The 72089-nt window shown below is 44.5% G+C and overlaps 1 long non-coding RNA gene across 1 annotated transcript; it reads right to left on the reverse strand.

Moving 5' to 3' along the window:
* Positions 1-22095: 22095 nt before the first annotated feature.
* On the reverse strand, positions 22096-59729 carry LOC311248111. Its single transcript, XR_014620911.1, has 3 exons — positions 59494-59729; positions 54148-54218; positions 22096-22322 (listed from the first exon to the last, which is right to left on the reverse strand). It is a non-coding gene; the product is annotated as an uncharacterized lncRNA (long non-coding RNA).
* Positions 59730-72089: the final 12360 nt, after the last annotated feature.

Raw genomic sequence — 72089 nt, forward strand, 5'->3', positions numbered from 1 at the left:
AATCTGGTATATCATAAATGTATAGATGTAGCAGTACTGTCTATCTGTATATCGTGTGTCATATATGTTATGATGAATTGAAAATGGGGGACCCTGATGTAAACAAGACGAAAGTCTTTCTCTGGTCTGCATCCCCTTAACAATTGTATGTATTGAGCTGTACTGTACTGTACCCATTCTGCAATCTGTTAATACACTTTTAAATCAATCAATCAATCAATCAAGGTTAACAGGTTAATCGTTATTTCTTTTATTAGCGATATCCATTAATTTTCATCCATCCAACCTGATGTTATCGTTGGGAATGGGTCTGATCTCGCAAAAGGGCAAATACTGCCGCCTATCGTCTCCCGGATGGTATTGCACATCATTGGATTGTCCGGTCCAGGTTTTCCTTCTCGGGCATGCAGTATCGTTATACCACATTGACTGGGGACACTCAGAGCAGCGTGGATTATGTGTTTTGGATATATAATGTTGGATCAATAAACGCCATCAATATTTGGAATGGCGATCAGGAATTGGATTAATCTTTTTGCAGGACATCAGATGTGAGGTAACCCGCCCCACCGAACCTAGAGCTAGATAAGAACCCTATAGGCGAGCAAGCTTCATCTCTGCACACTGCCTGCACCTCCTGAGTGACTGACCAGTGGACAGTTTATATAGCTTCTCACCTGAAACATTCATGATGACCGTTTGTCATAATGAGGACTGACATGCAGAGTAGGGGGCCCTCGAGGGCGGGCAGACAGAATGTACTCAACAGCAGCGACATCAATGGATGATATGCAATGAAATTACAGTAGGAAACCCCCTTAGGGGCCCCAGGACCCCATCACTGAGCAAAAAGCTATGATGCGTCATGTATAATGAAATAGTCTTCATCCTAGATTAAAATTACATTAGATTAACATGTAGTCTAGGCATTCCATATTAAAAGTATAACCACACCTCTATGATAAAAACACACATGGAACAATACACCTTTAAAATGTTTATTTCACAAACACCTCTAAAGAAAATATGTTGGTTATTTTCATGCTATACGTTAACCCAGTGTTTCTCAAAGTGTGGGGCGTGCCGCCCAGGGGGGGCGCAGAGGCATGACAGGGGGGGCCTTGAGATATAAAAAAAATAAAAATAAAATAAAAATATTATTACAGAAAATTATCACTAACGTGCTATCTGTTGCAGCTGCACTGTTCTCCATGACAATACCATATTTGGATAAGTTTGACCATTTCTCAAAATCTGAAAATCATTATTTAATAAAACACAGAAAAGGATCACCAAGTTACTCTGGATAAAAAAAAATTACAGACAACATTGAGACAAAGCTTCCTGACACATCTCCATCCAAACTCTTGGAAGAACTCATTGAAATCTCATCTGATACCACCTGGAGAGCTAGTTTCAGAGTGTGGTGCTGAGTACCAAGTATCTCATGATGCAGCAGTTAAGGTGTTGATACCATTCAGCACCACATATCTGTGTGAAGCTGGCTTTTCATCCATGACAGCTCTGAAAAAAATATATAGGGCCAAGTTGAGCCTTGAGGATGACATGCGTGTTGCCTTGTCAAAGACTGACAGCAATAAAGACTGTTTGCTTATTTCCTATGTTCGCTTTGTAAATTCCCAGTCACTGAGTGAAGATCTGCTGTTTTGCAAATGTCAAAAACAGAGCGACAGCTCTTCAAAATTATTGACAGTTACCTGACAGAACATGGACTGAAATGGGAGAACTGTGTGGGCTTTTGCTCTGACGGTGCGCAGGCCATGGCAGCGAAAAAGGAGGGGGCTACAGGCGCTCATCAAGGGGGTCTCGCCAAACGCGCAATGGACGCACTGTAAATTCACAGAGAGGCGCCAGCGTCAAGACAGCTTAGCCCTGAGCTGAATGAGGTTTTGACAGAAGTTATAAACGTGGTAAATTTAATCAAAACCCGACCCCTGAAAGCACGCCTGTTCTCTGCACTGTGTGAGGAGATGGGAGCTGACCATTCTGCAGTGCTGTTTCACAGCGAGGCAAGGTGGCTCTCGCGAGGGAAGGTGTTGTCAATTTGAAAGGTCACGATATTGGTGTTATTTCAATAAATTTAAACATGGCCCATTTCATGACTATTTTGTTGGGGCGAAGGGGGGGGGGGGGGGGGGGGGCAAAATATGTTGGTCCGCCAAAGGGGGGCCTGACAGAAAAGGTTTGAGAAGCACTGCGTTAACCCATTCCCTGCCACCACTTTGATCATCTTATACCATTCTCTGCCAGTGCTATAAGTCTATGGAGATGTTCACCTTCTTTGCAGGGCTACAACTTTTTAAATGGCATTGCTAAATTGACATTACTATGGCCCATCGATTATCTATCGTTCAGGATGTAGGAACGTTTGACTTTTTCATTCACACATTCATACAAAAATACCGTCTAGAGTATAAATATGTTTTTATCGTTTTCTGCAGTATTTCCTAGAACGTGAGATATAGACATAAATGCATATATTAGATGATCAAATGCTGTTTGATACCGATGCACGCTATATTAAAAATTTCAACTGTACATGGTCCTAAACGGTATGACTGATCATCTGCGGGTGAACGGAGGGGGGGGGGGGGGGGGGGTGGGGGGGGAGGGTGGGGGGTCGTTTATATATCCGTGACCGACGTTAAATGATTTATGTAGTATGGGTGATATATTGATCAGAGCAGTTTGTATCGAAAATAATAAACGAAAATGCTGAAACTCACGTCAAGTCTCCTCGTAGCGTTGGGCGATGAGAGTGGGGCAAACAGATCCCAGTTATGTGGTGGGGATCGAGGCGATCTATTTCCGGTTTGTATATTACTAATACACGCCCAAATAATGTAGATTATTGAGTTATGGCAAAGATCCATATCCACGGTGTGTGTCTTGAGTCCCGGGACGATAAACGAGTGGCCGGACGGAATTAGGGGACGGACCGAGCTGCAACGGTAATTTCCTGTTTGGCTACTCGCCGATCAGCCACCAGGTGGCAGTATTGAAGCGTTGCAGAGTTGTGCTGAGTCCTACAGCATCAGCCAAGACTCCGTGAGTGAAATCTGAATACCATGGCGAAAATATGAAATATGAACTTGAAACACGCTGTACGACGTTATTGGCAGAATTCGCATGACCTTGAAACCCGTCGTATGATGTTATTGGCGGAGAAAGGGTTAAGCTATAAGCCAAAAAAATTCAAGAAAATGATATGAAAAAATATGATTGACCCAACATTAGATTACATGACTGTTACTGTAACTGAAAAGCGTAATTTGAAAATCAACTATGCATGTCCATTAAGGCACATTTTGGTTTAAGCCAGTGTGTTTAACTCAGTCTTGACAGTTACTATAACTACATTAATGAAATAACTAGCTAGTTACTTAGGGGAGCTAGTGTGTGAATTCAGTAGTGGTTAACATGCCATACAAAGTGAGTTTTAGCCAGCAGTTTGCTGTTTCTATTATAACCCAGTGGTAACTTTCTGTTGAGAATAATTGTCCAGGCGGTCTATAAAAAGAAGTCGAACTGCCTCATTCTTCACTGATCGCCACAGTATGTTTTCAGCAATGGGATTGGGAATGAGTATTTTAAACATTATGGTTTCATCATTGGCAACAATTTATTTTGTCTTTTACTTTAAAATACAGTTAAACTAACTTACTCTAACCTAAATGATACATTGAAAAATAGGGACAGTGCAGATCGAGAAACATCAACATGTTCACTAGATATTAGCCTATCGGTCCCTTGCAAAAGAAATTATTTGCTAATGGCCATATAATGTGTTTTGAATATAAGCAGGGTTTAACTATTTGGCAACACCCCTAGACTGTCGTCATCATGGCACCCACTTTGGGAAAGCCTGCCCTAGTAAGCTGCATCACATTTTATCCACTAACGGAGCACTCATTAAGACACGTTATTTTTTATTTTCTTGCTATGTTTTCCCATGTGAAGGGCAGCCGATAGGGCACGTCCTCTCATTTTCGCCACTCAATAGGGCACTTTAGCGTGACGTTTTTCAACTCTGGGGGCACATGGTCAAGTTTAGACCATTGGAAGGGCACCAATAGAGCACACCCTATCGCTTTTCAACCCGTGGGGGCACCAGTGTACCTTGGTGTTCCAGCCAGCAGACCCAGACAGTGCTACACTCACACAGAGGATATTTTTAAATCAGTGCCATCTAATTTATGGAGTAACCAGTAACCATGACACCCAGTAACCATGACAACCAGTAACCCTCACAACCAGTTAGGGTGACATTGCAGACGTAAGCTTATTTTCCAGACATATGCAGACTCCCTTGTACTACAAGATATGTGAAGGCCACCTGTAGCGGTGTCCACTTATAGGGCCTATAAAATGTTTCCCGTTGGGCGCCAGACATGGCCAAACCCTGCCAATGAAAATCAAATTACCTTTTTAATGTGATTAATTAGGCCTATAGCGCCGGCATAAGACTGTACCACATAATAGGCAAATAATATAATAATTAAATTAATAGTAGGCCTAGACTACTGGGCAAGCTAAATCCTAGGTTAGTTTGCTAAAGTATAACAATCAATTAGCTGTTCATAAATTCAAAGAAACACTCAAGAGTCATGCTCAATTCAGAGTAAAAATGTCCATGTATTGGATTCAAGTAAAAATCATAAGCAAACATTTCATAACACAAAACAATTCATTTTCAGACCAGCCTGTGATTAAACTCCCATAAACCAGTCCGGTCACTCAGTTCAGTTCAGTTAATTTCGTGAACATGTATATGCGTTTGCCAATAGTTCCGACTTTCAAGAGTTCGTGATGACCGCAACGCAACTGAGCGAATGAATAAAAAAATAGAAAGTCTCTAAAGAAAATATGTGTGTGTGTGTGTGTGTGTGTGTGGGATGCGAGCGCAGGGGGGAAGAGAGGGGCGTTTGGCTTGGGGCTGGAGAGTACAGGGAGAGAGAGAGGGGCGTTTGGCTTGGGGCTGGAGAGTACAGGGAGAGAGAGAGAGGCGTTTGGGCTTGGGCTATGTGTAGCCACCGGTAGGAAGCTTGGAGAGGGGAATGCTGGAGTCGGAGACGCTTGCGTCACAGCCTCGGAACAGGTGCAAACAAACACAGTGCAGCGTGTAGCCTACCGCACAGAAGTTCGCGTTGGGTGAAGAAGATGCTCAGGTAGACGTCCGGACTATCCACGTGGGTCATCCCGTGCCAGGTAAGGTTTACTTGCGCGTTTTCAACCTTATCTAAATACGGTTCACTTCTTACTGTTCTATATATCGGCTGCACGTCTTCCTTCAGTGGAACAACATCCAACTCGCCGCTCTCACTTCCGCCTCATGACTCCTCTCACGTCGCACGTCTCACCTCCGCTATCAGAGCCCATATGAGCGCATCCTTAATTGCCAGCCATAAAGGGACAGGCGCACTTTTACCAGGCAGGTTAAAGCCGGTCTGTTACACTCTCCCCCCATTGTGAAAAAACACCTTTGGTGGTGAACATCAGTTACTCAAAACATAGGAACTTTGAGCTATCTTCATTTAGTATCTCCAGGACTTCCTTCTTTTCCTGTTCGTCCAAATCCTCTGCTGTAGGGTAGAAAGGTTTGAGGTTACAGACATGTACTGTCCTCACATCTCCACCAGTGTCCTCTCGCACAACGTGGTAGTTGACGGGACCAGTTTGTGTTACTACGTGATAGGGTCCTTTCCACTTGCTGGCCAGCTTGGCAGTAAAGTTCTTGGCTGCACTGGACTGTGGAAAGTTCCTTACCCACACCCTTTCTTGGAACTTGAAACTGACATCCCTCCTGTTCTTGTTGCAATTCCGTAGCTGTCTCACACAAGCCTTCTTGCTACTTTCCTCGGCTTTGGCGTGGAGAGTCTTCAGCTGATGAACCACATCATATGCTTGAGCATCAGGAAGAAGAGTCTTGCCTCTTTTTGTGAAATAGTCCACTAGGACAGTGTTTCTCAACTGGTGGGTCGCGACCCAAAAGTGGGTCGCGGGGCCATTTTTAATGGGTCGCGGATGTGTGTAAATTTTTTTTTTAATTTTTTTTTGCACTAGCTATCTTTCTGAAAGTGGCTTCTCAGCTCTGGTCCAGCTGAAGACAAAGCAGAGGAACAGATTGGACATTCAGGAGCAAACAACATCCCCAGTTATCCCATTAGTTCCCTGGGATGTTTAAGCTAAGAAGTCTGCTAAGAAGGATATATTATTTATTATTATTATTATTATTATTATTATTATTATTATTATTATTATTATTATTATTATTATTATTATTATTATTATTATTATTATTATTATTATTATTATTATTATTATTATTATTATTATTATTATTATTATTATTATTATTATTATTATTATTATTATTATTATTATTATTATTATTATTATTATTATTATTATTATTTTATTTCATTGTGTTTTTAGCCCTAGTTGTACTTTTTGTTGCAACCCCAGTTATCCCATTAGTTCCCCCAAACTTACTGTAGGTCTGTTATGTTAAGCTAAGAAGTCTGCTAAGAAGCATAATTATTTATTATTATTATTATTATTATTATTATTATTATTATTATTATTATTATTATTATTATTATTATTATTATTATTATTATTATTATTATTATTATTATTATTATTATTATTATTATTATTATTATTATTATTATTATTATTATTATTATTATTATTATTATTATTTTATTTTATTTCATTGGGTTTTAGCCCTAGTTGCACTTTTGTTGCAACCCCAGTTATCCCATTAGTTCCCCCAAACTTAGGTCTGTTATGTTAAGCTAAGAAATCTGCTAAGAAGCATATATTATTTATTATAATTTTATTTCATTGGGTTTTTAGCCCTAGTTGCACTTTTGTTGCAACCCCAGTTATCCCATTAGTTCCCCCAAACTTACTGTAGGTCTGTTATGTTAAGCTAAGAAGGCTGCTAAGAAGCATAATTATTTATTATTATTTTATTGTATTGGGTTTTTAGCCCTAGTTGCACTTTTGTTGCACTTTTTGTGTTTATTTCATGTTTTTAACAGTGCATGAAAGATTGTGTATTACTGCAACAAAACAAATTTTTCTTAAAATAAATCATAGTCGTTCAAAAATGTGGGTCGCGACTTAATGACTAAGGAAAATGTTGGGTCCCGAGGCTAGACCAGTTGAGAACCACTGCACTAGGACAAGAAGATATTCATTCTGTTCTGGACTGCGTGGAAGGGGTCCCATTATATCCACTCCTAGCAACTCATTTGGTCCCCTTACGGAGTGTTGCTGAATCATTCCTGCAGGCTTCCTGTTGTCGGACTTCAGGCTCTGACACTTCACACAGCATTTAACATGTGCCTTGACATCGGTCCACATTCCTGGCCAGAATGCCACTTCCTGAAGCCTCTTGTAGGTTTTGAAAATACCCCCATGTCCACATAGTGGGTTCTCATGGTAAGCCTGGAGGACTTGCGGAATCAGGGTTGCTGGGACATAGACCCGATAATGAAACTGTCCATCTTGTCCTTGTGTTTTTCGGTACACCTTATCTTCCAGGATTGCATAGTCATTTTCCACAGAACTTCCTTCCTCTGCCAGAGCCTTAAAGATGGTCTCAATCTTGGCATCTTTGTGTTGTTCCTCCCATACCTGTGCAAGGGATATCGGAAGTGTTCCAGAATCCTTCTTGCTGGAATACAGGGTGCATCCAGCACCTGTTGCAAGGATGAGGAGCTGCCCCCCCGGCCTCCAGCGGCGGCGGCGCCTCCATCTTTGGCGCGGCCAAGCCGGTGGACACGGCCTCCAAGGAGCGAGAGGAGGAGGAAGAGCACTTATCAGGCCTAATTTCCTTGTGTAGTGTCGTTTCTCTTTCCCAGGGCCATTAGCACTACCTGGTTGAAATGGAAAGACTTCTGCAGGGTTAGACTTGAAACTATATTCTCCGTCAGCCACGTTGATTTGCAGCCCACTGAGAGAAATGAAGTTCAACCCCAGGACAACTCCAAAAGCCAGGCCTCTCTGATCCAGCACGACCACCGGTAAGGTCGATTTCCAGCTTCCCCCAACCAAGTGGAACTTGTGCCTGTCCATTAGCGAGATACAAAGGTCCATTTTCCCAGGGAGTAAGCTCTTCTTTGGTTCTGTTGAGCTCCGCCCATAGATACTCATGGAGAAGGGTGTAACTTGCACCTGTATCCAAGACAGCCTTTCCCCGCCATGCTCCCAGAGTGATGGGTACCACCAATAGGGTAGGGGGGCCACAAGGAGAACTTTGTTTTGAAGTACTCTGAACCGGAGAGAGGTTCTCCACGGAAGGTTGTGCCGACTTGTCACGTCGTTTTGAGGTGACAGCTGTGGACACCAAGCTGTTACTTGGGTGTTGACCTTTCGGAGCAGAATATGTTTTTTGTTGTCGATTGAAGGGTTTGGGGTGGTCAGGAGGTTTATATTGGGGACAAAAGCCAGGAGGATGTTGTCCTTTACATCTCCAACACATCACAGGCGGTTTGCTTGGTGCAGGTGCAGCATCAGCGCCTTTAGACATTGTGAAATCAGTGGGTGGAATGTGCTTTATGTAAGGTTAAAAACCTAAATCAATTATTTAGAGCAGCACACAGCACATTAATGAACCCACATAGCCGAGCAATGCTTCAAACCTTCACAATATCAATTTTTTTCACTTTTCAAAAAGTTGTCAACTGCACATTTAACCAAAGTAGCGTAATGCACCTTTAAACAAAATAGCATAATGCACCTTTAAAGAAAATAGTGCCATGCACCTTTAAACAAAATAGCGTAATGCACCTTTAAAGAAGATAGTGCCATGCACCTTTAAACAAAATAGCGTAATGCACCTTTAAAGAAAATAGTGCCATGCACCTTTAAACAAAATAGCATAATGCACCTTTAAAGAAGATAGTGCCATGCACCTTTAAACAAAATAGCATAATGCACCTTTAAAGAAAATAGTGCCATGCACCTTTAAACAAAATAGCATAATGCACCTTTAAAGAAGATAGTGCCATGCACCTTTAAACAAAATAACAAAGTAACATATATATATATATTTTTTTAACGTGATAGTACCTTTAAACCTTGGTTCAGCTAGGCCCCACGTTGGGCGCCATTTTATGTAGCGGTGTCCACTTATAGGGCCTATAACATTTTTCCCGTTGGGCGCCAGACAGGGCCAAACCCTGCCAATGAAAATCAAATTACCTTTTTAATGTGATTAATTAGGCCTATAGCTCCGGCATAAGACTGTACCACATAATAGGCAAATAATATAATAATTTAATTAATAGTAGGCCTAGACTACTGGGCAAGCTAAATCCTAGGTTCGTTTGCTAAAGTATAACAATCAATTAGCTGTTCATAAATTCAAAGAAACACTCAAGAGTCATGCTCAATTCAGAGTCAAAATGTCCATGTATTGGATTCAAGTCAAAATCATAAGCAAACATTTCATAACACAAAACGTTAGGTTATGACTATAACCAAGTTCTGTTAGTTAGGGGCGATGCTTGGCTTCGCCTTCTGCACTATCTCGCGTACGTGCACGCGTACTGAATAAACCACAAATGTACCTCTAATACCAGTATTAGTCTGACCACACCCCTCATCAGCTTACCTTCATAAGCAGGTGTGTGGTCACCTGCTCTCCTCCTTCCCAAGCTTTCACCACAAGGTGAGGTCAAGGGCTGCAGCGGCCGTCCGAAGCCAAGCATCGCCCCTAACTAACAGAACTTGGTTATAGTCATAACCTAACGTTCTGTATCGTTAGTGGCTTAGCTTGGCTTCGCCTTCTGCACAAGGGAGGCCAAGCGGAGCCACTTGGCTGACAAATACACCCCGCTGACAGCCCCCCAAAACCATCAGAACAGGGAGGGCCGAGCCCCCCCGACCCCCCCTAATGGAGGGTAGCCCCCCTATTAGGGACGTCACGGGAGGGCGACGGACCCGACCGTGCGAAGAGGCACTCAAGCAACTCAACGCACAGGGTGAGCAGACCGTGGCTTGACCCACGACTACACACACGCACAACCCGCATGCCACCCGGGAACGAACGGAGGAACAACCTCGTTACTGCCCCCAGAATCACGGGGTCAAGGGCAAACCCAACCCTGTGGCAAGGCCGTAGCAGCGGAGCACGAAGGAAGACCCAGACCCACCAAAAGGACTGGACTCCCTGGAATGGGGGCCCGGAGAAGTCCATGATGCCAGCATCAAGACCCCACCAGGTGGGCACGTAGTGCCCCGCCCCCCACATCGCCAGCGTATTCGGACAAAGGCCCCTCAGTTACTGCACCTGGTATTCCCAGGCGGAACCAACCAGGCCAGTAAGCCGAGCGGGCCCCGTCCCCCCAATAGTACACCGCCTGGCACACTGACCCTGCAGAATAGGCAGTCAGCATGGCCGTAAGCACACAAAAAAGGTTAACCAACGGAAGCAGGCAGCGCACCGGGGAAAAACCAGGCAACAGGCTGTTAACCCTAGCCTGGAGACTGCGGACGAGACAGGCGCCAGAGGGGACAGCTGAACACAGCCGCCCCGGCGGAAGGAGCGTAAGCTGGCGGTGTTGCATGACCAAGCCTCCATTTAACAACCCCCACCCAGAGGGGTCGAGGCAGAGAAGGCTGACACGATTGGCAGACGTCATGAACGTGCAGGGGCACCCTCAACCGGTGAACCCGGGAGTTGACACTGCTCCAACACACCAGGGAACCAACCACCTCGGTGTTACCCAATGCGGTGGTTGTTCCTATAACCCCTCAAGAAAAAACTCCAATACACACCTGCGGGTATACACCGGCTATACCGCAGTACAAGTGTTTCAGTTTCCAAAAAGGGTTAACCCAGGCCTACGGGTCGCAAACATCACTTCGGACCGGGCCTGGCGGTACGGGAAGCACAGGGTCACCAGAGGAGGTCAAAAAACCACCCCCACAGGCCCCTCTTCGCCATGCGTGAGAGAGGAGCGAAAAACAATGGAGAACCAGCCCCTAAGCACACCGTACCTGGTATTCCCCGGCGGTCTCCCAACCAAGTACTAACCAGGACCAACCTGTGTAGCGGCCGAGATCCGACGAGATCGAGCGCGTACAGAATGGCATGGCTGTAAGCCATGACGACAGTGCTGAGTAAAAACATACCCAACCAGGGTCTCCATAGCGCTTAACCCTGTGACACCCAGACCGACCTGGCATTTTTCCCCCTGAAAAAAGCCCAAGTCCCTCAGGGTACCAGAACAGCAGATCTGCATCCCCGGCGGACAACGGGTTCAACTGATCTGGACCAGCGTGACCAGAACCAGTCCCGTGCCCTAACCACGCCGACATGCCCCAGGAAAAGGGCAGATATGCGTGTTGATCTTAACATGAAAAGAAGGCGCCACCCAGACGTCGGGACGAACCGCGCCTGGTGGCCCACCCCAAGGGCGTGAGACCCCACTACATATGTTCAGATCCATCCCGTCATCATCCCCCAGACATGAACGAGGATCCGTCGACAACCCACCCAGGTCATGGGATGTGGTCGCCGGAAGAGGAAAAACCCCCATCTCAGTTGCTTTATAAAAACGCTGTTTCAACCACAAGCAACTAAGGCGTGCCAGTCAATCGCCTGTTTACAGCGAGCTAGCACTATACGTGCGTCGGGACACACCCCCATCAATGAACAGGCTATTTAGACCTGCCATTGAATCCCCAAGGCGCCCAGGGGAACGACAAGAGGGGTGTGACACTCCCTAACTCCAACACTTCTGGAATAGAAAGAAGGAAGCATCAACAGTATGTATCCCAGTCTACACAGCCGGGGTAAAAAATGTTCACATTTTTACATCCCACCACCCTCCCATAGGAAAGAGACGGGGATCCCCAGAGAGACTTCCCACGCGAGCTGTACAGATTGAAAAGAATATATTGCACCTTGAGCCATGTAAAAAACTGGTTTTAGGGCCTCCGGGGAAGAGGCACCGAACCCATACACACTCAATAAACGAATTGAATCGAATATACATACAATAGAAAAGGACCCTTCTAGAGGGTCCACTCACTTTGACAATCTGAGGAGGAAGGCTCTGTACTCTGATGGAGGCTTCCTCACATGGATCACATGGAAGAAGGAGTCCGAACTCACAGAAGGCCTGAGTAGGCGCTTGGTGAGGAGGAGCCCTGACCACCCCCCCTGAAAACAGATCCATCACATGGACCTGAACAGCACACGGAAGTCCTACCAACAGAGACGCGCACGGTGACGTACTCTATGGCGGGGGAATTCCTGCGGTGCACACGCCCAATATACCAGGCCGTGGGACCAGGAACTCCCCCCCCCCCCCCCCGTAACGTGCCGAACCGCCACGTGACGGGAACCTTGAAGGACAGGGGGTGTACCCCTGACCGACAGAACAACGGGGAGAGGAAAGGTTACCAGTTCACCCCTTTACGACCCCACACCCATGATACGACGTAACGACAAAAAGAGAATATGACACAGTCATAGTCAACCCTATGAAGCGTTTCACAGCTCCACACAGCGCACGAGCTAACCTGCTATCTGATTTTTACTAAGGAAAAACACAGAATAGAGAGGGCTCTAAGAACCCCGGTCCAACATACACATGTGCTTCTGTGGTCAGTACAACCCAGTTGCAGGTCACATGACACACACAACCCATCATCATCACAATGAGAGAATACATCATTCTTGATTAGTATCGACCACAGGCCTTGCTAAGCCCACATGACAGCAACCAAACCAATTTCCCTTTAGGAAATAAGTTTCTCCAGCAGATTTAGCACAACCTCAGCAATCAAGCTGAGAGTTACATCGTATCCCTACCACACAAAAGACACAATTAATGCACAACATGTCTGATAGGAGGTGATAAAGTCCCCAGGGAACCGGGGGGGGAAAAACACAATCCTCCTATTTTACCCTCAATACGGCCAGTTAAAACAGGAAAACCTGTTAATGTGTGAACTCACTGTCCATTGTCATTACAGTCTGAGAAAGAACATTCTTTTACTCACTCGTCACCAAGCATAGCTTCATAGGTTAGTTGCCTTAGTAGTGAGTACACGGTACACATAAACACCATGATGTTTCTCACACAACAACCAGATCAATACATCACGACCTGCACAGAGAAGCTACTGCCAGTGACAAAAAAAGGCTCACACACAACCCGCAACGTATCTCAAATGCATTGCAACAACACACGTTTTGGGAAAAAACACCGTCATTCACAATACATTTAGCAAGGTAAAACCAGAAGACGTGTTATGAGGGTCTGGCCAACCCCGTACCTGCCCGGAACGCAGATCAGCGAAGTGCAGTCATAAGCCACCGTAGAACACAGCCCTCTTTGTTGACGCAATCCCCGTCTAGGCTCAGGCAGGGTTGACGAACATCCCCTGTCAAAGATGACGTCGTGGTCAAGAGTGTAAAACATGTTAAAAATCAAAGCACGTTCAACAGAATAGCATCAAGCTAACGGCTGCTCCAACCGTTCTGGTGCTATCGCTTCCGCTCGCGAGACGCCGATCTACGACGCACGCGATCAGGAGCGAGCTCCCGGCGGCGCGCGAGAAGCCTAAGCTACCCCGCGCCAGGCCACCGACCGGCTAGCCGTAAGCTATGAACATGTAAACAATGACATAACACTCACCCAGACAGGCCGCCGTTCTGAACCCTCCTCACTTTTTAAGAGAAAAGAGAAAACAAGACGTCAACACCGCTTCACAACGGTGACATTAACACGTCCGGCGGAATCAGCACAGTACCAACTGGCCTGTATAGCTGACTTTGAACATGAATCTGCCGCTATCGCACATTACATGCACATATCCCCTCGTGAAGGAATACTCTCATTTGGATATGAAAGATGGGGTCTTAACACGGTGACAGAGAGAATCCACTCGTCCAGAACACACAGGGATCACCAGTGTCAATGGTCGCGGCCCACTAGTTAAAACTATAATGGTCGCCAGACCAAGGCCTTCTGTCGCCTAGACGGCTAAACAAAGGACCCTAGCCTGGGGCCGGTTTCCATAAACTTTGTCTAGTAGCCCCCATAGCACTAACAGACAAGTGGAGCCCGCCAGCAAACACTACTCACCCAACCTGGAACGCACCGCTCCTCACAACAGCGGCATGTCCGACAGTTCAGCTGTGGCCTGACAGGTTTCACCCCAACAAACACAGCAAGGAACTGCAGTTGAGAAGCATGCAGCGGCGTGCTCCCAATACGAAAACCGGTGGAGGGTTTGTAGAATGATCATCATCTTCTAGACACTCCAGTACGAAGACAATATCGCCGTATTTTCTCGAAAATAGTGAGAGAGAAAATAAAGATATGATGTCAACGTATCCTTGTTTCCCAAGCTGTTCCTAATCCAATTTCTTCCATCATGGTGTCAAGTGTGGGGATCTACCGAGGCACCTCTTCCTTGTGGTGAAAGCGAGAAGGAGGAGAGCAGGTGACCACACACCTGCTTATGAAGGTAAGCTGATGAGGGGTGTGGTCAGACTAATACTGGTATTAGAGGTACATTTGTGGTTTATTCAGTACGCGTGCACGTACGCGAGATAGTGCAGAAGGCGAAGCCAAGCTAAGCCACTAACGATACAGAACAATTCATTTTCAGACCAGCCTGTGATTAAACTCCCATAAACCAGTCCGGTCACTCAGTTCAGTTCAGTTAATTTCGTGAACATGTATATGCGTTTGCCAATAGTTCCGACTTTCAAGAGTTTGTGATGACCGCAACGCAACTGAGCGAATGAATTAAAAAATAGAAAGTCTCTAAAGAAAATATGTGTGTGTGTGTGTGTGTGTGGGATGCGAGCGCAGGGGGGAAGAGAGGGGCGTTTGGCTTGGGGCTGGAGAGTACAGGGAGAGAGAGAGGGGCGTTTGGCTTGGGGCTGGAGAGTACAGGGAGAGAGAGAGAGGCGTTTGGGCTTGGGCTATGTGTAGCCACCGGTAGGAAGCTTGGAGAGGGGAATGCTGGAGTCGGAGACGCTTGCGTCACAGCCTCGGAACAGGTGCAAACAAACACAGTGCAGCGTGTAGCCTACCGCACAGAAGTTCGCGTTGGGTGAAGAAGATGCTCAGGTAGACGTCCGGACTATCCACGTGGGTCATCCCGTGCCAGGTAAGGTTTACTTGCGCGTTTTCAACCTTATCTAAATACGGTTCACTTCTTACTGTTCTGTATATCGGCTGCACGTCTTCCTTCAGTGGAACAACCATAGATACTCGCCGCTCTCACTTCCGCGTCATGACTCCTCTCACTAGGGGCGGGGCTAGGGGGTGGCTACTTGGGCTCAAGCCCCGAATGTTTTCTGAAAAGCCCCGAATCTATTTTCCAAAAAATAAAAAAATAAAAAAATAAAAAAAATTTACAATTCATCATTGTTACATGAAAATATGTTTGCACCAGATTTAGCAGAAGCTCATTTCCATCTGTAGTTTATCCAGCTGCTAACTGTATTTGAGTGAGTTAAGTCTTGGTGTTATGGTAGATTCAGACCTAAGCTTTAAATCACAATCAACAAGTTGACAAAAACATAATTCTTCCACCTTAGAAACATAGCTAAAGTACGGCCATTTATAAATCAAAAGGACGCTAAAAACCAGATCCATGCCTTTATCTCAAGCCGACTCAACTACTGTAATGCACTCCTTACTGGCCTCCCGAAAAAATACAATGATAACTATTTTATTGCAATGCACTATTGCATTATTTTATTCTATTTTACTAACAATTTTATTGCACTGCACTATTTTACTTTGTATCAGTGATAATCAAACTGTAAACAAAGATGCATATTAACACTTTCAGCGCCAGATGGCGCTGTTTACTGTTACTGTTGAAAGGCCAGCGCCTTTTAACATGGGGATACATGGCTGTGTTTGCAGGCCTAAAGCTATATTATATATTATAGCTATGGATCTAATAATATAGTCGATTGTCATTGAGTTTCTTCCGGTCAAGATGCAAAAAACAGATAATTTTTCCATCCATACATTTCCGTTTTATACCGTTGTGAATATGAGTGTAGTTTCAGGGTGGTCTGGTGTCATTTCCAAAATGACAGACACCAAGCCACATCATTTCAAATGGAGTGCAATAGCGGCCGCAAGGTGTTAGGCGGCGGTATTGGACTTTTGAGATCTCAGACCCATCCCCAGTGATAACACAGGCTGCCGGCATGTCTTTATGAATGGAAATATCGAATAAAAGAAACAACGATGAGGTCCTTGTCTATTTTACTGCTATCTATTTTATGCTTTATGTCTGCACTTTATGCATTGCTCTTGATCTGCCAATGTTGTGCTCATTTTATGCCTGTATTTTTGTACTGCTGTGAAGCACTTTGAGCTGCAATTCTTGTATGAAAGGTGCTATACAAACACAGTATTATTACAAAACAGTATTATTATTATTATTATTATTATTATTATTATTATTATTATTATTATTATTATTATTATTATTATTATTATTATTATTATTATTATTATTATTATTATTATTATTATTATAGTTTGCTTCATTAATTAAAGGGTGTGAATTTAAGTGTTCTCTAGTGCCTTTTGTCCGCTTTAAGGTGGTGGTATAAGTTAAAGGTTGTGGTGTCGAAGTAAAAGCCCCGGATCGCCTACAATCCTAAATCCGCCCCTGCCTCTCACGTCTCACCTCCGCTATCAGAGCCCATATGAGCGCATCCTTAATTGCCAGCCATAAAGGGACAGGCGCACTTTTACCAGGCAGGTTAAATCCGCTCTAGGTATAAATATCTGTGTACTATTCTCATTCAGCAGAACTCCAGGAACAGACTGCCACTGTACTCTGTAACTGTGTTTGCTCTTACTGGCCAGTAACTGCAAATAAACGTCTAGTCTACCTCTGACCTCTGACCAACCAGTAGTCTCAGCCGGACTCTTGGTTTCAACTTGGCTCCATCGGCCGGCGGTTTGCCCTGTCAGCTTCACATGTGATTATCACTTATTGATGAGGAGGATAATCTTCCGGTCAGTCACCACTGGTCTCTTCACATGTAGATCTGTAGATAAAGATGATGTCATAGAAGCAGACAGCAATCTGAGTCCATTCAGCCTCCGGAACAAGAATTACAGTTTACTTTATGAGCTTTAGCAGGTGTGAAAAGGAATTCAGTACCTGGCTTTCAATTCTACCTCTTTCAGTTTCTTTTGTGAGCTTTAGCAGGTGTGAAAAGTAATTCAGTACCTGGCTTTCAATTCTACCTCTTTCAGCTTCTTTTGTGAGCTTTAGCAGGTGAAAAGTAATTCAGTACCTGGCTTTCAATTCTACCTCTTTCAGCTTCTTTTGTGAGCTTTAGCAGGTGAAAAGTAATTCAGTACCTGGCTTTCAATTCTACCTCTTTCCGCTTCTTTTGACCATTTAAGATAACTACTTAGAGTCACCAGCCCTGTTACATTTGGTGCCCTAGGTGAGTTTTTATTACATTTATTTGAATAGGGACAGTGCACATTATTCAACAGTAATGAGACAAAGTACCAACTCTGTAAATGAGACGCTGAACATTAAAAAGACGGTGGGACTCTCATGTCGGGGTGGGAGCACCTCGCTACAGTGTCAGCACTCTGTTGGATGTTGGGGGGAGGGATCGATCGCGATCAGTTAGGACCGCTGATAGTTTTAGTTCATTGATCTAGTAATATTCGATGCCAATATCCTATGTATCTGTGCACCTATTGTCTCCCTCCCGCCATGGCTCTTTGTCTCCCTACATCCGGCCTCACACACACGAAAACACACACACCAAGGAGGGGCGGTCATGGACATCTGGAAGTCGTTATCCCCAGTCCCTCTCTCTCTCTCACACACACACACACACACACACACACACACACACACACACACACACACACACACACACACACACACACACACACACACACACACACAGACACAGACACAGACACACACACACAGACACACACACAGACCATATATGGCAATTGTTTAGATTAGTGACCGCCCAGCCAGGCCCATTACCCCTAGCCGCCTCCTCTACACACACAGGCACACACACTCAAGCACACACACACACAAACAAGCACACACACAGACTAGCACACACACACCACACACACACACATACATACACACACAAATACATACACCCCTCCCCTCCTCCTCTGTATAAATGACATGTAGTGTGATGTATTCTGCCCTTCTACTGGTGTGCGAGGAGCTGAGCCCACGGGCTGCAGGAGAGTTCTCTTCTCTGTGTGATGAAATAAAGACTCCGTGGTAAACAACTTGGTCGTCCCGCGAATCCTTTGGTCGACTGGTCCACTACCATATCAATTCAGAACTCACGACGAGGGACAGGTTATCCCTTTCACCGCCGGCGATGAAGACAGACAGACAGCGGCCCCCAGGTTCCTGTTAGTGTTGAGGAGGGGAGGCATAACCTCCTGGAGCCAACCATCCAATAAAGATGTATCTTTGTACCCCGGTTGTGCATTTGATTATTTAAGGGCTTTGACAAACAGCAGTTTCTCTTTGGTTCATTGATTATGCCAATAAAAACAGATGCCTGTCTCAGTTATTTGGTCACCTTATTTCTTAGGGTTGTAAATCTACATGTGTTGTGTTCCATGTTGGAATTAAGGGCTATTTTTAGGGCATGATCTCTTTCTTTAATTGACTTTCTTAAATTTTCATTTATCCAAGGGATGAATGAATGAAAACTTTATGGAGGGTGCTCTTTTGGACACATTTGGATTTGATTTCTTTAAGAAAGCTGTCCATTGTAGATTTTATAGTGGAGAGGAACAGGTGACTGTCAGTTTCTACATCAGTCCATGATAGTATATCACTCCAGTCAATTCCATGTATTGCTGCTTCAAAGTGACCTTGGTCAGCCTTAGGGATTCTGAGGTAGGTCTGCTTTTTGGTGGTAGTCTGTAACACTTCCTCCGGTCCTGGTCCTGTGGGACCAGGACTCAGACAAGTACCTCCCATTAACAATAACCCTCGGTCTACATTGCCACCCGGTGGGCTGATGCCAATCTGGCATCAGCTCACACACCAACTTATTGTTATTTATTGTCAGTTGTGTTTGTTGTGCTTATTGTCTGTTGTCTCCACTTTGTTAGTCTTGTGTTCCCCTGTCTGTGGTTTGTAATTATGTTTAGTCTGGTTGGTTATTTGTTATTGTTTTCCAGTGTACTCTGTGTTCTATTGTTTCTGTCTACCACACCTGTGTCTTGTTTGTAAATTACCCTCTGTGTCTTGTCAATTAGTCGGTGTATATAGTCCTGTCTGTCCTGCCCTGCTGGGCGCGATCATTGTTAAATGTTACCTGTGTGTTAGTTGTGTATGTACCTTGTCTTTAAGTAAACTGTTCATCGTCACATTCTGTCTCCGGTCTCATCAATCTCCACTCTGTCATCTGGGTCCATCATGCCAAAGAAGCGTAGGACTAATCGTAACAGTAGTCAGATTAAAACCATTCTTAGACAGTTTTCTAGATACAAGCGTTAAGGTCAGATAGGCCAGTGACTAAATGTAATGATTAAGTAATCCTCTCTGGCTTGTTACTAAACACTAGGTTGATTTGGGTCTTATCCTAGTTGGCCCTTTAATCATCTGAACAAAATCTAATTTCATTGTAAAATGTTTGAGGGCTTTTCTACCAGTTTATGTTGAAATCTCCCATCAAAAGTACTTCTTTGTCAAAGTTGCACTCTCTAAGTATGGTGTTCAGCTGGTCAGAAACTATAGCTTTGGAGTCTGGTGGTGGGTACAGCCCTAGGAGGGTAAAGGACATTTGAGGAGAGACATTCCGTATCTGAAAAGTGGATCTGGGTACAGTGGATGTTATCTTTAACATAAAACATCACACCTCCCCATCTCCCTTCAGGTCGCTCTAAATATATTATAGCCAGGTAGTCAGAGCAGCAGCTGGGGAGTTATCATGAAGCCAGGTTTGATTCTAAGAGTAGTTGTTTAATCTGTTCACTTTTAGCGGTGATACTGCGTATGTTTAGGTGTCCCCCTGGGAGGCCTTTAGGCTTGGCATGGGGTCCCAGACCACTCTGGCATGATTAACAGACTACATTTAAAAAAATATTTAATTGCTTATTCAGATTGACAAAACAATATAATAAAAAAACAATCTGGACATCCTGCAAAAATTGGTCCCAGCTTTTACTTGTGAAAATGTCTCAGAAACCCCTCTTTATCATCAATGTATATAGATACACCATAAACTCTCTTAATGGTAAATAATCAACCTAAAGCATTTCTGAGGATGGGTGGGTTTATCTTTTTTATTTAATTGTTTAACTGCATTTTATTTAAAATATTCCGTCATGAAAAGGTTTTACCGTACTTTTCGCACTATAAGCCGCACCCGACTATAAGCCGCAGCAGCTAAATTGAATGATGTGTACATATATAAACCGCACTGGACTATAAGCTGCATGTGTTTTAATGTTTAATTACCATATGTAAGGGTTCGTGCACAGAGGGGATTGTCGGGAAAGAGATGGCTGTTTGAGGAAGCTCCCATTTATTAACATTTCAACAAACAAGTTGCATATTTGCATAACAAGTGTTACCATTTAGTGCTATAGTATACTAAAAAAAGCTATATTTCGATTTTTACATCTTCGGGTTTGGTCCACATATAAGCCGCACCGTTATATAAGCCGCAGGGTCGAAAAATGGGGAAAAAAGCCGCGGCTTATAGTCCGAAAAGTACGGTACTATCCAACCTAATGACAAGTAAATGTGAATGGATGTTCAATCATCAGAAAGTAAACAACTTGTTTTTTTATTTTAATTTATTGAATTGAAAGTGGATTCCAACCCTATAACGCTTTGATAGTTTCATCAATGCTACAGCAATTACTCATCAAAATACACACAATAACGACAAAATAGTTAGTAACAAAAAATTATAAATTCATATAAAGAACATCCATTCCTTTAATAGAATACAAATGAAGACAATACATGGAACATTACTCTAAAATAAACACATATTCTTGTGAACTACTAGGAATGTTGACAATATGTGTGACATTAGTTCAATACATCACTAGTGTCCTCTAAGAATGTGCATGTGAATTGACAGGTTTGACATTTCCCTGAATCTTCTCTCCCAAGTGTATTTTCTCATGTTTTCTGAAATATGCTAATGTTCTGAATCTCTTATCACACAAACTACAATGATGTGGCTTCTCTCCTGTGTGAATTATCTGGTGCGATTTCAGACTAGACAACTGACTAAAGCTCTTCTCACACTGGTCACAGGAGTAGGGCTTCTCTCCTGTGTGAATTCTCTGGTGCGATTTCAGACTAGAATAATGTCTAAAGCTCTTCTCACACTGGTCACAAAAGTAGGGCTTCCATCCTGAGTGAATTCTCTGGTGTGTTTGCAGATTACTCAGTTGACTAAAGCTCTTCTCACACTGGTCACATGAGTAGGGCTTCTCTCCTGTGTGAATTCTCTGGTGTGTTTGCAGCTTAGTCAGATGACTAAAGCTCTTCCTACACTGGTCACAGGAGTAGGGCTTCTCTCCTGTGTGAATTATCTCGTGTGATTTCAGATTACTCAATTGACTAAAGCTCTTCCCACACTGGTCACAGGAGTAGGGCTTCTCCTGTGTGAATTCTCTGGTGTGATTTCAGATTACTCAGTTTACTAAAGCTCTTTCCACACTGGTCACATGAGTAGGGGTTCCATCCTGTGTGAGTTCTCTGGTGTGATTTCAGATCACTCAGATGACTAAAGCTCTTCCCACACTGGTCACATGAGTAGGGCTTCTCTCCTGTGTGAATTATCTCGTGTGATTTCAGATTACTCAATTGACTAAAGCTCTTCCCACACTGGTCACAGGAGTAGGGCTTCTCTCCTGTGTGAATCATCTGGTGTGGTTTCAGATTACTCAATTTACTAAAGCTCTTCCCACACTGATCACATGAGTAGGGCTTCTCTCCTGTGTGAATTCTCTGGTGTGATTTCAGATCACCCAGATGAATAAAGCTCTTCCCACACTGGTCACATGAGTAGGGCTTCTCTCCTGTGTGAATCATCTGGTGTGATTTCAGATCACCCAGATGACTAAAGCTCTTCCCACACTGGTCACAGGAGTAGAGTTTCTTTCCCGTGTGAATGCGTTGGTGTTTATCAAGATTCATCTTTGAACTGAAGCTTTTTCCAAACTGGTCACAGCAGAGACCTTTTCTTCCATCCAAGCCTCTTGGTTTCTTCCCAGGCCTGACAGGACAGCTCTCTGGATGGAGAAGAGTGTCAGAGGAAGGAGAGATTTGGTGATTTTATTCAGCTTTCATTTCCATGTAAGAGGTTTATAATGGTACGTAGCTGTTTTTTTTTTGTATTTTATTTTTTTTATTATTTTTTAAACAAACACATAAACAAACATGACAACACACGATAAGATATACAAGCATTAGTTGACAGTGCACATCCAATGAAATCACATTTTAGTTAATTGACTTATACAGGATATACCCTTAATACCTGTTATCTAAAAACCTACACACATATGCTCTAGCTCGTACCCCCCCCCCCCTCCCGGACCCCCCATTGGATAATCCATCCATTATCCCTCGCTCCTAACCAGACACTACCATTATATGCTAGCTTTTATTTTCTCCACCACTTCTAACCACAATGTCATTTTGGATTCATTGAGACCCAAAATTCTTGCTGTAGATATTTCTTGATAGATCACATCGAGATATGTAATAATCCAGACCTTTCGGCACATTTTTTCCGGTTGGAACCATCGTGATGCTATCAGATTTTTAGCCACTGTGATACCCGATAAAACCAATCTCTTTAGCTGTGGATGTACTGCAGACTCAAAAACATCATTCAGCAGTAATACAGAGGGGTGTACAGGTATATTCCAAGTTAAGAGATTTGATAATTGCTGGGTCACCTCTTTCCAGAATATCTTAACTGGTGGGCAGTCCCAGTACATGTGCATAAATGTCCCCTCGTCCCCATTTGTATAAGACCCATTTTTTCAGTCTTATAGGAGTCAAGTATGTCCTGTGAATATAGTTAAGATTGATTTGTTGATGGTTCGGGTTCCTTGATGTGAGTCGAACATTTGCCCAGGCTTCTTGCCAATCAAAATCACTTTCCAGGTCTGGTATATCCCTCCTCCAAAATCTGAAACAAAACCTCTCGATGTCTCTCTTTCATAGAAGAACGTAGCTGGGTTTTATAGTTTTTTTTTCTTTTTCTCCAACTGATTTTTCTATTTTTCTCCCCATCCCAATTTAGTCGTTATGCCAATCCCCCCCCCTCCCCTACCTGGTTGTTGTGCGCATGTTCCTCCTACTGGTCGGTACAAGGGAACCCTGAAGTCAACCACATGCGTCCTCCGACACATGTGGAGACAACCAGCAACTCTCTTTTCACCTGGCAGCGAGGACTCTCATTGGTGAAGTGTAACGCGTGGGAGGTCACGCCGCCTCCACCATTTCCTGCCTTTCGCTGAGCAGGCGCCCAGACCTGACGCCAGATTACCACCCTCGACTTCCCTCCCCCTAACTCAGCCAAACGAGTTAGTATGACGATCGGCCCAAGCCGTAGGCAATGCTGACTCCGGGAGTCGAGACCGCAGCCTCTTGCATTGGTGACGAGCACAATCTCCGCTACGCCACCCGACCGCCCTGGGTTTTATAGTTTAACCTCTTAACGGGTCGGGTATACCGGTCCCAAAATGACATAACGTCAAAAATCAATCTCTAGACTGTATGACATAATGTTGCGTTTTTTTTTCTTCAAAATGTATCCATAAAGACCATAATCCTGTCAAAACAGCAGTCGGTATATATTTTCAACAATACGTTTGTTTACCAATAGGGTAAAGAAGTGTTAGTGAGATTTTAGTTCATGGAATGAGTTTATAATTTAGCGAATATCCGCCATTTTGAATTAGCAAAACTTCAAAATTAATTTCGAAAAACTACCTTTCCCAACCGATTCCAGCTTCCTGCAAGCAAATTACTTCTGTATGATTTTTTTAAATTTCTCTTATTTCTCTGGATTCTCCATCACAAAACTGAACGTTATTGACATAGATTGGAGCGCAGTTAGTATGTCTACCTTCTGTGAACATTTAGCAACAATCCCGTTGCTATCCAATCCAAAATGGCGGAGCCATATCCATTATAAGAATGGAACTGTACATACAGTAGATTTCATTATCGGTTCTTCCTGCACACCTGGTGATACTAAATCCAAATTTGCAAGTTGGCTATAATAAGGTAATTTATAGGCCTAATATTCTATAATAATATTTCAAATTGCATGTGTCCGGATGGCAGAATTCAGTACTGTATCTACAAAACCTTCCGTTTAATCATATTCCCTTTATGATTTTTTGAACACGTGATCTCAAGAAAGTGCTGAACGAGCTCAGTGGCAGTTTTTCATGTCTGGTCATGTTTAGCATGGTGTTATTCACTGTCAAAGATGCAAAGAAAAATCATAATTTATATTCTCCTTTGTTTCATCACAATTTACTCAAGCCTAGTAACAGACACAATATTTCGGACACTGGGAATACATTCCCTGAGATCCATAGATGTCCCTAGAAGAACATGCAAATTAACCTTGTAGAAGTGGAGCAATCTTCCATTAACTTAGGTGATGTATTTTTAGGCGGATTTTCAGAAAATAGGGCTTAACAGGTTAAGAACACAGTGTAGTCCAGAGTCGTCTACAGTTCTAGACTTAAACCACTTTGTTTAAAGCACCAGTTAGTCAACAGTTTCTGGAGAAGGAGTGGTTACATCATGGCTATGGTTAAGGTCTGTTTAAATTTAGTCCGGGACTAAAGCCCCTTTAGGTTTAGGTCATAACTAGGGATGCACGATAATTATCGGGCCTATATCAGCAATTATGACGTCATCCCTATAAACCCGATAATGTTATTGATAGCTCCGATAATATAATATATTTTTTGGTAAAAAAAATGCGGTGTGGGTGAATTGGGATGAAGGGCGTTTGTTTTTACTGTAGGCTCCTCCCGTTTTGCCAGTACTGTGGTACGACTGATAGCGTGTGGTTTAGGAAGAGGGCGTTTTACACAAATCCAGCGCTCCCTTTCTTGGCTGTGACGTAGCCACGTAAGTTTCAGAAGCAGCGCGGATGTAAACAAAGATGCCGTCAGTAGTGTGGGACTTTTTCAAAGTTTCAGAGGAAAAAGTTTGCTTGCTATTTGTAACAAATGCAATGCAGAAGTTCCACGAGGAGGGAAAAGGGCAACAACTTATAATACATCCAACCTAATAAGTCACCTGCAGCATCACCACCGCTACGATGGTGTGTTAAAAGCCTACGACGACGCGCTAAAGCTGCTGTGAATCCAAAGCCAGCTGCAAAGGAACACAGATGCTGCAACTGGACGTAAGTGTATATTTTATTTTAATGTTTTATGAACACTGTATAACTTGTGTTAAGGAACCGGTAGAACGTCTTCGTAATTAGATCCCGTTCTTCTGTGCTTATGTTTTCACGGTTAGCTCCCGGCCTATCTGTCTCTCACTCTGCCCCTCTCTCTCTCTCTCTCCCCCCTCTCTCTCTTTGAGAAAAAATGAAAACAATTGAAAGTTTGAAACCTCAATGCTTTAGTAGTTTAGTGGAAAAAAAGGGTTCACTCACTGTCATTTATATGGATTATTATTTATAAGTAATATTAATCCTTTGTTCTGTAAAATGACTGTTACTGTGTGGAACTTGTTTCAGTAGCTTATTTGTTTTTGATACTGTGAGATACAAATACCGGATCTCCTCTCTGGTAAACAAGAATACCCTGAAGACTCTAGCAGGAGCACTCATTCAAGGGTACTACGACTATGCTTGCACCTCATGGTACCAAAGCACCTCAAAGGCACTAAAAAACAAATTACAAACATCTCAAAACAAGCTAGTCAGACTACTACTTGACCTGACTCCTAGAACCCACCTCACCCCTGCCCACTTTGACAACCTAGGATGGCTTAGAGTAGACGACAGAGTACAGCAACTTGCAATGGGCCTGGTCTACAAGATACACTACGCGACCAAGGTACCCATGTACATGTCAAAATACTTCCCAAAGGTCAGTGAATACCACAATCACAACACCAGAGGGAGCTCCACAAATCATGTAAAACCCAGATTCGGCTCAAACAAGGGACTAAACACGTTTCGCAATTATGCCACATCAATGTGGAACGCCCTGCCTAAAGCTGTAAAGGAATGTGAATCACTACCCACCTTCAAAAACACTCTCAAAAAACACCTACGTGAGACTGCAATTCGAAACTGGCCCCTACAAATGTCCTAACCTAGTTGTACAGTAAATGAACAAGTAAGGCTTTGTCAACATTCCAATGTACAGTGTAAAATGTGTGTATGTCCCCTACCCAACCCCCCCCCCCCCCCCCCCCCACCTCCAATGTACAGCCCTCACCCAACCCACCCAACCCCACCCCACCAACCTCCTCCAATGTACAGTTTCTACGCCAAATGTATATACACTCCTTTTCTGGACACTTTTGTATCACAAACAGTACTGTATTTGCAAATCTGATATGTCATAAATGTATAGATGTAGCAGTACTGTCTATCTGTATGTCATGTATGTCATATATGTTATGATGAATTGAAAATGGGGGACCCTGGTGGAAACAAGACGAAAGTCTTTCTCTGGTCTGCATCCCCTTAACAATTGTATGTATTGAGATGTACTGTACTGTACCCATTCTGCAATCTGTTAATAAATTTTTCAATCAATCAATCAATGAGGAATGCACTTTTTCAGTTTGTTTGTATACTTTAGATAGAGACATATCTGACTGTCCGATTCTACCTGCCAGTATTGAATTTGAATCCCAGGCTTATACAAAGATTTGCAACAGTTCTAGAGGCCTTTATTTTATTTTTACATCACTGAGTGATGAACCTCACTATGGCAATTGGCAAATGTTTACATTTTGCAGTGTTATGTTTACAAGTTATAGTGAATTTTCTGATTCAAATTATATTTATTTGGAAAAATAAATATGGTGACTTTATCAGTCAAAACTGTTGTCTTGGCTTTGTTTTGTTCATAGTAGTAATGCTCATGTCATGATAAATCTGGTTAGGTCAAAACTACAGGAATATACATTTAAAAAATGTTTTTATAATACAATAAATATATATATATATATATTATCGGTTATCGGTATCGGTATCAGCCTTGAGGAGCAGAAAGTTATCGGTATCGGGGTCAAAATCTATATCGTGCATCCCTAGTCATAACCCCTCAGGTTATGACAGATTTAAGTGTCACCTTATGGATCAAACCTTATATCACGCTAGGGGTGGGAATCACCAGTCTCATCACGATACGATTCTTTGGACAACGATACGATATTTGCCGATATCACAATGTCTGCCACGATATCATTTGAAATTTTTTTTTGAGCTCTTCGACATTTAAATGAAAAACAATCTATTGTTTTTAATACAAATAGACCTCCTGTTCACTGTAAAGTGCCATGTTTTGATATATTGAGCTTTAAACTTTAAAGGGGCTATGTATTGCAATTCCTAGCACTATTTGGGCAACTTTACACAATTCCTGTTAGTCTATTGAAGACATTTGTAAGGTTTTTTTCAAAAAAATGCATTGTTTTATATTTCTAATCAAGTACTCAAAACCATCAATTTTCAGCCTCAAGAAATCAGGCTGTTATGGCCTGGCTCCGCCCATAAGCACTTTGAGTGACAGTGCCACACAGTCTGCACTGGTAGAGGGAGGGAGGGAGGGGGGGAGAGAGAGAGAGAGAGAGAGAGAGAGAGAGAGGGAGGGGGTGGGAGAGAGAGAGAGAGAGAGAGAGAGAGAGAGAGAGAGAGAGAGAGAGAGAGAGAGAGAGAGAGAGAGAGAGAGAGAGAGAAAAAAAGACAGGCTGACAAGGTCCCCCCCCCCCCCCCCCAAGTGCTCTCTATCTCTCTCCCTCTCTCTTCCTTTCTCTCCCTCTCGGCTCTCGGTGATGAGAGTCCGCCGGCAGCTTGTGGGTTTTTTTTTCTTTCTTTCAATCTCCCGTTTGCGTGTGTGTGGCGCGCTGCCCCCCCCCCCCCCCCCCCCCCCCCAAGTGCTCTCTATCTCTCTCCCTCTCTCTTCCTTTCTCTCCCTCTCGGCTCTCGGTGATGAGAGTCCGCCGGCAGCTTGTGGTTTTTTCTTTCTTTCTTTCAATCTCCCGTTTGCGTGTGTGTGGCGCGCTGCAGGTCCCCCCCCCCCCCCCCCGCAAGTGCGCTCTATCTCTCTCTCTCTCTCCCCATGCATAGTATGAGGAAATGGTTTCGCTGTGTACAGTCAGTCTAGGTAGAATGGGGGCGGGCATTAGCTCCAACCACAGAGCCAATCGCATCACTGTGCGCTACCCAGAGCCCGAATGACGTGACTCAGGCCTTCAAATCAAAATGACCTGATTTACTGGAGGACGAAAGGGGCTGGGCTGAATCTGAGCAATCCGCCAATATGGTATTTAGACCTTAAAACACATTGATACGAACTCCTATTACTATAATACAATGCTAGAGACTGAAAAATGACATTTATAATACATAGCCCCTTTAAGTAAAACATTTTGGAACTCGCAACACGCAACCTAAAACCCCTCCTTCTCCCAAACCGTTCCTACAATTGTTTTATGTTGCATGATGATCATGAATACATTTATTATATATTGTATTTTTTATGTTATGTTATATCACACTATGGGAAATTTCATATATCTGTAACGATATATATATCACGATATAGTATGTTTTCTGTAAATTGGATGAAACATGTCTAAAAAATTACCACATAATCCATGACTACTTTTTAATAATCCTGAGTGTAAACTAAATAAAAATTAAAGGCACTTAGTCTTTTAATATGGCTAGGGCTCAACAAGTCAAGTGTCACCTAATGGATCAAATCTTATATCAAGCTATAGGAAATTTCATATCTCAGTAACAATATATATCACGATATAGTACAATTTCTGTAAATTGGATGAAACATTTGTCTACAAAATAACCACATAATCCATGACTACTTTTTAATAATCCCGAGTGTAAACTAAATAAAAATTAAGGCACTTTGTCTTTTCTCCTTTTATTTGGAAGCAACGTATGTCAGAACCATATGCTGAATACCTCTTCACCTACGACTGAACTCCTGTACATTTCACCGACACTAGGGATGCAACTAAAGATGATTTTGTTATTGATTCATCTAAACGATTATTTTACCAGAAAAACAACAACAATCGATTCTATTTGCAATTCAATATTTCAAAATGTTTTACTAGTATCCTTAGGTCACATGGGTAGTTGCCTCTTTGACACCACCTACTGAATACCCAGAGTAGGAGATGAGTCATGAAGCTTATGTCTGTAAATGCAGACATAAACCACTACTTAAAAAACCGAACCTCGACCCTCTAATCTTGAAAAATTACAGACCCATCTCCAATCTTCTGTTCCTATCCAAAGTGTTAGAACGGATCGTCGCAACGCAATTTACTGACCATTCATCAAACAATAATCTTAATGAATCTTTTCAATCTGGCTTTAGAGCTTTACACTCCACCGAAACGGTGGTTACCAAAGTCACAAATGACTTCTTGACTCAAACCTCACTTCTGTGCTCTTATTGCTTGATCTCAGTGCAGCCTTTGACACTGTCGATCACTAGATTCTTCTAGGTCGGCTTGAGAATCATGTTGGCATTCAGGGTCACGCACTAGCTAGGTTTAAATCCTATTTTACTGATAGAACACACTGCGTGGTCTATAATGATTTAACATCTGAGACCCTCCTAGTGCAATGTGGTGTCCCACAAGGCTCTGTCCTGGGCCCTTTGCTATTTTCGATTTACAAATAAAACTGAGAGGCCTGTTTCAGGACATCTCCCTCAACTTTGATACTTGTCATGTATCCCAGAGCTCCACCATAAAAAACCTTGGAGTAATTTTTTATTCCTCCCTCTCATTTAATGCACATAAAAAATGTCACCAAAATTGCGTTCTTCCATCTTCGTAATATCGCAAAAATTCACCCCATTTTAACTCTGGCTGATGCTGAAACCCTGATTCATGCTTTTGTCTCATCACGCCTGGACTACTGTAATGCACTTTTTTCAGGCCTACCTAATTCAAGCATCAAAAATCTTCAACTCGTGCAAAATGCGGCTGCATGGATACTAACTAGAAAATTTTATCACATCACACCAGTTTTGTCCGCCCTACACTGGCTTCCTATTCAAGCCCGATCCGACTTTAAAGTGCTACTCCTCACCTACAAAATTTTAAATGGGCTTGCACCGCTCTATCTATCCGATCTCATCTCCCGATACTCGCCCGCTCGTGCTCTGCGCTCACAAAATGCGGGGCTTCTATCGATTCCTAGGGTTAAAAAGAAATCCACCGGCCACAGAGCCTTTGTCTACCGCGCTCCCTACCTGTGGAACAAATTACCTGCCGTCGTCAGGGGCGCCTGCTCTGTCGAAGCTGCTTAAGACCCATCTTTTCTCGCTCTCCTTCAACCTACCCTGATCTCACCTGGTCTGGGACTGACCTTTAGATTAATCTGTCTAGTTTAGTTAGGATGTCTATTTTCTCCCATGTCTGCTTTTCTGCAGCACTACAAACATGGGAAATCTCTAACCCCTGCCCCCCCCCCCCCCCCCCATCTCTCTGAGTGCCTGTCTCGTAGTGCTGACCAAGGTGATGGATGCCTTGTGGTCTTGGCCAAGATTGCAGTGACTGCTCTACATGCACCACCGAGGCCATGGATCAGCTCCTTAGCGTCTTCTGTCCGTGGTCTGTCAACATGGTTTGTGGTCTGTCAACGTGATTTCATTGCTGGGTTAAGTACTTCTATTCTATTCACATAATATGCTTACTTCATATATCTATTCTATTCACATATATGCTTACCACTTGTATCTATTGCTATGTCCGCCCACTACAATCACACAAGCTGTTTAACGCCTGTCCCGTCTCCCTGCGAGTTGCTGTCCCGGAGTGTTGACCGGAGTGTCGGACGTCCCGTGATGAAGACCGGGAGGATGCGACCCTCTCTGCGTGCCCTCCTGTCTCCGGCGGTCTCGTAGTGGTGACCGGAGTGCTGGACGTCCCGCGATGATCGGGGAGGTTGCGACCCTCTCTGCGCCGCCCCCTATCTCCCTGACGCCGGCTGTCTTGGAGCGATGACCGGAGTGTTGAACGTCCCCGTGATTAAGACGGGGAGGACGCAACCCTCTTTGCGCCGCCCCTGTGCCTCCAATAGATTCGCTATCAGCTCTATCTTTAAAAATGTTCAGTTGCTATCGCCATCAGCTATATCTTTAATTTTTCAAAATGTTCAGTTGCTATTGCATGCACTCATCTGTCAGTCTGCAACACTACTATCACAGACATCTGGCCCTTCTAAGGTTTCTCTCCTCCACACTGCCTGTGGTGCATTTTTCCCTATTGTTAGGTTTTAGTGAGTTTTTCCTTACCTTCGCGCGGGGTATGTCTGGGAGTGTTCGCATTGCATTCATTTATTTGCATTTATTTAAAATTTGTTGGACCTTATGGTGTTCTTGTTTTGTTCTTGACGTATTGTTATGTTTCTTCTTGACTTGTTTAACACAATGGCGGCCAAGGACGTATATATCCGTGTTTCGAATCCAACGGTTGTGGACCGACCATGGACATGTCCGTGGGAAGGTTGTTTTGTCCATGTTAATAACCTATTCAAGGTCGCCGAGTGGCACTGCAGATGTACCCTACTCTTTGAATTCGAAAAAGTGCATTACCGGCCAGATCCTCTTAGGGGCGCTATCTCGATAATGCAGTGTGCCCTGTGGCAGAACGGTGCATTTTTTTTATTTTTTTTTTACTTTCAATGGAGTTTCCAGTTAGCTGGATCCTATATGTGCAGCCTGTAGCTTGGAATACCTTTTGGGACGCGGATTTCACTATGCAGTAAGGGAATATATCATCAGCCAATGGACATATCGATCTATCAGATGGCAATCGATAACTGAGAAATGCTCTGGGGGATCCAACCGGCTCACGGTAAGATCTTTTTCACGTAAATTACACGCTGATCAGGTCTTGTTATCATACTCAACCAGCCGATCAATGAATTTGGCTACTGAGGCTAACACGGTTATTGGTAATCAATAATCAGAAACTACGTCCCCCGCCCCCCCCTTTCATGCATTCATGGTTGAGGATCGTACGGATCATATGCACTTTGAGTTTTAACTGTAGCTTCTGTATAACCGAAATGCCATTGGATATAACGTTAGTAGCTATTAGCCCTTTATCCAGCCTTCCAGGAAATATCCTGGCCGGAATCCCTTATAACACTTATATTCAAGACGCTATAAAATGAGAACGTATTGATGAAAAAAATATTTCTTTAAGCCATTTTGAAGGGACGGTTTATGGTCTCAATTGACAATGAGAATGGACAGATAGCAATACTATAAAGTATAGATTTAGCTCTACAAACAGCCCCACGGACTATGCAAGTCTGTTTTGATATGCTGGCCATCTAGAGTGATATTAGACGCATCCAAGTGGCCGGGAAAGTGTTAAAGAAGACGTGTCTGGCCCATGGGGACATTAACGTGTGTTGTCGGGCCTTACAAATAAATCTGATTCGATTTGGATGAAACTAAAGATTATTTTATTATTGATTCATCTAAACGATAATTTTACCAGAAAAACAACAACAATCGATTCTATTTGCAATTCAATATTTCAAAATGTTTTACTAGTATCCTCAGGTCACATGGGTAGTTGCCTCTTTGACACCACCTACTGAATACCCAGAGTAGGAGATGAGCCATGAAGTTTATGTCTGTAAATGCAGCGGATAGTGTGGATTCCTACTTGGGATCGGTACTGAACCCAGTACTTTTAAGGGTTACAGACCGAATTACGTATTATTGTTGTATTATTGCACAAATGTCTTATTCTCATTCCTTTCTTATTACTTGTATTATTGCACAATCGTTGCGGGCATGACCCCCCGCATTTCACTGTATGCTTGTATGCCGTGACAAATAAAACTCTTGACTTGACTTGATAAGCTATCACTGAATCTGAAAAAAACTAAATTTATTATTTTTGGCAATCGAAAACGAGATGAAAATATAGTACTGTCCATAGATGGAGTTGATATAGAGTTACTGAATTTCGTTTTCTTGGTGTAATTATGGATGATAAACTAATATGGAAATCTCACATAGCACATGTTAAAAAAAAAGATGTCCAAGAGTATTTTTGTTATGAATAAAGTAAAGGATGTGTTAGAGTATGAGGCAATGAGAACACTCTACTGTTCACTCATCTCACCTCAGTTATTGTGTTGAAGTATGGGGGAATACTTATGGGACCAATATAAAACCATTATATATACTACAGAAGAGGGCTGTAAGAATCACAGAGTGAATTATCGAGAACACACAAACATATTATTTATTAAATCTAGAATGATTAAACTTGAAGACATGGTTAAGTTTCAAACAATGTCAATTATGTTTAGGGCAAGAAATAAGACACTGCCAGAAAAAGGACAAAATCTTTTTCATTTAGAACGTGAGTTTAGTAGGAGGAAATAAAATTTTAAACATCAGTTTGCACGTACCACACTTAAACAGATGTCCTTCAGTTATTGGTGTAAAGTTGTGGAATTCTCTCCATAGCGAGCTTAACACATGCCCATCTTTGTGCCCAGTCTGCCAGCACTGTAAGCCTATGGAGATGTTTACCTTCTTTGCAGGGCTATAACTTTTTAAATATTATAGCTATATCGACATTACTATGGCCCATTCAATATCGGGTATCTATCGTTCCGGATGTGGGAATGTTATATATGTATTGAGGCGTTGCAATATCAGAACAGGGTCCAGCTGCGTCCCAGAGGGAGGCTGGATGAATTATGAATGCATGGCGAAAAAATTTAATATTGATCCCAAAAACGAGTTCCCTCGTTGTTGGCGCACAACGCATGGCGGGCAATAAGGAGTATATATATATAGTGTTCGTCAATTCAAAAATAATTATAAAAAATATGTATTTAGTCAGTATGAGAGTCAAATGTGATCTGAATAGTGAGATCTTTTCTTTTCTTTATTATTATTTATATAAATTATTATTTTGTGTAAATTAGGTTGTACGCCGACCATCAAGTAAAACTACTAGTTTAAAAAAAGGGGGCAGGTAACTATAAGAATTCTTCTTCTTCCCGGTATGGTATTTATGATTTGTATGAAAACTATATGATTGTATTGCTTCCATGTGGCAAATAAAACTCTGAATCTGAAATTAATTTCAGATTATTCTGATTATTAACCTCTTAAGCCCGGAGCCCTATTTTCTGAAAATCCACCTAAAATACATACCTAAGTAAATGGAATATTGCTCCACTTCTACAAGGTCCATTTGCATGTTCATGGTATCTAGGGACATCTATGGACCTCAGGGAAATATTGTGTCTATTACTAGGCTTGCTTAAATTGTGATGAAACAAAGGAGAATATGAATTATGATTTTTCTTTGCATCTTTGACAGTGAATGACACCATGCTAAAAATGACCAGACATGAACTGCCACTGAGCTTGTTCAGTACCTTCTTGAGATCATGTGTACAAAAGATTTAAGGAAATGAATAAAGGGAATATGATTAAACAGAAGGTTTTGTAGATACACTACTGAATTCTTAAAAAAAGCGGCACTCGCAACTCACTTTTGATGCTCCAAGGTGTTTTTAATTGTGACAAATAATAGCAGCAGATATAACGGTTAGACCCTTCCGGTCTTTTTCAAGTATGCGTTGCGAGTCCCGCTTTGTTTTATGTACTACTGTTTTTACAGTTTGGCTCAGCACCAAGGAACGGAGGATGTGCGTTATAAATTTTTTCTGGACAGTACTGAATTCTCCCATCCGGACCAATGCAATTTGAAATATCATTATACAATATAGAATAGCAGGCTTATAAATTACCTTATTATAGCCAATTTGCACATTCATGGATTGTGCCAAATCTTATCTTTCAAATGCCCAAGTTCAATTTGGATTTAGTATCACCAGGCGTGCATAAGAACAGATAATGAAATCTATTGTATGTACAGTAGCTTTCTTATTTTTGCCAGTGCCGCCATTTTGAAACTGATTATTGCTCAATGCTAAAAATAGGGAAGAGAAACTAACTGCACTCCAATATATGCCAATAACGTTAAGTTTTGTGGTATATTATCCCGAGTAATAAGAGATATTAAAAAAGTTCATACAGAAGTAATTAGCTTGAAGCCCCATAGAGGCCTTTGGGAAGTGTCGTTCTGAAAAATTCCAACGCTCATTGAAAGCTCTCGATGTCCTATTCAAAATGGCGTCAAAACAACTACAATTCCCGACATTACGTTTTTCAAAATGGCCGACTTTCACGATAAAAACTGAAAAACTAATACTAAAATCGCACTAATAACACTTTAACCTATTGGTAAACTAAGGTATTGATGATAATATACATTATAACTGCTGTTGTGACATGGTTATGATGTCTATACTTGAATACGTTTGACAAAAAAATATATAATTTTGTCAGACAGTCTAGACCAGGGGTCTCAAACTCAATTTACCTGGGGGCCGCTGGAGGTAGAGTCTGGGTGAGGCTGGGCCGCATCAAATATTCCACAAAAAAAGGGTTTTAAGTAGGGATGTCCGAATAAAATTTTTTTTCTCCCGATCCGATCATGTGATTTTGAGTATCTACCGATACCGATCTTTCCCGATCTGATCAAAATCTTTTTTTTTTTAAATATTTTATTTTAGTTTTTTTTTTTATCTCAATTTCTCACATTACATTCACCCTGAATGTTGACGTTATCCAGGTGAAAAGTTAACTTCATTCAAGCGAGGCATTGCAATCCTTGACATAAATCATTTGATGTATAATTAAATCAAAGGAAATGCGTTTGTTTTGGCAAAATTCTTCTGCTCTGTGTGACAATAAATAAATGAATGATGATATGCAATTTAAAACCAAAACGAAGGCCTCAGTATGAGTTTAAGAGGTGAACATGGTCATGTTTGTCGAATAAAAAAAAAATATAAAAAGAAATCAGATTTTTTAATTTTTTTTGCCGATCCCGATCTTCGGAAAATCACGTGATCGGCCCCGATCCCGATCACATGATCGGATCGGGACATCCCTAGTTTTAAGTATTCCAAAAAAAAGTACAACTGATCCAATCTTCTCAATCTTTAGCAATAACATTTCAGAACATGAACAGTTCTTCAGAACATGAACGGTTCATCAGAACATAGGCTTCTCAGTGGTGTCAGTGGACTCATCCACAGCTATGGAAATGCACTGTGCATTTTTTTATTCTATCACAAGCTGTTTAATCAAATCACAAGCCAGTATTTCAGTTATTCTGGTTGCTGTGCGATCAGAGGGGGATTTACTTTTGTTTGCCTTCAAACATGGTCTCCATCACTTCAGTCATACATTATTTTATTATGTATGCATCAGGGAGAGAATGGCTTCTTGTGTTTAGCCAACACCCATGCCACTGAGTGAGGACTTGGTTGCTTTTTCTCGTTGTGACATAGATTTAACAATAATTCTGCTTGCAGCTTGATATGATGATTTCATTCCATTTATTTTTGTGGTTCTTAGCACTGAATTTTGAGGAAAGGTTGCATAAAAATAACTGTTTTGTTTCGTAGTGATGAGTAAATTCCAAGAGCTACCGTTTCTTGGCATATTAGTCACATTGGTTTGGTGCTGGGACTCAGGATGAACGCATATTTTTCAGTCCATTCACCTTTGAATTGCAGTCGACTTTTCTTTTACTGACCATCTTTGAAAATGCCATATTTTCTGCTGGCTGCCTGCTGGCGAAAATAGGCTAATAGCTACATTTATCTCACAGAGATAAAACTGGGAGCGAGTTTACTGTAGATGCGCTGCCAACTCTGCTCCGACTTGTGATTGGACCAGACTCGTACACAGACAGACAGTGGCAGTGCAGCAGAGGAGAGAGATAGCGAGGATGCATTTGCTTCCACTTTACTTGATATCACTCCGGAATCACGTTTCAACCAAGTCACTAACATAACGTTGCTGTCATGAGCCTGCGCTATGGTAGCCTACAAGTGATCAAATAAATAAAACATCCAACTCTCGCGCAACGACTCGGCAAACAGTTGCCGCATTAACACTAAACGTTGACATCCAGTAGGGGGCCGCAAAATATCATCCCACGGGCCGCAATTGGCCCGCGGGCCGCGAGTTTGAGACCCCTGCACTAACACAATTGGCAGTGTGAAAGCCGTGGGTGGGGATTGGACGTTGTGGACAGAGACTCCTACAGGTCGGTTTGTTGCGCCTGTACAGCAGAAACAGGAAGTATCGGGGGCAGCGTGAGTCTCCCACGTGTTACTCCTCGCCACTGAGAGATCGCGCTGTTCAGGTGAAAAGATGCGACAGCTGCCTCCTCGTGTACCGGAGGGGACACGTGATGCAAGGCTTGGTCCTCACTGCAGCCGACCAGTGGGAGGCATAGTCTAGCAACGTTCGAGACAGGGGAGGGGAGAATTGAAGGGAGAATTGGCAAGGCGAAATTGGGATGGGAGAAAAATAGAAAAATAAGGAGAAAAAGTGGATTAAATTCTTTTTTTTTTTATAAAATAATGTATATTCTCCTTCGGTTCATTACAATTTACTCAAGCATAGTAACAGACACTGGGAATGCATTCCCTGAGGTCCATAGATGTCCCTAGATACCAAGAACATGCAAATGGACCTTGTAGAAGCGGAGCAATCTTCCTTTTAGGCAAATTTAGAGAGTCTGGCTTAAAGGAACACTCCAACATTTTGGGAAATTTGCTTATTTGCCATGATTTGATTTGATGATGATTTGATTTTTATTTAGTACATACAATTTATACAATAGTATAAAAACAAGGGGTACAAGGATAACATGTGAAAGTCTGTCGACTTGTTTCCAACATGGTCCCAAGAAGAATACAATAAATCACAAAGAAAGAGTTAAGAAGATAAGATAGATACAACAAGTAGATAAAATAGACAACACAATTTTCTGAAAGAGCCTCATTACAGCATGCCATCTAGCCTGGAGTTAGACAAGAAGATACATACCTTTTTCTTCTCTGTGCATGGAGTAGGAGTAGGATGACGTTGGGAACTAGGCTAATGGAGGAACCTACTTCCAACCAAGTCACTAGACTGACGCTAAGCTAGGCTAACGGTGCACGTCTTCCTACTCCTACTGCATGCATAGAGAAGAAAACGTATGCATCTTCTTGTCTAACTCCAGGGTAGATGGCAAATAAGCTAATTTCCCAAACAGTTGGAGCGTTCCTTTAAGAGGTTAAAGTCGACACTAGGGGTGGACGGTATAAACGGTATACGGTATAAACGGTATTAATTTGCTCTACGGTATGGATTTTGACTATACCGTGTAACCGGTAGAGCAGCTCTAAAATAGCAATGACGTCATGTAACCACAGCGCGACTATTTCAATCGCATTTGCCCCTAAAAATAGATAGAATTAGTCATAGATAATAGATATGTGCAAACTGGAAAAAGTTATTTAGGAGGCTTCATGCAGTGGGCGTGTCAACACGCAATTGTCATTTCATAATAAACACATATCACTGCGGCGCACAGCAAGTTTCAATTTCAGTTCCTGGCATTTTTAACCAGTGGAGAAAGGTAAGAGATTTCCCTATCGTTTTTCTTATATGAATTATTCTACGTTAATAAAACATACCTGGTGATCAACTACAGTTTGCTGTAAACATTATGATATGTGTGTAGTGTTATGATAACGACGGCTGCAGCGGGAGGACGGCTGCAGAAGTGGATTTGCGAATAGCATGCAGCTGCACAGCCGCAGAGCCAGGGGCGCTTTCAGGTCTGGTCACAGGCCCGCTCAACAGCATTTGTTTAGATATTGACTATACTTGATCTTACAAAGTAGCTGAATGCGCTCAGTGGCATCTTTTAGCTTTTGGTCATTGTCAGCATGGTTATTCACTGTCAAAGATGGGGGAAAAAATATTTATATTCTCCTTTGGTTCATTACAATGTATTAGGGCTGTCATGATTCATCGACCATGTCGACGATGAAATTTCATCGACTATGAAATTTCGTCGACTTGTATGCCTTTTACGGTGTAAATTGCAGACGTTCAAAGTCATAACATTCGCAATGTGTAATCTAACTCAGGGGTTCCCAAACTTTTCAGGCCGCGACCCCCAAATAACGGTGTCAGAGAGCCACGACCCCCACTATTATAGGAGGTAAAAAGAAAAAAATTTATAATATATATATATATATTTTTTTTATAAATGGAAATGTATGGTTGAAACATGCAAACGTTCAAACGCACACACACTAATAAGCATTGGAGGCTTTTAACCAGGGCCGGACTGGGGAAATCATTCAGGCCAGGAAATATAGTGCAAAATATATAGCCCCAGTCAGGCCACTTTTTTTTTTTTTTTTTTTTTTTTTTTTTATTATTTGTATTTCATTTTTTGGAAGAAATTCCAAAGTCAGGCCACTTTTTAAGCAGGGGGTCTGAGGGTCCCCCACCAGGATTTTTTTTTTTACAAAGACTTAATTTCCTGCATTCTGGTGCAGGATTTTTTTAATTTGTACCCTTTAAATGCCAGTGTTAGTGATGGCATCACAAATTATTGTTAAAAAACAGGCTAGCATATATGATTAGCAACAACACTGATTGATGGATTTTCTGTTTTTTTGTAATGTCAGATTGAAAAAAATACAATCTTTCATTCAACTTCAGCCCTGATCATAACACCACATATTCATTTTATAATTCTTGTTATGGTTTGTAACCGACCCCAATCGCACAACACAAGACAGGTATGATGGTTTGCCAAGAAACAGATATTTATTGAGAACAGGGAAAAAGGGCACTGTCCCTTTAAGGGAGAAAACACAAAACACTGGAATAACACAAGAGGGGAAGGTAAAGTGCCTTTAAGAGGCGGGCAGGAAAAGGGAACACTATGGGAAGGTAAGGGAACGCCTAAGGGAAGGTTAAGGGAACGCCTAGGGACAGAGGAACTAGAGACTAGGAGAACTAGGGACAAGGAGAACTAGGGACAGAGGACTAGGGACTAGGAGAGCTAGGGATAGAGGACTAGGGACTAGGAGAACTAGGGACAGAGGACTAGGGACTAGGAGAACTAGGGACAAAGGCCCGCGGAGGCGGGCTGGGGACAGGGAGGACTGGTGGGAACACCTGGGCCGCTCTGCAGAACTCTCTCGGCAGATCTCCGAGGTGGGTAACGGCGGCCGAGAGGGAGAGAGGAGAGGGTTAATGTACAAAGGGGAAAAAACAGAGCAGATGCAGGAGAGGTGACCAGTCCAAATACCAAAGTTAAACAAAGTAAAACTATCTTCGTGAAAAATACACAAAGAGCAAAGTACCAAAACAAATACAAAGAGAATACTATCTTTGGTGTGAACAAACACACAGTGGGAGATGTAACGTCCAAAATAATATCCAAGTGAAACAAACAGAGGCACAACGCTGGGTGAGTGACTGTCAGATTAAAAAGGTGGTAATTCTTCAGTGTTAGAAACACACGAAAACGGAGATGATCTAGACAGTCAAAACTCACCCAGACGTATGCGTAATGGTGCAGGAACAGCAGCGGCGGCGAGGGTGTCGCCACCGGGTAGCTGGCTGTCCGAGCCGAGAACAGAGTGGTGCTGGAACAGGCGGCGGTGGCGAGGGTGTCGCCACCGGGTAGCCGACTGTCCGAGCCGAGGACAGAGTGGTGCTGGAACAGGCGGCGGTGGCGAGGGTGTCGCCACCGGGAAGCCGGCTGTCCGAGCCGAGGACAGAGTGGTGCGCCACAACTTGGAGTGATAATATCCACGAGAGAACAAAACAGAGGCATTACGCTGGGTGAGTGACTTAACAGTCAAACTCACCCAGGAGGCACAACGCTGGGTGAGTGACTTAACAATCAAAACTCACCCAGGAGGCAACACGCTGGATGAGTGACCTAACAATCAAAACTCACCCAGACGTATGCGTAATGGTGCAGGAACAGCAGCGGCGGCGAGGGTGTCGCCACCGGGTAGCTGGCTGTCGGAGCCGAGAACAGAGTGGTGCTGGAACAGGCGGCGGTGGCGAGGGTGTCGCCACCGGGTAGCCGACTGTCCGAGCCGAGGACAGAGTGGTGCTGGAACAGGCGGCGGTGGCGAGGGTGTCGCCACCGGGAAGCCGGCTGTCCGAGCCGAGGAACAGAGTGGTGCGCCACTGCTTGAGTGCGCACCGGAACCGAGAGACGCATCTGGTGCGTCTGCGTTGAGGAGTGTGCCAAGCACGAAGGTCTGGAAGATGCGCGTCGGCGCGCTGAGGTCTGGAGAGCGTGCCAAGCTCGAAGGTCTGGAAGATGCGCGTCTGCGCTGGTCTGGAGAGCGTGCCAAGCTCGAAGGTCTGGTAGATGCGCGTCTGCGCGCTGAGGTCTGGAGAGCGTGCCAAGCTCGAGGGTCTGGAAGATGCGCGTCTGCGCTGGTCTGGAGAGCGTGCCAAGCTCGAAGGTCTGGTAGATGCGCATCTGCGCGCTGAGGTCTGGAGAGCGTGCCAAGCTCGAGGGTCTGGAAGATGCGCGTCTGCGCTGGTCTGGAGAGCGTGCCAAGCTCGAAGGTCTGGTAGATGCGCGTCTGCGCGCTGAGGTCTGGAGAGCGTGCCAAGCTCGAGGGTTTGGAAGATGCGCGTTGCGCGCTGAGGACTGGAGAGCGTGCCAAGCTCGAGGGTCTGGAAGATGCGCGTTGCGCGCTGGTCTGGAGAGCGTGCCAAGCTCGAGCGTCCTTGGAAGATGCGCGTTGCGCGCTGAGGACTGGAGAGCGTCTGCGCTGGTCTGGATGTGCGTCAGGACGAACAGCTGCGCGGGGGTCTGCAGTGGAACGCTGGGGTGCCTCCCGTGGAAGTACAGGGAGCGCAGACCAGTCTCCCCCACAGGCAACGGCGACAGCTGGCGAAGGCTGGAGCAAACATCTCGACGCCGGAGAATGGAACAGCATAGGCAGACAGAGGATCTCCCGAAAAAGTCTAGATGTTTAGAGAATATGACTCGGCAAGTATACAACACGACCCCACGGCGAAACGAGGGGAAGCGCCCTGGTATTTAAAGCCCACAGGGGAACTAATTAGCCTGCCACCACAGGTGCGAGAGGTAATTGATAATCGAACAGGTGTGGCCACTGAGAGTAAAGAACGAGAGGGTGGGGGCTAGAGAGAGTGAGTAGGGAATTCCTAACAGTAGGCTTAAAGAAGACAGAGAAAGTTGGTGAGCAGCGGACAAAACCTCACAGTACCCCCCCCTCAACGGGAGCCACCTGGCGACCCAAAACAAATACAGACAGAGTGGCAGGGGGCAAAACAAGACAAAAACAAAAGGTACTGGCCAAGCCAGCAGGGGAAGCCACCACAAGAGTGGGGCTAGCAAAAGAAACAGGGTCGCCGAGGGGTAACTAGGGTAGCAGAGGGGCAACAGGAGGAACTGGCCTAGAGGAAACCGGGCCTAGAGGAACCGGGTCAGGAGGAACTGGGTCCAGAGAACTAGCCTAGAGAACTGGCCAAGAGAACTGGTCTAGAGAACTGGTCTAGAGGAACTGAGGGGCAAGCAGGGTAGCTAAGGGGTAACCATGGTAGCACCGGGAAAGGGCTAGCAGAGGGAAAGGGTAGCCGCCAGGGCACCGAGCTACAGGGCCTATGCTAGCTGTACTGTTACATCAACATAGAGGCTGCGCAAGCTGCCGGAGCTAGGCTAGCAGAGGGAAAGGGTAGCTGCCAAGGCACTGATAGCTACAGGGCCTATGCTAGCTGTACTGCTACATCAACATAGAGGCTGCGCTAGCTGCCGAGCTAGGCTAGCAGGGGGAAAGGGTAGCTGCCAAGGCACTGATAGCTACAGGGCCTATGCCAGCTGTACTCGCTAGCTGCCGGAGCTAGGCTGGCAGACAGGGCTGGACCAGCATGAGAGAACAAGCTAGCTGGAAGGACAGTCCTAGCTGTGTGAGATAAACTGACCTTGCTAGCTGAAAAGGCAGTCCTAGCAGTGGGAGATAAACTACACAAAAAAGTGGAGGCCATGCAGAGGGACCGGGTTAGCTGCTTGGGCCTGGCTAGCTACAGGGCCTATGCCAGCTGCAAGGCTGCATTAACATAGAGGCTGTGCTAACAGCCGGGGCCAAGCTAGCAGACTGGGGCCATGCAGAGGGAACTGGGTTAGCTGCCAGGGCATGGCTAGCTACAGGGCCCAAGCCAGCAGCAAGGGCTGCATAAACATAGAGGCTGTGCTAGCCGCCGGGGCAAAGCTAGCAGACAGGGCCATGCTGGTGGTAGAGGCCTAACAAGCTGCAGGGGGGTCAAACAGGGCTAAGAGGGGAGCTAAACAGGGAAGCTAAACAGGGCTAACAGGGAAGCAAATGGGGAGCTAGAGGGAACAAGAAAAAAAAAAGGCAAACTCAACATACACCGTCTGTGCTGGCTGGGGTCGTCGATTTGGTGGGGTCGTACTGTTATGGTTTGTAACCGACCCCAATCGCACAACACAAGACAGGTATGATGGTTTGCCAAGAAACAGATATTTATTGAGAACAGGGAAAAAGGGCACTGTCCCTTTAAGGGAGAAAACACAAAACACTGGAATAACACAAGAGGGGAAGGTAAAGTGCCTTTAAGAGGCGGGCAGGAAAAGGGAACACTATGGGAAGGTAAGGGAACGCCTAAGGGAAGGTTAAGGGAACGCCTAGGGACAGAGGAACTAGAGACTAGGAGAACTAGGGACAAGGAGAACTAGGGACAGAGGACTAGGGACTAGGAGAGCTAGGGATAGAGGACTAGGGACTAGGAGAACTAGGGACAGAGGACTAGGGACTAGGAGAACTAGGGACAAAGGCCCGCGGAGGCGGGCTGGGGACAGGGAGGACTGGTGGGAACACCTGGGCCGCTCTGCAGAACTCTCTCGGCAGATCTCCGAGGTGGGTAACGGCGGCCGAGAGGGAGAGAGGAGAGGGTTAATGTACAAAGGGGAAAAAACAGAGCAGATGCAGGAGAGGTGACCAGTCCAAATACCAAAGTTAAACAAAGTAAAACTATCTTCGTGAAAAATACACAAAGAGCAAAGTACCAAAACAAATACAAAGAGAATACTATCTTTGGTGTGAACAAACACACAGTGGGAGATGTAACGTCCAAAATAATATCCAAGTGAAACAAACAGAGGCACAACGCTGGGTGAGTGACTGTCAGATTAAAAAGGTGGTAATTCTTCAGTGTTAGAAACACACGAAAACGGAGATGATCTAGACAGTCAAAACTCACCCAGACGTATGCGTAATGGTGCAGGAACAACAGCGGCGGCGAGGGTGTCGCCACCGGGTAGCTGGCTGTCCGAGCCGAGAACAGAGTGGTGCTGGAACAGGCGGCGGTGGCGAGGGTGTCGCCACCGGGTAGCCGACTGTCCGAGCCGAGGACAGAGTGGTGCTGGAACAGGCGGCGGTGGCGAGGGTGTCGCCACCGGGAAGCCGGCTGTCCGAGCCGAGGACAGAGTGGTGCGCCACAACTTGGAGTGATAATATCCACGAGAGAACAAAACAGAGGCATTACGCTGGGTGAGTGACTTAACAGTCAAACTCACCCAGGAGGCACAACGCTGGGTGAGTGACTTAACAATCAAAACTCACCCAGGAGGCAACACGCTGGATGAGTGACCTAACAATCAAAACTCACCCAGACGTATGCGTAATGGTGCAGGAACAGCAGCGGCGGCGAGGGTGTCGCCACCGGGTAGCTGGCTGTCCGAGCCGAGAACAGAGTGGTGCTGGAACAGGCGGCGGTGGCGAGGGTGTCGCCACCGGGTAGCCGACTGTCCGAGCCGAGGACAGAGTGGTGCTGGAACAGGCGGCGGTGGCGAGGGTGTCGCCACCGGGAAGCCGGCTGTCCGAGCCGAGGAACAGAGTGGTGCGCCACTGCTTGAGTGCGCACCGGAACCGAGAGACGCATCTGGTGCGTCTGCGTTGAGGAGTGTGCCAAGCACGAAGGTCTGGAAGATGCGCGTCGGCGCGCTGAGGTCTGGAGAGCGTGCCAAGCTCGAAGGTCTGGAAGATGCGCGTCTGCGCTGGTCTGGAGAGCGTGCCAAGCTCGAAGGTCTGGTAGATGCGCGTCTGCGCGCTGAGGTCTGGAGAGCGTGCCAAGCTCGAGGGTCTGGAAGATGCGCGTCTGCGCTGGTCTGGAGAGCGTGCCAAGCTCGAAGGTCTGGTAGATGTGCATCTGCGCGCTGAGGTCTGGAGAGCGTGCCAAGCTCGAGGGTCTGGAAGATGCGCGTCTGCGCTGGTCTGGAGAGCGTGCCAAGCTCGAAGGTCTGGTAGATGCGCATCTGCGCGCTGAGGTCTGGAGAGCGTGCCAAGCTCGAGGGTTTGGAAGATGCGCGTTGCGCGCTGAGGACTGGAGAGCGTGCCAAGCTCGAGGGTCTGGAAGATGCGCGTTGCGCGCTGGTCTGGAGAGCGTGCCAAGCTCGAGCGTCCTTGGAAGATGCGCGTTGCGCGCTGAGGACTGGAGAGCGTCTGCGCTGGTCTGGATGTGCGTCAGGACGAACAGCTGCGCGGGGGTCTGCAGTGGAACGCTGGGGTGCCTCCCGTGGAAGTACAGGGAGCGCAGACCAGTCTCCCCCACAGGCAACGGCGACAGCTGGCGAAGGCTGGAGCAAACATCTCGACGCCGGAGAATGGAACAGCATAGGCAGACAGAGGATCTCCCGAAAAAGTCTAGATGTTTAGAGAATATGACTCGGCAAGTATACAACACGACCCCACGCCGAAACGAGGGGAAGCGCCCTGGTATTTAAAGCCCACAGGGGAACTAATTAGCCTGCCACCACAGGTGCGAGAGGTAATTGATAATCGAACAGGTGTGGCCACTGAGAGTAAAGAACGAGAGGGTGGGGGCTAGAGAGAGTGAGTAGGGAATTCCTAACAGTAGGCTTAAAGAAGACAGAGAAAGTTGGTGAGCAGCGGACAAAACCTCACAATTCTAACCCTTTAAATGCCAGTGTGTGTGATGGCATATATTTGCAATATATCAAATGCAAAGTAGATTTTTCTGGGGGGGGATTATTACAGGCTAGCATGTGTCAATGATTAGCAACACTGATTTTGAAGGATTTTTAGTTTTTTGTAAGGGTCCCGCCTCCACCAATCACATGCGGCTCCCTTTGTGTGTGTGTGAGAGCAAGAGAGAGAGAGAGAGAGAGAGAGAGAGAGAGAGAGAGAGAGAGAGAGAGAGAGAGAGAGAGAGATAGTTCTCCAACTTGTCCCCGAGGGAAAAATTTACTTGGAACATCAGTGATGCATCAGTCTGCAATAACAGTGTAAACAAAGACAAAAATATATATATACAATCATTCATTCAGTTAGTAAAAAATACTTCAGACAAATATGACAATACATAGAGATGTACAACCATAATACATAAGTAGGTCAACTCATTTCAAAAAGCTTCATATTGCACCCTGCCCTAAATAAATTACAACAGATTAAGACTTGGACAAGAAAGAAAGAGGTGACAGCCCACTGTTAGGTGGCACCTCAAAAAAATCAACCTCTATTATTATTTAGGAGAGCGATGGATGTAGGAAGGAAGGAGAGCTTGTAGCGATTGCTCTTATATCTACTTGCTCTGAACGTCTCCCCGAGGGAAGAACTTCATATTCGGGATAAAGATTATGAAAGGGTCCTGTAAGATTCTCTGTGCCTGGCTGACCACTACTTTCTCGAAGATAGATTGGAGTGACGTATACTTGGTGTTTCCGGTCACCTTCATCGCTGCTTTCACTAGCCTTTCCATCTTCGACTTACACTGTACTGCGAGCGTACTAAACCACGCCCCATCTCATCAGGCTTTCTAGGACAGCTTTATAAAATGTGGTCATGATCGCTGTGCTCACACTAGGGCTGTCGCGGTATGACATTTTCTCACCGCGGGTTTGTGTGTCTCATCACCGCGGGATGCGGTGGTACCGCACTTCTATTAAAAAACAAAAAAAATAGGGCGGTCAGGTGGCGTAACGGAGATTGCGTTCGTCACCAAACCCCGGAGCGGCTCGATTCGCCTGTTCGAATCCAGCTCACAGCTCCGGGGTTGTCACCAGCTTGGCTGGCCGTTCACACTAATACAATTGGCAGTATTAGAGGGTGGGAGAAGCTGGCGGGGTGGGTCCGGGTCGTTGTAAACAGCGACTCCTACAGTTCGGTCGGGGCGCCTGCTAAGCGCGGATAGGACCTGAGTGGGATAGTGTGATCCTTCCACACGCTACGCCCTCTCAATGAGAATCCGCGCTGCCAGGTGAAAAGAAGCAGTGATTGGCTGGACGTGTGTCGGAGGAAGCACGTGGTAGCCTCCACTCTCCCAGACCGACTGTGGGGGGTAAGTGCGCAGCGACCAGGAAGGGGGATTTGGAATTGGCATACGACTAACATTGGGATGGGAGAAAATCGGATGAAAAATGGAGAAAAAAAAAATTAATTACATTTTTTTTATATACCTGTATATATTCTTTTTATTATTAAGACATGCAAGTGATTAGAAAAAAAATCTAATTCTAGATCGTAGGAGTCCCGAAACTATTTTAAACATGTTTGATAATCTATCCATTTGTCCCTCAATGCTCTGAAGCAGGGGTCGGGAACCTATGGCTCGCGAGCCATATATGGCTCTTCTGGTGACAGCATATGGCTCCCAGACATTTTTGAGTTAAAAAAAAAAAAATTTTTTTTTTTTTTTTTTTTTTAATACTTGTGATATTTCTTAATAGTACTGTGTCATTTTAAAGTAAACAGACATTAGTTTTGAAGATACAGCTAATAGTATCTGTAGCTGAAGATATAGCGAGCAGAGCTGGCGAGGGAACACAAGTGGACAGAAATTAAAAATCTTCAACCTGAAGACCAGCTGATTCTTAAAACTTGGAACGAGCTTCCTGTGACATAGCACACAATGCAGCGTGAGTATTGCCGTATTGACCATGTTTGGCTCTACATATGCATGTGGGCAGTCATTCTCGCATATGAGGAACATTAAGACCAACCTACGCTCACGTTTAACTGATGGAAGCCTCAACGCCTGCATGAAGCTCAACCTCACCACGTATGAACCAGATTACAAGGCCATCAGCAAAACCATGCAGCACCAGAAGTCGCATTAAAAGTAAGAAATTTTATTTATTATACGTTAAAAATACTATATGGCTCTCAATGAAATATATTTAGAAATATTTGGCTTTTATGGCTCTCCCAGTCAAAAAGGTTCCTGACCCCTGCCTGAAGTGTGATAAAAGTAGTAGGGTGTTGCCTGCTCCTTTAAGAGTGATGCATTGTGGGATATATGCCCTTCTCCAACTTAAAAATAACGTTATTTGAGCAAACATTTAACGTTATTATAACACTATTTTAACGTTAGTGAATTTGAATGCACATACATAGCTAGTTAAATATCACAACTTGTGTCATCATCCCCTGTACTCTACTGCGGTTCAGATTAATACAGGAAAAGGTATACATTGGGGGCTTGAGTCTGGGATATGAAAATAAATCCTGATTTCATCTGTGAGTTGTAAACTGTAAAAAGTTAGCAATTCTACTTAAAAATGACGCCCTTTTTTATTTTTCCGCGGATGACGCGGTTGTCTGTTCTGCATCCCGCGGTGGCCTTGACACTAGAGCTGCCGCGGTTACCGCGGTATCGCTGTTACATCACGCCCACCGCAGAGTTGAGCTGAATACCGCATCACCGCTGTTTAGCCCAGCACCAGCCAGGTCCCGACGTTAGCTTTCAGAACGATAGCCACGTTAGTTAGCCCAGCACCAGCCAGGTCCCGACGTTAGCTCTCAGAACGATAGCCACGTTAGTTAGCCCAGCACCAGCCAGGTCCCGACGTTAGCTCTCAGAACGATAGCCACGTTAGTTAGCCCAGCACCAGCCAGGTCCCGACGTTAGCTCTCAGAACGATAGCCACGTTAGTTAGCCCAGCACCAGCCAGGTCCCGACGTTAGCTCTCAGAACGATAGCCACGTTAGTTAGCCCAGCACCAGCCAGGTCCCGACGTTAGCTCTCAGAACGATAGCCACGTTAGTTAGCCCAGCACCAGCCAGGTCCCGACATTAGCTCTCAGAACGATAGCCACGTTAGTTAGCCCAGCACCAGCCAGGTCCCGACGTTAGCTCTCAGAACGATAGCCACGTTAGTTAGCCCAGCACCAGCCAGGTCCCGACGTTAGCTCTCAGAACGATAGCCACGTTAGTTAGCCCAGCACCAGCCAGGTCCCGACGTTAGCTCTCAGAACGATAGCCACGTTAGTTAGCCCAGCACCAGCCAGGTCCCGACGTTAGCTCTCAGAACGATAGCCACGTTAGTTAGCCCAGCACCAGCCAGGTCCCGACGTTAGCTCTCAGTACGATAGCCACGTTAGTTAGCCCAGCACCAGCCAGGTCCCGACGTTAGCTCTCAGAACGATAGCCACGTTAGTTAGCCCAGCACCAGCCAGGTCCCGACGTTAGCTCTCACAGAACGATAGCCACGTTAGTTAGCCCAGCACCAGCCAGGTCCCGACGTTAGCTCTCAGAACGATAGCCACGTTAGGGGACTACAGGTATTCACTCTTGGTCGACGGGAAGGGGAGAGAGGCGCGTGCCTCAGCTCCTCAACAGACCCGTCCACCGTCTACCTCGAGTGAGCCTCACGTTGTACCTCACTGCAAGCGTCAATAAACAGTGTTCAGTAGCCTATGTTGTCTGTGTTTCACTTTCAATAACGAATGCGTGCTTGCCGAATCCCAAACAATATTCATGCTGCAAAGTCATCCTCTAAAGATAGACATTTAGACTAGAGGCAGGCTATATGCTATAAAGAATAGACTACTAAAAAAAAAATGCATTCAAACTTTTTTTTTTTTTTTTTGGCTGTTACCGCAGCGGTTTCAATAGCTTTGCAAATTTGTGCGGTAAGGAAAAAATCAATACCGCGGCAGCCCTACTGGACACACCGCGGGATTGCAGTGATGCGGTTATCGCGACAGCCCTAGCTCACACCAAACAGTCTGAGACTACAGAGGAAGGGCAGTCATTGGGCTAGTTTGTAACACAGACAGGGCACGAAATTAACTTTTTGACTCACTGGCCAGTGGCGGGTAGATGGGAAGAATCTACCCGCCAAGCATATTTCTTACCTTTTTTTTTATTACATTTTTGTATTTTTTTTTTATAATTTTTTTTGTATAAAATATATATATTATATAATCATACTTGTAGTTGTATTATCTGCGAGACATCGCCACCACGCAACAAGTCAAAATGCTCGCCATCTGCAAACAGCTCCACTGTCTGTGTGTATACTCGAGTAGCCTCCAGCTCCAGTAACGATTCTCCGGCGCTGCAGCTGGATGCATCTCCGTCTGAGTCACACACGCCGGAGAATCCTTACTGGAGCTGGAGGCTACTCGAGTATACACACAGACAGTGGAGCTGTTTGCAGATGGCGAGCATTTTGACTTGTTGCGTGGTGGCGATGTCTCGCAGATAATACAACTACAAGTATGATTATATAATATATATATAGTTGATGATGTCACACATGCAGGGAGCGAAATTAACTTTTTGACTCACCGGCCAGAGGCGGGTAGATGGGAAGAATCTACCCGCCAAGCATATTTCTTACCTGCCAAATTTTTTTTGATTAAAAAAAAAATATATATATATATTTTATATAAAAATATTTTTTTTAAATAAAATATATATTATATAATCATACTTGTAGTTGTATTATCTGCGAGACATCGCCACCACGCAATAAGTCAAAATGCTCACTATCTGCAAACAGCTCCACTGTCTGTGTGTATACTTGAGTAGCCTCCAGCTCCAGCAAGGATTCTCCGGCCCTGCAGCTAGACCCTATATTCAGCTAGACCCTACATTCAGCATGCAAGGATTCTCCGGCGATGCAGCTGGACCCTATTGGTATAACGTTACGGTTCTTTTGTCAAATCACATTCAACATGCCCTCAGCTAGAATACGCATTCAATCAATGTTATAATACATTGATATCAGGAGCTATCTGTAGCTACTGCTAGCCCGGTAGATAACGTTAAGACAATTTAGTTTACTGGGACAGATAGATCTAATGTGAGCTAGCTAACGTGAGCTAGCTAACGAGGGAACTGAGGTATTATGCACTCGAGTCGACTATTGCTGGAGCATTTGTTGATATCAGCAGCTATCAGTAGCTAGCCAGCTAGATACCGTTAGACAATGCCTTGTCATGTATTAAACTAAAAGTGAATAGTTGACTGGGTCATTGTTTAAACAGTAACGGTAGCTCATGGAGGTCCGATCTAGACTAGAGCAGACTGCCCGCATATCGCAATGGTGGCGTTTCAGGAAGTAAACAAGCCAAATGAGAGCTTCCGATTGGTCATTTGCTTTCTTTCTCGTGAAACCAGTCACGTCACTCTACTGTGATTGGACCGTTGACTTGAGTGCAATGTGGGACTTGTAGTTTTTTAACGATCTAGCGGCGGAGAAAAAAAAAGACGAGAGAGGCTATAATCTGTACTCGCACAATCAAAATAAGAACTACTAATAATGAACTACACGTCTACACGCCACACGGCGGGCAGCCCTCTAAGTGTCAAGCGCCAAAGGTAAAAACTGAGCGCCCCTGGCGGGCGGCGGGCTTTAGTTTCGGTCCCTGCACACATGCTAGACTAAGAATTGTCAAGAGAACACACGGAGCCTGGTGGATGCATGAAGCGATATAAATAAACCAATAGCCAATAAATGTGAAGTTATCTTTGAACCCCTGTTGTCAAGCCTCGTTAATATAACCCCTTTCCTCACTAATGGAACTGGTTTTGTGGACTCGCTGACGGTGCTTTGAGCGTTTCCAGGATTAGCAGCTAACGCTAATTAGCTTAGTTAGTTCCCTACAGTGCAAGCAGGCGCCACGGGCAGTCAGGACAGAAGAGTAGTGGATGTGACATCGGTAAACAAGCCACAAATTAGGCCTGTCGTAAGACCAAAACACACTGCAGTTTTAATTATTTTACATTACTATTTTGTGACCCGCCAAATGGCGGACAGACCTCTCAGTGGCACCCGCCAAACCTAAAATCTGGTCGCCAATGGCGGGTGGCGGGCTCTAGTTTCGGGCCCTGAACACAGAACATCAATACTGTCCATCCCATTTCAGTCGATTATCCATGTGGATTCCTTCCTAGGTATTTATATGATGCAAGTGCAACCTGCTCTATATCACAGTCGCCAATTACCACAGGGTCATCTACTCTCACTTCTCTCGGGTCATAGATCATCTCTTTGGTTTTGGTTAGGGATGTCCCGATCCGATCACATGATCGGGGCCGATCACGTGATTTTCAGAGGATCGGGAAAAAAAAATACAAATACAATACAAATACAATACAAAAAATAAAAGGGTTTTATTTTATTCAACAAACATGACCATGTTCACGTCTTAAACTCATACTGAGGCCTTAGTTTTGGTTTTAAATTACATATCATCATTCATTTATTTATTGTCACACAAGAGCAGAAGAATTTTCCAAAACAAATGCATTTCCTTGACGTATGGGGAAAATAGCAGATCTCACAACGTGTTGCTCCCGCAACACCGGCAGGTCCACCTGATGACTCGGAGCAACTAGACTAAATGTCAGAAGTTTGGAAGCATTTTAAAATTGAAACCAAAGCCAGTCCAATAGCCAGTTGCAATGTTTGCAAGGCGGACGTTCCACGTTATGTGACTAGAGCGAGCAAAGGAATGGGGGACGGGTGGTGCCAAACAGCTGTTTTGAATGCCTCGTTTGAATGAAGAAAGTTCACCTGGATATTGATAACATTCGCTTTGTGAGGATTATTCGTCTGCGTTTCAGACCAAAATGGAGCAAATCATTACGTAAGTCGAACACTGAATGTATACTAAATGCGCAAACAGATTGAAACTATTTCTCGTATGGTGAATGTAATGCGAGCCGCCGCGCTCGACTGGGGCTATATGCTAGCGTCAATATATGAGCTACCTTGCAGCTAGCGTTAGGTAACCATTAGCTGCCTAGCGTTAGCATTAGCTAACCATTAGCTGCCTAGCGTTAGCGTTAGCTAACCATTAGCTGCCTAGCGTCAGCGTTACCAATGTTAGCTTGCGTGGTATCCAACGCTAGCTCGGCAGACAGTGAAGTGATGCTACTGTAATGTATAGCTACCTGCCTAGCTAGCGTTAGCTAAAAGAGCCCTCGCAGTGAATCTTTCATGACTCTGCAAGCTAACTAAGCTTGTGTCATTCGCTAACAAGCTAACTGGCGTGAGGCAGCTAGGCTAGGTAACATTAGCTAGCTATTAATAAACCAGTTAACGTTAGCTAGCAATCTTTCTTTACCACAATATCATTGTATGTTCTTTACCTGTAACGTTATTTCACACTCCCGTTTTTTCATCAGTCTCTTGTTGTGAAACTGAACTACGATTAAAAATTATTCTAATCTAGTTGACGTGGTCATGCTTTAAGAATGGTTGTTGTTGCTACTGCTGCTGGGGATGTGAATGGAGGGGCTTTGTCTCGCTTTGCCAGTTTCTGACAAATGCGTAAAATTGCGGTTACTAATGTGAAAGATCGGTTCGGGAAAGATCGGTATCGGCAGATACTCAAAATCACATGATTGGGATCGGGAGCAAAAGAACGCGATCGGGACATCCCTAGTTCTGGTGGTATTGAGAATGAGATGATGTCTCTCACAGTAACACCAGACCTGAAAGGAGTCGATCTCTTTAAAGTAAGTAGAGAGCAGTCGCCAGCCTTCAATAGGATTAGAATAAGTGTGTCGTCTGAAAGTGTCAGGACATGATTGTTAGGCTGCCTGCTGCTACACGCGTTGGTGTCCAGTGTAAATAGGAGAGGGGAGCTCACCGCAACTTGAGGCACCCCGGTGCTGCAGAATTTGACCTCAGAGTGTGTCATTCACCTTGACTTGTTGTGTCCTGTTGGTAAGAAGAGAATAGAAGAACCATTTGATTATTGAGGGGTTTATCCCCATACTCTTCACTCTCCATACTCATAAGCTTCTGGACAAGCAGGTGAGGGCGAACAGTATCAAACGCAGAGCTAAAATATGCAAATAGCACCCGTTCGCCGTTATATTATTTCATGATAATAAAGTAGCTAAAATGAGTCAATAGATAAAAAGCAGTAATGGAATGTAGGTTACTCACCCTACTCAGGTACAGTAGGCATCCACACTACACAGCATTTATAGACATAAATAAACGTCATGGCTCATCTACTACGCTGGGTATTCAGTAGGTGGTGTCAAAGAGGCAACTACCCATGTGACCTGAGGATACTAGTAAAACATTTAGAAATATTTGAGATATGAACGAGTAACGTGTGGACAGATTGACGCGACACAATCCTCTTGGGCAAAACATCACGATATCCACGATACGTTGAAAAAGTGTATCGTTAATGAACTGTACCCGATATTTATATAATATCGTCATATCGCCCAGCCCTAAATGAGGTAATTGTAGATGTCGCCATAAGACACTTCTGGCCATTTAGTGGGATCATTGTTTCATTATCCTGGTCGGCTGAAAGGACACTGGCCACCGAAGCTCCCCCCTCTGATGGAACAGTCCACATTCATTCGTGCGTCATCTCGCGTCTCCAGACTCTGTGGGCAATCTGCGCATGTGCATGGGTAATAATAGGTGCTTTAAAATGGGCTTTTTCGCTGCCGATTTAGTTCTGATCGATTAGGAATGGCTCGCGCCGTGTTCAGGAGATTGAGGCGCATAAAAGACTATTCGATCATGTCTCTAGCACCCCCACAGCCGTATCTGCAACCACTTACATCACGGCTCTCATCCACATTCATTCATTTGCTCCCCCGCTCTCTCCTCCCCGATTTTAATGTAACGCGGAGATTCAGGGTTGGGGGGGGGGGGGGGGGCACACCCCAAAATCTGACCAATGAGTGATAGTTTGCTCGCGCGTGCGTTTGTTTTGGTCCGTGTGAACACAGCCGTGTGAACACAAACGAACTAAGAATCAAGTGCAACAATTGTATCATAATAGTCCCTGAATCGGAACAAAGCAAACGAACTACAGGTGTGAAAACACCCTAAGTCGCTTTCACATCTCTAGGTCGCTTTCACATATAGTTTTGGTGGACTCGGTGCGGTTCTGGGGGTGAAGTTGCAACATTGTTGCATTCTTCATTTGGTTCGCCTGCATTCACATAGAAATCTGTGAGGCGGACCGAACCTTCTGAACAATGTCACGCGGTCGAAAAGGGCGCTTGTCTATTGGACAGTGGAAATGTGTGTGTGGCTGCGAGCCCGTGTGTGTGTGTCTGTGTGTGGACTGCGAGTCCTCCAGATCAGCGGAGCGGAGGCGAGTTTTGACATGGCATTGATCCATTGTTCTATTGAAGCACATTACCACCATCCTCTCGCTAAACAACTTGTAGACCACAGTGTTTTTATGAGTGCCCACAACACAAGTAGCTGTTTTATTAATAATATAATAAGCCGCGTTTTTTCTTCCTTCTTCCCAAGATGCACAGATAGACAGACAGACAGACAGACAGACAGACAGACAGACAGACAGACAGACAGACAGACAGACAGACAGACAGACAGACAGACAGACAGACAGACAGACAGACAGACAGACAGACAGACAGACAGACAGACAGACAGACAGACAGACAGACAGACAGACAGACAGACAGACAGACAGACAGACAGACAGACAGACAGACAGACAGACAGACAGACAGACAGACAGACAGACAGACAGACAGACAGACAGACAGACAGACAGACAGACAGACAGACAGACAGACAGACAGACAGACAGACAGACAGACAGACAGACAGACAGACAGACAGACAGACAGACAGACAGACAGACAGACAGACAGACAGACAGACAGACAGACAGACAGACAGACAGACAGACAGACAGACAGACAGACAGACAGACAGACAGACAGACAGACAGACAGACAGACAGACAGACAGACAGACAGACAGACAGACAGACAGACAGACAGACAGACAGACAGACAGACAGACAGACAGACAGACAGACAGACAGACAGACAGACAGACAGACAGACAGACAGACCAGACAGACAGACCAGACAGACAGACAGACAGACAGACAGACAGACAGATAGATAGATAGATAGATAGATAGATAGATAGATAGATAGATAGATAGATAGATAGATAGATAGATAGATAGATAGATAGATAGATAGATAGATAGATAGATAGATTAGATGCAGTGTGCTTGTTTTGCAGTGAGTGCTGCGAGCAGTGGTAATAATAATCACTTCCTATATTTGGTTCGCGTTTGGTTCGATGAAGCCGAACCGAGACCGACGTTTTCAGGCGGACCAGAGTTCGCCTGTTTGGTCCGCGAACCGAGTTCGACACGCATTCACACAAACCCGAAAAACCGGACTATCGAATTCTGGTCCGAAAGTCCGGACCAAACAGCCCCTGTGTGAAAGCGACTTAACCACTAAACCCTGCATGGACTATAACAAATATTATGATCTGCAGCTTTGTGTATACTGCTTACTTTGTCATATTTTATATTGCCTATATTTATTGTAACTTATATTATGACCAATAGACTCATATGGAACTCTGTGTATAGTTTATTTTATAAAAATTGTATATTCAGATTACATTTGTTTATTGCTTATATTTATTGCTCTCCTATTACCCTGACCATACCTGTACCCCCCTGCTGCTATGGCGACTGAATCTCCCCAAGGGGATCAATAAAGGAATATCCTGCCCAGTCCAGAGGATAGATGTGTTCCCCTCTGCGTGGGCGAGACCTGTTTGCTGCTATCTCCTCCATCCCAATTGATTGAAAACTTTATTTAACAGATTGCAGAATGGGTACAGTACAGTACAGCTCAATACATACAATTGTTAAGGGGATGCAGACCAGAGAAAGACTTTCATCTTGTTTACATCAGGGTCCCCCATTTTCAATTCATAGTGACATTTATGACATACACAACATAGATATACACAGGCACGTGCACACATAGAGCCCAAGGGGTGCTTGAGCACCTGCCTTTTTGAGCCTCATAAAAAAGTGCCCTTTTTGAAAAAGAAAAAGAAAAAAAATTAATTAAAATTAATTAATTACGCATATAGACTGCCCTAGCAACTGAAAAATGTCAGGATAGAATAAAAATATTGGGTAAAGAGAGAGAGATGCCCCATATTCCATTGCAGTTTGCACGGCCTCCTCAGCGTGCCTCTCCGCGGACCTATATATTTTATGCATAGCGTGGGTGGTGATGATGATGATGATAGAAACCGCTGTGGCGCATACAGTTGAATGCTGGTATTACACTCATTGAGGGACACGAAGAAGTCAAGTCCGATGGGATTTGGGAATCTCAAATACAAATCGGGATTGGAATAAAAAATGCATTCATATTAAATATACAGCACTTCTTGGGGTCTGTAGGGTAAGCACTTCCCCCCTGAACATTTATGGAGATGTATGGGCCTTTTAAGTCAGTGATAAAAGTGTCTTTCAAGGATAAGTGAGCTCCTGCACTGATTATTATAGTTCAATATTCAATATTTGATCACCAAAAAACCCCAAAAAGCATAAAAATGGGGGCCCCCCACCGCCCGAAAAGGGCCCTTAAAAATCGGGTTTGCGCGCTCGGTTAAAAGACACAGGTATAGTGCCCTTTTCAGCCTTTGAGCACCTGCCCCTCTAAAGTCCTGTGCACGTCCCTGGATATACAGATATAATAATCTAATCTAATCTAATCATGACATTTGTGACATACAAGATATGCAAATATACAGTACTGTTAAACAGATCCTAACAGTAAATATATACATACGAGGGGGAGGGAACTGTACATTAGGAGGGTGGTTCAGACAAATTACGGGGCCAGTTTCGAATTGCAGCCTCCCATAGGTGCTCTTTGAGAGCGGTTTTGAAGGTGGGTAGTGATTAAAAAAAATGTTTACGGCTGTGGGTAGGGCGTTCCACATTATGCCACAACACATGTGGCATAATTGCGGAACGTGTTTTGTCCCTTGTTTGAGCCGAATCTGGGTTGGACATGATTTGTGGAACTCCATTACAGCAGACAATGCTAGCAATTATGTGAGTTACGTCTTAATGTGTCTCTTCCATTAAATTAATAGGGCCACCAGTTTAGTCTACCCGTTTTTAAATACTGGATCAACGGAGCTGTCTCTTCAACACTGGCGTTCATCCTTCAACAAGTGCTGATCCAAAACCAGTCTTTAAAAATAGGTCGAATGGTGGCCCTAATTGTAACAATTTAATTGTAATTGTTGACAATACTTACTTTGTGTGAATAATATATTGTAATTGTAGGCTGGACAAATGCAAACCCGTCCTAATATGAATGCATATTTATTTACTACAGAATATACAAGGGTTCTTAAACCTTTCAAAGTGGCAACATATCGAACTGCATCGGCCACACAGCCTTTAAAACACCTTCTATTCTCTCGCCTGGGCCAGCGAACGCCAGACGACCCACCGGCGTTGATGAAGACACAGATCATGACCGATCTGGAGAAGCGGTATAGTGAGGAAAAGAGGGTGTTCATGCTGCTGAACAAAGCTAGTTACTTGGTTCCACACTTCCATCGAAGAAGGGAACATAAACAGGAGGTGATGAAACAAGTGAATGAAAGCAGGAGGTGCAGATGGCCTTACTGGAGGAGATGAAACAAGTGAATGAAAGCAGGAGGTGCAGATGGCCTTACTGGAGGAGATGAAACAAGTGAATGAAAGCAGGAGGTGCAGAATGATGGCCTTACTGGAGGAGATGAAACAAGTGAATGAAAGCAGGAGGTGCAGATGGCCTTACTGGAGGAGATGAAACAAGTGAATGAAAGCAGGAGGTGCAGATGGCCTTACTGGAGGAGATGAAACAAGTGAATGAAAGCAGGAGGTGCAGATGGCCTTACTGGAGGAGATGAAACAAGCGAATGAAAGCAGGAGGTGCAGATGGCCTTACTGGAGGAGGTGAAACAAGTGAATGAAAGCAGGAGGTGCAGATGGCCGTACTGGAGGCCAACCTCCTCCTAGAAGCATCAGCATAGCCTCTCAAGTAAAGTGACACAGTGGCAGAAACGCCCAACAGATGAGATGTGCGGTCAGTAGATGAATACCAGCAGAGTTCACTGTAACTAAACGGAGAGGTGGACATGAACCTACCTGTGTGTGTCTCCTGTGTTGTTCTGAACGCAGTAGAGTCCAGCAGCGTTGCTGGAGCTCCGTCGTGTAACTACTGGTTAGAAGCAGCCGGACTTCGGGGGAAACTCCCTCTGGAAGGTGGCGACAGTGAACCAGGAGACACTTCTCTCGAGGACCGCGCATTTATTTGGGTTTGCAGAGTTGACAACAGCTCTCTGTTCTTAATGTTATTGACTAAAGTTACAGACAAAGAAAGCTCTCCCGTCCCCGCTGCACGCGCATATATCCCATATTGCATCTGGACACGCGCATGCGCTGTGAGGGCCGCTCAGCTCACGCCCCCCCCCCCCCCCCCGCATTTCTACCAAAGGTAGCCGCATTTCTGGCAGACGCTCTCTGATTGGCCGACGCCAGTTTCTACACTGGTTAAGTTTAGGCACTCTTCGAAGTTGGTTAAGGTTAGAGTTTGTCTTAGAGCAGGGCGCTAGAACGCCAGGTCGTTTGCAGGCTGTTTGACGAGGAAATGGGCAAAGACACAGCTCGTCACGCTATTGGGCGCACATGTCACATGACCAGAAACGTTTGCCAGAAATGCGGCTACCTTTGGTATAGATGCATCTTAACCAGTGTAGAAACTGGCGTCGGCCAGTCAGAGAGCGTCTGCCAGAAATGCGGCTACGGAAAGTATACAGGCCACTCCCCCCCCCCCCCCCCCCACACTCTGGACCCGTGCATGCGCTGTGAGGGCCGTTCTCAGCTCACTCCCCCCACTCTTGACACACTGGAAGCTTGGGGGGAAACATGCACTTTTAGAATCACCAGAAAGGCTTTCGAAATAGTGAAATGCTATGTTGGCCTCAATATTTTCAAAACAAAGTATATGAAAAGGTTATGAAATGAACAAGAATGTGATAAAACATGTGATAAAAACTCAACGCATACATTTGATCGTAGAAATCCGTTTGTTTCCCCAATACCAAGATGGCGGCGGTCCCGTGACGTCAGAGTGTCTTCGAGAATACTTGCTTGATGAATGAATGAATGAAAACTTTATTTAACAGATTGCAGAATGAGTACAATACAGTACGGCTCAATACACACAATTGTTAAGGGGATGCAGACCAGAGAAAGATGTTTGTCTTGTTTACATCAGGGTCCCTGTTGTGTATGTCATAAATGTCGCTATGAATTGAAAATGGGGGACCCTGATGTAAACAAGACAAACGTCTTTCTCTGGTCTGCATCCCCTTAAAAATTGTGTGTATTGAGCCGTACTGTATTGTACCCATTCTGCAATCTGTTAAATAAAGTTTTCATTCATTCATTCATTCATTCCCCCATTTTCAATTTGTAGTGACATTTATGACATACACAACATACATGACATTCATGGCATACATTTACATTTAGTCATTTAGCTGACGCTTTTATCCAAAGCGACTTACAAGTTCTGTACAACAAGTCATCAGGAAGGGCACAACTCTATCAGCTGAGTAAGCGGCTACGTGGCGTAGTGGGCAAGGCACTCGCCACAAAATGCTGGAGACGCTGGGCTCGTCAGTTCGAGCCCAGCGCTCCACATTTGCTTTCAGTTTAGCTGGTCGTCCGTACTAATACACATTGGCCGTATTAGGGGGTGGGAATCGGGCGTTGTGGACAGCGACTCCTACAGGTCGGTTGGTGCGCCTGCGCAGTAGAATCAGGAAGTGTCAGGGGCAGCGTGAGCCTCCCACGCGTTACTCCTCGCCACTGAGAGATCGAGCTGCGCAGGTGAAATGATGCGACTGCTGTTACCTCAAGTACCGGAGGGGACTTGTGCTATGTATGACTTAGTCCACATTGCAGCCGGCTTGTGGGAGGCAAGAAACAGCGTCCGTGACAGGGAAGGGTTGAATTGGATGATACGAAATTGGGATGGGAGAAAATATAGAAAATGGGAGAAAAAGTGGATAAAAAAAAAAAACTCTATCAGCTGAGTAACAATGTTCATCAGAGTGTTGAGTGTTACATTGTAGGTTAGTTTATTAGAACAAGTGCATGACAGTAAGGTTAGTTAGGGTTAGATTTATTATTATTATTTATTTTTTTATTTTATTCAGATAATGGTTGAAGAAGTGCATCTTTAGTCGACGGTGAAAGATTGGGCGGGTTTCGGCTGTCCTAACTGGGGTGGGTAGTTCATTCCACCATTGTGGGGCAAGGACTGAGAATAGGCGACTTCTCTTTGATGACCCTCCCGGAGCTTGGATAGGAGTAGGTCTGAGGCGGCCAGAAGATGCAGAGCGTAGGGGTCTTGAGGGTGTGTAGTTAGAGACCATTGACCGGAGGTAGGCGGGAGCAGTTCCCTTTGCCGCACGGTATGCTAGGTCGAGGGCCTTGAAGCGGAATCGTGCAGCAATGGGGAGCCAGTGCAGGTCCCTAAGAAGTGGGGTGACATGGGCCGACTTCGGTAGGTTTGAGATCAGGCGGGCCGCTGCGTTCTGAATGAGTTGAAGAGGCTTAGTGGCAGTGGCCGGGAGGCCAGCGAGCAGTGCGTTGCAGTAGTCGAGGCGGGAGAAGGGGCGGATCCTTCTGACGTTGCTCAGGAGGAATCTGCAGGTTCTGGTTGTCGCTGCGATGTGAGCAGAGAAGTTCAACTGGTCGTCGAGGACAACACCAAGGTTCTTGGCGGTCGGTGACGCGGTCACAGCTGCATTCTCGACTGTGATGGAAAGGTCGGTCAGGGGGGAAGATTTGGCCGGCAGGTGGAGCAATTCTGTTTTGCTTAGGTTCAGTTTGAGGTGGTTGGTCGTCATCCAGGCGGAGATGTCGGACAGACAGGCCGAGATCCGCTCAGAGACGTGGATATCTGAGGGAGGGAAGGAGAGGAAGAGTTGAGTATCGTCGGCATAACAATGATAGGAGAAGCCATGAGACGTGATAATGTTACCCAGTGATTTAGTGTAGAGGGAGAAGAGAAGGGGTCCTAGGACCAAGCCCTGGGGGACACCCGTCCACAGGGGGCGGGTGGCCGACAGGGTCCCTCTCCATGACACTTGGTAGGAGCGGTCAATAGGGACATACATGACATACAGGTATTTAGTACTGTTACATTTGTGACATACACGATATGCAAATATACAGTACTGTTACCCATAGATCCTGTACATTAGGAGGGGGTGGGTGGGTGGGAGAGAAATATACATATGGTGGGGAGAGAATATATACATACGGTGGGGAGGAGACTGTACATTAGGAGGGGGTGGGTGGGTGGGAGAGAAATATACATACGGTGTGGAGAGAATATATACAGGCGGTGGGGAGGAGACTGTCTATTAGGAGGGGGTGGGGTGGGGGGGTTTGGACATTTACGGTGGCCAGTTTCGAATTGCAGCCTCCCGTAGGTGCTCTTTAAGAGCGGTTTTGAATGTGGGTAGTGATTCACATTCCTTTACAGCTTTGGGTAGGGTGTTCCACATTGATGTGGCATAATTGCGAAACGTGTTTAGTCCCTTGTTTGAGCCGAATCTGGGTTTAACATGATTTGTTGAGCTTCCTCTGGTGTTGTGGTGGTATTCACTGACCTTTGGGAAGTATTTTGACATGTACATGGGTACCTTAGTCGTATAGTGTATCTTGTAGAACAGGCCCATTGCAAGTTGCTGTACTCTGTCATCTACTCTAAGCCATCCTAGGTTGTGAAAGTGGGCAGGGGTGAGGTGGGTTCTAGGGGTAAGGTCAAGTAGAAGTCTGACCAGTTTGTTTTGTGATGTTTGTAATCTTGTTTTTAGCGCCTTTGAGGTGCTTTGGTACCATGAGGTGCAAGCATAGTCGTAGTACCCTTGAATGAGTGCTCCTGCCAGAGTCTTCAGGGTATTCTTGTTTACCAGAGAGGAGATCCGGTACAAGAATCTAGTTCGTTGGTTGACTTTTTTTATTACCTTGGATGCCATTTTGTCACAGGAAAGATTTGCCTCTAGGATGGAACCTAGGTATGTAATTTCATCTTTCCTTGTGACAATATTGTCACCCACTGTAACTGAGAAGCCGTCGGTCTTGCTGAGTTTGTTATTTGATACGAAGAGAATGGACTCTGTTTTACCCAGGTGTAATGATAGTTTGTTATCAGCGAGCCAGGTGCAGATTCTGCCGAGTTCAGAGCTGAGGGCTTTTTCAACCTGCAACTTGTCCCTGTCAGAGACCAGCAGGGCTGAGTCGTCCGCGAACAGGAACAGGTTGCAGTCACAAGCTGACGACATGTCATTTGCATAAATTAGGAACAGTAACGATCCTAGTATGCTTCCTTGTGGAACACCACAGCTCACTGGGAGGGGGTGGGTAGTATACCGTTTACCTCCACCATCTGTTCTCTCCCCTCCAGGTAGGATTGCATCCAGCTCTAACAATGCAGTACAGCTCAATACTTACAACTGCTAAGAGGATGAAGACCAGAAAAGGACTTTCGTCTTTTGAGTGGAGGGGATAAGGGTCCTCCATTTTCAATTCATCAAGTAATTTATGACATACAAGACATACAATTATATACTGACACTTTTATCCAAAGCGATTTACAAGTTCTGTACAGGTCAGCAGGAAGGGTACAAACAGTGTTGAACCTGGGTGCTACAGTTGTGAGTGCATAGTAGTATATACATATTAGCATAGTAGGTAGTAATATAGGCAAGGAAGATTATTTACTAGCAAAGTGCATGATAGTACGAAGGTTAGTTATTTAATTTTATTATAATTGAATTATTTTCATTTCAGATATTGATTGAAGAAGTGTGTTTCTCCTTGATGACCCCCTCTTGAGGGCGTGTAGTTAGAGACCATTGACCGGAGGTAGGAGGGAGCCGTTCCCCTCGCTGCACCAGATGCAGGTCAAGGACCTTGAAGCGGATTTGTGCGACAATAACCTGTTAAGCTGTAGCCCTATTTTCAGAAATACCTAAAGGTACATGCCCAAGTAAATGGAAGTTTGCTCCACTTCTACAAGGTCAATTAGCATGTTCTTGGTATCTAGGGACCTGGGGGTATGTATTCCCAGTGTCAGAAATATTGTGTCTGTTACTAGGCTTGAGTAAATTGTGATGAACCAAAGGAGAATATAAATTATGATATTATTTTGCATCTTTGCTGGTAAATAACACCATGAAAACATTGAGGTTCTTCTGATTTCGCTCACTGAGCTCATTCAGCATGTGCTTGAGATCAAGTGCATTTGTAGATACAGTAAGTAAGGGATAATGTATAGCTACAAGGTCATTGTCGCAAAATAATTGACCGACACGGTGTTCTAAACGCAGTGAAGGTGAATTAGTATAGCCGAGTATAGCTATACATTATCCCGCTTATTACAGGGCTAACTTACTAACAATATACGTAATTCATTTTACACCATCGACAAGACGAGATCAAATGCAGACGCAGTTGTTCTGTTGCTCCTCTGTCATCGCCGGCAGGTGTGTGGACTTGATTGCACCTGATGTAGTGCAGCTGTACATAATGGTAAAGCTTAGCTTGCGTGACTGCGATCAAAATGGTTGATTGTGATTGGTCAATAGCGCTCGGTTGCACCTAACAGCGGTCATTATTGCGTGTTGCCCGTAGCAGCGGTGAATTATCGAGAAATAATTGACCGCTGTTAGGGGCAACCGAGCGCTATTGACCAATCACAATCAAGCATTTTGGCGAATGTTAAAACGCCATGTAATCAGGGCCGCCTGGGAGAAATGCGAGGCCCTGTGCGAGATTTAACGCGAGGCCCCCCCCCCCCCCCCCCCAAAGGTACAAAAAAAAAGAAAAAAAAATTATATATATATATATATATATATATATATATATTTTTTTTTTTTTTTTTTTATATACAGTCAACATATTCTTAAATAATAGCGCTGCCCGAGGCGGGGCATGATACAGTCAACATATAGCAAAAGAGAGAGCGAGAGAGAGCTCCCGTTCTACAGTCAATATACAGTGTACAGAGAGAGAGAGAGAGAGAGAGAGAGACACATTGGAAAGAAATTTAAATGCTATTTGGCCCTAAACAGAGAGTACACAGTGGCAGAATACCTGAGCACTGTGACTGAAGATCCTTGAGCACAGCCTAGCCATCGAGAAAGGCCGCCATAGGCAGACTGTGTGTGTTAGAAAGAGAGAGAGAGAGAGAGAGAACATGTGTGTTTGTCATGTGTGTGTGTGTTAGAGAGAGACTATAGCATGTATGAGAGATTCAAAAGGACAAAGATCAACACTTAAATCCAACAAGAAGAGCGTCTATACCAGAGAAACCAAAGCAGCAAGGAGCCAATGGCCGACATCAGCTAAATAGGCTAGCCAGGTACTGTGACACCAGGCCACGTGACACACAGCTTTGGCCAACGGCCCAACGCTACCCAAGCTACACAAACGACCATTCACACACAGCACATGTCGTATCTCCAAATGTTGTGAAGTAGCATATGTTTTGCCTGGAAAAAAACATCGTTATTAACAAAACATTCGGGAGGGGAAGGAAGTAAGAGTGGGGTAATGTCATGACATTTTCATTAATCTTAGTTACCTGCACGAGGGCGCAGGGCGAAAGGCCTCAGCGCGCCTCCCTCCACCTTCGCTCCCCACCCCTCCCTCCTGGTATAGTACGGGGGGCCACGGCTCCGGCCGAGGAGACTGGGTGTGGGGAGGACGTGGTGGGCCGACAGCCAGCCAGCCAGCCCACACATGGCGTCTGGCTAACAGTTAGCTCAATCAGGCACGTGGCTCTATGTAGCTGCATACAGCCAGGTGCTCTCACCACCAGCACCAGGCACACACCGTTAGCGTTAGCTACTAGTAGTATTAGCTAGTCGACCAGTTTGGCTCCAGAGAGAGAAAGACAGATCCACGGCGGGTATATAATCATATGTTGACTCACGGTCACTCACCATAACGCAGTATCAACGTGGAAGGAGACTTTCTTGGCCCCACGGTGTAATTTCTTCTTCTTCTTCTTCGAGTACTTTCCGGCAGACTGGACACCTTTCGGCGTATTGCTTCTTTTGAAAAGACATCCACTCGCCTCGCCTCGCTCCTCTGGATAGGTTAGCTAACGTTAGTTAGCCGTTAGCTAAGCTAGCTACTAGCCGGCGACAGCATCATGGCTATCCCGACTGAACCACACGGGATAGCACTCAATATTATAACGTAGCTAAAGCTAACTAGCTGTCCCTGTCTTTAGCCGGGATGGCTAGCCTGACTGAACTGTCTAACATGCAACAACTTTCATCTTCAGTCCATCTGCCGAACGATGTCCTCTTCACCTTGGCTCGGATAAACTCCAATGCTGCACGCGCGCCGCGCGGAATAGTCAGACGCTTTAGAATAGTGTAACCCCTCCCCTCATTGAAACCAATGCCTGCTGCAGAGCACCAGAGCTCCAATAGTGACCCAGGTGCAGACCAGTCATTCTACAAACGTGTCTAATGTGAAATATATAAGCATATAAGCAAAACTAGATTTTAGGTCTGTGATGAAAAAGGGCCTCGCGGGAAGGGGGGCCTCGCAAAAAAAAAAAATAAAAAATAAAAAAAAAATAATAAAAAATAATAAAAAGAATTAATAATTTTTTTTCTTTTTTTTTTTTTTGCGAGGCCCCCCTTCCCGCGAGGCCCTGTGCGACCGCACTGCTCGCACACCCCCTGAGGCGGCCCTGCATGTAATAATACATATAATCCAATTGAATTATACATAAAAAATGTGACCTTGAACTTGACCTTATTATGGTCAAATCCTACATATATGGATAGGGAAAAAGCTTTCCAATGGCAGTGTTAAAATCTGGATTTAGTCAGATAAAAGAGAGATATAATTAGCATTTTTTCGATAAATTCTTATTTTCGGTAAATCTTAAAAACATCTGTAAACAAACGTAGTGCTGAAAATATACACTTTGACTGCTGTTTTGATAGAGTTAATGTCTTTACTCTTGGCTACATTTGAAAAAGAAACACAACATTAATTAATACGGTCTGTATTGATCGATTTATGATAAAAACAGCTTAACATTTAAAGAACTGGTAGGAGAGAGAGGGAATAAAATAGATAATGGATGGATGGGGTTGTAAGGCAATAGTTCTATATATATAGAGAGAGAGAGGCATGATATTGTAGTATTCTATTGAGAGACAGACCAGGACAATCTAACTATAAAGGAACCTCTTGTTTCCACGTCTATCCTCCAGCTTCACCTCAGCAGTGTATTGCTGATGACCCAGGGGAGAGGGGTTTGGTATCCAATGTGGTGCCATTTGGCCAGATGGTGGCGCTATAACACCACACTTTACGTTTACATTTGGTGGGTGTATTGCTGAGGACCCAAGGGAGTGCAGTGTCGAGTCTGAAGTCGATCAGATAATTGTTTCTCGAGAACGGTGCAAGCAGCAATACCTCTGACCTCACCTGCCTGTTATTAAGCGGACAGTGGCGGTTAGCCTAGGCATTATCCAACTAACACCTCTCCCGAAGGCTAACCGGCACTGTCCGCTTCCATTCATTGTGCTAAGCTAGGCTAACGTGCAGCCAGATAGCTTTCTACTGAACGCACAGAGAGGAAACTGGTATCTATCTTAGTGTCTCTCTCTGGAGAAGACGGTAAGCTTATGTCCCAAAATGTTGGCGTGTACAAGTACTGTACTTCTTCTACCACTGCATAGGAGGGAGTACTTATCTAGATGTGGAACCCAGCCCTAGTCTCTCTATGTCCATTTAAATTACATTCATTTCGTTAGCAGCCCCAGTGTCCCCGAGGGATACTATTTATGCAGTCTGGAAAAAAAGTACTTATGGAGGCAAACTTCATCTTGAGAGGCTTAGATGGCTACATAAGCCTTCACTTTTCTCCACACAGCTATTACCAATCCAGCCAATGTCAGATCAGTGGTTTTTCACAAGCGAGGAAGAAGAACGGCTGCAGCAAAAAGCAAAAAGACAACAACTAGGTGCACCTCTTGTTCATCAAGAGCCCGGACTAATGCCTACATATAATCCTTATATATATATATATATATATATATATATATATATATATATATATATATATATATATATATACAGTACACCTACTTCTTCTTCTTTCGTGTAACGTCAGAGGTCCAACTCCGTATCTTGTAGCCATGCCCTTAACTCTGGTCCCACATCAAAGAGGCTGGCTTCAGATGGTGGTCTGTATAGGGGGCAGAGGGTGGTCTGTATAGGGGGCAGAGGGTGGTCTGTATAGGGGGCAGAGGGTGGTCTGTATAGGGGGCAGAGGGTGGTCTGTATAGGGGGCAGAGGGTGGTCTGTATAGGGGGCAGAGGGTGGTCTGTATAGGGGGCAGAGGGTGGTCTGTATAGGGGGCAGAGGGTGGTCTGTATAGGGGGCAGAGGGTGGTCTGTATAGGGGCAGAGGGTGGTCTGTATAGGGGGCAGAGGGTGGTCTGTATAGGGGGTAGAGGGTGGTCTGTATAGGGGGCAGAGGGTGGTCTGTATAGGGGGCAGAGGGTGGTCTGTATAGGGGGCAGAGGGTGGTCTGTATAGGGGGCAGAGGGTGGTCTGTATAGGGGGCAGAGGGTGGTCTGTATAGGGGGCAGAGGGTGGTCTGTATAGGGGGCAGAGGGTGGTCTGTATAGGGGGCAGAGGGTGGTCTGTATAGGGGGCAGAGGGTGGTCTGTATAGGGGGCAGAGGGTGGTCTGTATAGGGGGCAGAGGGTGGTCTGTATAGGGGGCAGAGGGTGGTCTGTATAGGGGGCAGATGGTCAGGATGTGCTCAACAGTCCACACATGCAGCGCTGTCTGCCAGGCCCCACTTCTTTAATGATGCTTTAAAGCGACCGACCCCAGATCTTAAATGGTTCGGCGTGGAAGATCGTCTCCTGTGGCGCCATCTCCTGGATCCCAGATGTAGTGGTGGATACGGGTTGGCCCAGCACTCTCCCACTCTCTCTTCCAGGCTGCCGCCATTTCTGGATAGGTCCTCAGTTGTGGAACGGAGCATCTCTTGTGCCACCTTGTTGTAGGGGTGGCACCTGGCGGGACTTGAGTCTGCTCTATGATAGCATGTACACAAATGCTGTATATACTATACATATATTTATATTTACTGTATATATATTTATCCACATATGTCTGTATATACCTGCATATAATCCTTTTTACATACCTGTATATATACTATATCTATATCTGTACATATCCCTTACCTACTCCTATACATTTTTCTGCTGGCCAGTATGACTACTAACATATTGTTACATCTGTATCAATGTACATATTAATACTACAACTCTGATTAGCACTATTATACAGTAGTACTACCTTATATATTTTATACCCAGTTGAATCACCTGTACAGTGTATATTACTATTGCACTTTACTGTTACATTTGCACTCTGGTTGGATGCCAAACTTTTTGTTGTACTGTACCGTGCTGTATAATGATAATACATTTGAATCTAATCTAATCTAATCTAATCTGGCAGAAAACACATTTACATCGCATTGTCATTCTAATGAATTGCCCAGAAAAGTCTGTGGGCCAACATTTAAACAACAAGCGGAACACAAGCTGTGCTGCCTGCTCCCTGCTGGTGTCTAACCAGGAAAAGCTCTGCATCATCTTGAAAATCCGTTTAAGGAAAATCTATTTAATTTGTAACCTCAGAATACTGCAGCATTCTTATCATTTTGCTTAGAAACAATAAAGGCCTCGACTTGAAGGACCTGGTTTTCTTCAAGCCAGATGTGGCCAGATTTGGCCTATTTACTGTAAATCAGAGTGGCAGAATGGATGCACATATTCTTGTTTTGTTAAACACCGCCATCTAGTGGGTGACAATACACACTGCAAATTCCCCCAGAAAATCAAGTAGGCGTACTGGACATTCTCTTTACAAATATTCCCCTGGCCTATTCTCTTTACAAAGATATACATGTATTTCTTATAACAGCTGTAGAAGAAGACTTTATCTTTGGAAGAAGATATTTGTTTAGTCGATCTGACATTTAGTGGTGGTGATTATTATTATTATTATTATTATTATTATTATTATTATTATTATTATTATTATTATTATTATTATTATTATTATTATTATTATTATTATTATTATTATTATTATTATTATTATTATTATTATTATTATTATTATTATTATTATTATTATTATTATTATTATTATTATTATTATTATTATTATTATTATTATTATTATTATTATTATTATTATTATTATGTTGGCCCACGGTAAACATTGGTGCAGTGATATAACTTTAACCCTTTCACTAGCACACTACAGGTTAACCTTTCACTACCACACTACAGACAGTTAAATGATTCTAGAAACGATATGCTAATGCTACAGTACACCCTCCTACCCTCCTAACCCTCCTACCTCCATTCAATGGTCTCTAGCTACACACCATCAAGACCCATACACTCTGCATCTTCTAACTACACACCATCAAGACCCATACACTCTGCATCTTCTAACTACACACCCTCAAGACCCCTACACTCTGCATCTTCTAACTACACACCCTCAAGATCCCTACGCTCTGCATCTTCTAACTACACACCCTCAAGACCCCTACACTCTGCATCTTCTAGGTAAGGTAAGGTAAGGTAAGGTAATTTATTTATATAGCACGTTTAAAAACACAAGAGCCAATCAAAGTGCTGTACAGTCAAAGCTTAAAATCAATGTCCTAATATAAAATACACAAATACAAAAATACAAAAAGGCACAGCAGGACAAGACAGTACATTCAGAGAGTAGGACAGTAGGACAACACACGAATAGGGGAACACAAAGTACAGTAGCACACAGGGGACAGAGGAGCATAATAAGAGATACAAGAGGGAGGGGGCAGACAAGAGGGAGGGGGCACACCCTACACACCCTCAAGATCCCTACGCTCTGCATCTTCTAACTACACACCCTCAAGATCCCTACACTCTGCATCTTCTACCTACACACCCTCAAGACCCATACACTCTGCATCTTCTAACTACACACCCTCAAGACCCATACACTCTGCATCTTCTAACTACACACCCTCAAGACCCATACACTCTGCATCTTCTAACTACACACCCTCAAGACCCATACACTCTGCATCTTCTAACTACACACCCTCAAGACCCATACACTCTGCATCTTCTAACTACACACCCTCAAGACCCATATACTCTGCATCTTCTACCTACACACCCTCAAGACCCCTACACTCTACAGACAGCTGAAACCACCACAGTCAGGACAGCTGAAACCACCACAGTCAGAACAGCTGAAACCATCACAGTCAGGACAGACAGCTGAAACCACCACAGTCAGGACAGACAGCTGAAACCACCACAGTCAGAACAGCTGAAACCATCACAGTCAGGACAGCTGAAATCATCACAGTCAGGACAGACAGCTGAAACCACCACAGTCAGGACAGCTGAAACCATCACAGTCAGGACAGCTGAAACCATCACAGTCAGGACAGCTGAAACCACCACAGTCAGGACAGCTGAAACCACCACAGTCAGGACAGCTGAAATCATCACAGTCAGGACAGACAGCTGAAACCACCACAGTCAGGACAGCTGAAACCATCACAGTCAGGACAGACAGCTGAAA

The sequence above is a fragment of the Notolepis coatsorum genome (assembly GCF_963971535.1).
Source record: "Notolepis coatsorum genome assembly, contig: SCAFFOLD_137, whole genome shotgun sequence".
NCBI lineage: Eukaryota > Metazoa > Chordata > Actinopteri > Aulopiformes > Paralepididae > Notolepis > Notolepis coatsorum.